We start from the raw sequence: 72,089 nt of genomic DNA on the forward strand, positions 1-72,089 counted from the left end.
GAACTATAGCAGGATGACTGTTACCCATAGCTAAGATGGCCCAGCCTGAAGGCCAGTTAGGGGGACATTTTGGGTAAGCATTAACCAGGATACCACTGCAACTAAACAAGTTGATAATTATGACAATACAGTTCTTTGTCCCTGTTACTAGATTTGAGTTGGGAGGTTGATGGACAATATTTTAAAAGTTTAGGGATGCAGAGTGTGTTGCGTTTGTATGTGCTCCTCTTGCAGAATATTTTCCCTTATGTAGCGTGTAGCCTGGATAGAATGATACACCTTACCTTGAGCAAAACTATGGACCCACTAACATTATTGTGGCCACGCTGATAAACAATTAAAGTATAAATGCAGATGGATCCACATACTGCCCTGTGCAATATAGATACAAACAAAGGCGGTTGTTGTACACTCATGGATTTTTCTCATCCTAATGGGGATATTACATGCACAGTGTGGACAAAGGAATCAATCTACTGAAACAAACATGGTGCTGCCAGATGATGTTTAGGTTTTACCCTACCCCCAGACTAATTACTAGTGGTAATTGGATAGATTGGTCCTTGAAAGCAAACAAAAGACTTTCCCTCTAAGTTAGTGATCTCCACAAAGTACCCCACCTTACAATTCAATAGACATAGTCACACCCACCATGTGCAATGATTGGAATGAGCCACTGCTATAGGGAGTAGACTTAATTAGCCTAGCCCCTGGTGAAACACATACCATACCAAAATATGTGAAGGTATTATAGTAATCACCAGTGGCTCATGAGCCACATCAACATGTTAATCACCAAGCCCTTGGATGTTTCTCTTAGTGGCCTCAAAGCAGGTGCTTGTGTTTGAATTCCATGATTGGAGACAAGTTGTTGTTGCATAAAAACCATGTGTACCTCCATACTGAGCTTCTTGTAGGCTGACAGTCCACAGAGGGGCTAACAAATGGACACCCACAATAAAAAAGAAGCACTGTGTATTAAAACCACACAATGCTCTGGGTTACACATACTGTCATGTCACAGCCCTGTACATCGGTAAACTGATTGGTGATGCAGATTAGACATCCTAACAAGCTCAGAAACTTTCTGTACATAAAGTCTCTCTAAAAAACTAGAATTAAAAAAAAACAGCCAGACCTTATTTTAAAATTGAAATATTAATTATTTTGTGAAAGCTTATGAACCATTAATAACAAAATTAGGGATGCAGCGTGAATTCTGTATTGAGCAGCAAGTCCTCAGTTCCAAGCCAAGCTGAATCTGAACCCTGTAAGTCATGTGAACAGTTGAATGTGCCTTTTATTTTCTTAAATTCATATATGTAAATCAAGGGTCAGATTTGATTTGGTAATTTAACAAATATTTAGTGAAGGATTTGGTATTTGAATGAATACGAATATGGATTTGTGGGAAAACAAAATTGATGCTGTTTAACATTGTCATTAATGTATATGTTGAGTTCTGATAAATAATTCTTTCATGCCATATTTCCAGGTATGTCACTGCTACCATTGTGATGTCATCACTATGTCCAGTACTTGTGCGTGTGCAATACTGTATAAAGTGATGACATCACTATGGTCAATGACAGTTAATTTGGTTGGATTTAACAAGCTGACATTTCTCATTAGAGGAAGATATTGGTGGCGTTTTGTATAGGCTGAGGAACTATATTTGCTCAAACTATTCAAGCACCTTTTTAAAAAGGAAAATGGAAAAGACAAGAGATAAAATCATAAACTCTGACTGTGATGGGATGCAAGAGGAAAATAAAACTCCAAAGAATCTGCCAGTAGAAGAGGCTGAAGCTGAGGCATATTTCGAACTTCTAAAAGATAAAAAGATCATGTCTTTCCTTCACAAGGACCGCTTTTACAAAATAGCGGATAAATACCTTCTTGCAATAGTGCTTAAGTATTTTAAGTGAGGAGGACTAAAGATTCACGAATTTAATCGGCAGAACTTTTTTCTGTCTCTGTACCTGGCACACAACATCGAATAAGATACAGAGATCCCAAAGATGGCCATGCTTGCATGGGTTCTAGGAAAGCACCTTAAAGAAAAGCGAGGACATTTTCTTAGAAAACGGGACAGGTTGTTGCAGCAAATGGACTACAGGGCACTTGTGTCCAAATCAGAATGTGACGAGCTGATGGCCCAGCATAACCCATCTCATTGGGCCTGGCTCAGAGACAGATCAGAACATCCTGAATCTGCTGTTGGATCACATGAGACTGCAAAAGAGGAAAAAGCCAGCCAGGGTACAGCCAATGAAAGGCAACATCAAATAAAGAGAAAAGAAATGGATGACGTGACTGACAACTCACCAGCGGTCAAAAGGCAAAGGACATGTTGCTAAAGTGTAAAGCTCCTGCTATGATTAATGAATGTATTTCTTATTATTCTTATTTCTTAATTAGTTCTTGTTAATATTAAAATGTGTTTAGAAAATATTGGCTGTTGACTGCAATTCTTTACATTGAGGTTTCGATTCAGTTTTCAAACTTTGTCCATTATCCTGTTTAGCATTGCACTTGCTCACTTTTGTTGTGGCTGCGATGATCATGTCATTGGCAAATTAAACTGAGCAAAATCCTTGTTACGCTTCAAAGCCTTTTACTTCTCTGCATCTCACTTTATCATTGTCTTCTTTTTTCCTAGTTGTATTTCCATCCCTGAATTCCTCCTTAAGGAAGTCTCCCCTGGCACATTAAAAACAGTATCTGGTGCAATCTTGGCACCCAACCATGGTTGACAGCAAGCTATTATTAAAGCTATCATTAAAGTATGGGTTCCTGAGTAACTATGAGTAAAGACTATCAAGGTTTGGGTTTGTGACAGGACATAATTCCTTCTAACACAACTCTCCCTTTGCCTGCTTAAACAGTATCTGGCCCTTAGGGGTTCACCAGCCACGAGGTCAATTGAGAAACTTGCTGCAGGCGACAGTGACCTGCAGGTTAACAGGGGCAGCAAAAAGCTATTCCTGGTAACTTTAAGAACCAAAATTCTCTATTTTTTCTCCCTTCTATAATCTTGGCTCTATTAGTGCAGAGAGTGTGCTCTGCACTAGTGATGTGCCACTCTGAGATTGAGTGTAGGACATAAAGGTTCCCAATGACTTGCTGTACAACCTGTATATTCTTTATGGATACTGTGATTCTGGCCTCACAGAGAAAAATGGGGACACCGGAGGCAAAATCTGAAAGGAGTTTTTTTAAGAAGAAAAGAAGAATCCTACATATCACATATAAGTTATCTGAACCACTTGAGAACTCTCACCATGCCCATGAAAACTATACAGCATTATAGCACAACCTTAAGTCTAAAAGGGCCATAAAAGGTTTAAAACTACATATACAGGTATGGGATCTATTATCCAGAATACTTGGGACCTGGAGTTTTCCAGATAACAGATCTTTCCGTAATTTGAATCTTCATAAAGTTTACTAGAAAATCATGTAAATATTAAATAAACCCAATAGGCTGTATCTGCTTCCAACAAGGATTAATTATATCTTAGTTTGGATCGTGTAGAAGGTACTGTTTTATTGTTACAGAGAAAAAGGAAATCATTTCTCAAAATGTGAATTATTTCATTACAATGGAGTCTATAGGAGACGGCCTTTCTGTAATTCAGAGCTTTCTATATAATGGGTTTCCGGATAACGGATCCAATCTGTACCTCTGACTGAAGGCCTGTAATTAAATGTGGGCTCACAGCTAGTAATTAGCAAGGACATATTATATATAGGAACCAAAGGGCCTGTGCCTAGGGCGGCAGCTTAAAGGGGATGGCCCTTGGGTGCATTTATAATCTATAATTTTTAAAAACAAATATTGAAAAAAACCTCTCCAGCTTCCGCCAAAGACTATCAGTGTAAATCCAGCTGGGGGGGTGAGGGGTCAGCAGGCACAATGAGGAGGAAGTGATGTCATGCATAGTGAAGGAGGCTACAGGGTGCCTATACGCTGATTATTAGTGCAGTGGAACACATTCCTAATGTCACTGTGAGGAGCATTTCAATTGAGTAATTTTAGTTGTCTGTGTGGGAAAGTGGTTAACAAAGAGAAGGCAGCAACTATTTGTGCTTTATTCTGGGAAAGTAAAGTGTTGCACTTGAGTGACAGACAACTCTTGGGGTGAAAGTGCATAGTGAGCAAACAATATAATGCACCATACTACACTTTTGCACCATATCCCTGTAGTATGTGTTGGACAATTTATGGCATGGGGTCAGGTCCGACCCTGAACTTACATAATCAAGAAAAAATAACATTAAAATGTCTGCAAAATTGTTTAATGGCACCTTTGTGTAGAGGGTGGTGCCCTGCCCCCTTTAATATATTATTTCTCATAGGGCATGATATATTTGATTTTAGATAAGGAGCATTAGCCAAATAACAAAGATTATTTAATGTTCTACATTTCAAACAAATGATATATTTTAGCTCATTTATTGATCAATGAAGTCTATAAAGGGAGTCTAGACATGCACTGACCTCATATCAGTTAAACATTATTAGTAATGCTGAGATCAGTTTCTGATCTTTGTTCCAACATTCGCTTGGGATTAGTTACCGTAACATATGGGCATGATATTTCATCATCTCTACCTGTGCTATTTCATGTCAGCAAGCTATTTCCAAATATTTTGCTTCAAACTAAAGCTCTTTCCTAGAGATTCTTCCCAAAAAAAGCAAGTTTTATTTTTAAGATATGGTTAGTACATCCATGCAGATTTTTGCTTTTCACAGGTATATTCAGCCTGTTGTCTTCATGTGAGATGGCACACACATTTCACAGCTAAATTCCAGCACCCTGTCACCTTCTCCCAGAATTAATGAAATAAAGGCGCATAAATCACAAAAATCATATGCTTAAACACTTTTCCTATATTAAATGAGGGATTGCCAGCTGAACCCAATACCCGTATACAAGTATGGGATCTCTTATCTTGAACCCTGTTATCCAGAAAGCTCTAAATTAAATTAGGAATGCCATCTCTCATAGAGTTCATTTTAAACAATAAAAACAATTTTCTTTTTCTCTGTAATAAAAAAAATGGTACCTTGTATGTGTTTCTAGCTAAGGGTTGGGGCAGACTGGCAGATTCAGGGAGATTTAGTCGTCTGGCGATTAATCACCTCTTCTGCGTGGCGACAATCTGCCCGACAGGGGCGTAACTACCGGGGGAGCAGGGGGTGCAAATGGGCCAGGGCCCGCACCCCCGCAGGGCCCCCCCGGAAGATTGTGCGCACTGCAGCCGGCTGGAGTCGGCTGCAGCGGCAGAGAAAAATCACGCGGACGAGGGTGTGGGCGGGCCCGTCTGCACGGCCCGCACCAGGGCCCGTCCCCACCAAGTTACGTTACTGCTCCCCGAACTGCCTTCCGTACGCTTGAATAAAGAATCGCCTGCGCTAATGCACTTGCGGCACGAGGAAACTTCGGGCGACTTCGGAAATATTAGCGCAGGCAATTCTTCATTCAAGCAGATGGAAGGCAGTTCGGGTAGATTTTCGCCATGCAGAAGAGGCGATTAGTTGCCAGGTGACTTAATCTCCCCGAATCTTCCCGTCTGCCCCAAACCTTAGGTGCACAAACCCATATTAGTGGCAAAACAATCCTATTGGATTTAAATGATAATAAGTAGACTTAAGCTAAGGTGATTAAAATTACAGAAAGATGCCTTATCTGAAAAGCCCCAGTTCCCCAGCATTGTGGATAATAGATCCCATACCCAATAAAACAGAAACCCTTTGTACATTTGTATATTAAACATTTCCATTTTATAATTATACAGGGCACTGTATGTTAACTGGCAATGAAGTATACTGTAAGGATAAATCATCCTAATACCAATGGTGTTGCTCCCCCTCGCTTCATAAAGCGGCATTCTAAACTTAATGATAGGATTTTCCAATAAGAAACATATTTACCAGGGCTGCATCAGCCATTTCATTTTAATCTAACATATTGAGATTTGCCTGCAGATTTTACTTGCTAATATAATATATGTTATCAAACTTTAGAAGGAAGAAAAAAATGCTGTCTAGGTGTTCAGAGCTAAAAAAAAAAATTATTACATGCATTGGGCAATTATTGTAAAAAATTAAAAAAGAGAGTGAATTTTCATGCATAATTTGGGCTGCTGACCAGTGTTGGGCTCTGTTGTCTGAAGTGAACTTCAGCTCCTCCAAATGCAACTGCCCTCTCCCACCAACACAATATGTACCTTATTTCCTCCTTGCAGACATAATCGCAGGTGAGGGAAAGCATTGGTGTCTGCAATGACCATTAGATGGATTGGGCCTGGATTGGAGGGGCAAGTCCAACCCTGTTATTGGCCCTGGAGGACTCTAGAAAAGTTATATTGTAAAGTATTGTTTTAAGAGTGATAGGGAAACCTGTAGCTTCCACCCTGCCCCCCCCCTGATCATTAGATCGGCCACAATTGATTTGGACTGGTGCCATTGTACCAGCAAATGACCTGACAATTAGAATGATGTGGCAACAAATACGGTTCATACCAGCTTTTTGACCTATTGTCCCTCTGGCTTATCAGGTGCATCAGTGCAGTTAAACTAAAAAAAAATTAAATATACGCTTGTGGCCAAACGGTGCTGTTGAGATATTCAGCATGGCATGTGTGGGCAGCTTAGAACACAAGATATTAGTAGCTGTTAAAGGGCATGTAAAGGCAAAAGAATAAAATCACATTTTTACTTTCTTTAATGAAAAAGAAACCTATCTCCAAAATACTTTAATTAAAAATGTGTACCGTTTTTTTAAGAAACCTGACTGTATGCAGTGAAATTTTCCCTTAATTTACTGCTGTGGATAGGAATTGTCACTAACTGCTCTGCAGGGAAACAATCATACTTATGAACAGCAGGGGGGGGGGCCCTCTCCTTACTTCCCAGCCATGGAGAACTCAAGCAGCTTTGTTTGTTTCCCTGTAAAGCAGTCAGCGACTGTGTAGATTTGTACTGGATTTTATTTTTGCCTTTACATCCCCTTTACTGTTCCCAACTCCAGATATAAACAGATAAACTGGGATTCTATTTGGAGGATTGTTTTGCTGCGGCCACTGGTTCTGCAGAGTTGGAGAAAGTTTGTATTAAATAATACAAAAACTATAAAATCCACATTAGATTACATGACAATACAGGACCCAGTGCAGTCTGCATATTCTGATTATTAATCAAGTCTTGCTGTATCGGCTTCTGGCAAATATTATTTGACTTGTGCTGTTTATGACGATCCCTAAGCAGCCCAGACTACACTGAGCATGTGCACAGTCTTGGTCTTGCAAAGATGTTTAACAAAGTTACAAGATGGTGACCCCGTGGCCAACTTTGAAAGCATAAATCATTTGTTTGATTAGACTTGTGGTGCAGTAAGTTTATGTTTAGTATACAAAATACAGCATTTCTAGCCTTATTCTATTTTAGACTTTACTTCCACTTTAACTGATCATGAGTTACAATCTCTCGAAGGATTTGTATACAGATCCATGTAGAGATAATATCATCCTGTATGGGAGTCAGAAGTGTTGGTAACATAAAAAGACATTTCTATCATCTGTGCAGTGAGTGAGCTGAGCTAATATATAGATAAGCAGAAGTGCAGGGGTCACATTAGTGCACATGTTGTATATTGACTCATTGGCACAGCTACTCAGTCTGTGGGCAGAGTTCAACCTGCACAGGATTTTTTCTTCTTCCTTTTTTTTTGGCTACAAAGTTGGCTGAACTTGTCACTTTAAACATGAACTTCATGCTCTGTGAAACCGAGAGCATTGTCCTGTACCTTTGCTGCAGATAGAAACAGTCATTCTGCCATAATGGTGGAGCTTCCTATTTTTTAATTACCAAGAAATGTATTGTATTATTAATGTATTATTATTATTATCCATTATTTATATAGCACTGACGTATTCTGCAGTATTGACATAGTACACCGTTACATCTGTCCTTGCCCCAATGAAGCTTACAATCTAAGGTCCCTATTACATTTACTTACTGTATGGTCAGTTTTATCAGGAGCCAACTAACCTGAGTGTTGGAGTTGGGAACAAAACCAGAGTACCTGGAGGAAACCCATACAAACTCCCTGTCTGGTATAAAATGTAGGACTCCAGGAAAGGCATCAATGTTGATCCCTTGGCCATCATGCGGCAATGAAACAAGAGAATGCCACTTTTATGAAATGTAAAACCAGATATAAGACTAGGCTAGAAATAGACAGAAACACCTTTGTGTTATTTTATGGAATTTTTCAGACAGGGCTTTATCCCCAACTGAGAGGAACTATTAAGGAAATGCACAGAGACCAATGCAGTAGTAATTTGCTTATGAAAAAAGTCCCTCCCTGTGCTGCCAGTGTCAAGGAATGGAAGCAAAGTGGCAGGTTTCAGTACTGAAAGCATCTCAGGTACCATTACCCATAAAAGGAAACTAACCCCCCCCCCATTGGTTTTTAACTGTTGGGTCCCTCTGTTTCATCCCCAGACACATCACCTCCACTGTCAAAAAGTCCACTGGCCTACATACCCGCTGCCAAAGTGCAGAGCAGAATAATGAACCAAATAAGATTTATTTATTTAATCATTCACAAGTTTTGCATGGGTGTATAAATTGACAAGTTCCATGCAGTTACATAATTGCCCATTGCAGATGTCACATACAGACAGCAGGGATACATTAGCACTGGATGACCATGGAGCAATGATTCCCAGTCCTTGGGGATATAAAGCACTAGCTGGGGTGCCCAGCGTGCAGGCCGTTTAGTGCAAGAATCCTGTTAAGAATACAGTAGCAGACAATTCCTTCATGGATAAGTTTGAAATCCCCCGATTACACTGAAGGTACAGGTATGAGATCCGTTATCCGGAAACCCATTATCCAGAAAGCCAAATATCTGAATTTAAAAGTTATTCCTTGTTCTCTGTAATAATAAAACAGTACCTTGCACTTGATCCAAACTAAGATATAATTAATTCTTATTGGAAGCAAAACCAGCCTATCTGGTATACTTATGGAAATATATTCCCCAGCATTCTGGATAACAGGTCCCACACCTGTACCGAAATTGTGTGGCTTCTAGAGACCCAAACTACAAATAGTGTTTTGAGTCCCTACTGCGCACATTTCTGTTAAATGTGAACCCTATGGCATTTAAAATATATGAATATATGTCATGTACACTCAACTGTAATCATTTGCTAAACATTGTGAGTTTTTCAAATCTAACCCCAAATTTAACAAAAGGCACAAAGTTTCCCCAGGTGCAGTAAGGGTAGGACTCCACAAACGTGTGCGACAAAAATAAGGTAAGTAATAGAATTCTCACATGGTGTAGCAGCGTTGATCCGACGCGACACTACTGTCGGATGCAGACGCAGCGTGCATTCACAGCGCGTGGATCGAGACAAAAACGCTTGTGGAGTCCTGCCCTAAAACATAGGAACCAATTGCACTTTCATCTTATTTTAATTCTTTCTAGCTCTCTTTTTTTTAGTGCCCTATTTCTTTGCTAATATTCATAGTCATAGTATGATATATAAGTGGAGAAATTTGAATTTCGAATAATTCATGTTTTATAAGTTTCATATGAAACCTGGCCCAAAGGGAATTTGTTGTAGATGCCAACAGCACATGCCTTTCTTTGCATCCATATAGTTTCCTGGGTAAACTCCATGTACCTTGTTTGGTCACTGACTAGGTTTCTTATGTACAGTCATAGGGCCACAGTCATATTAGAGATGCTATATCATCTTCTCAGACCAGCTAGGCTGCAGCACAAATAAATATAGTGTCTCTAGCACTGCCACCAAGACTTATGTCACAGTTTCAGCAGGAATGGAAGATGGCTCCCTGTAAAGAGTCACCTGAGTCAACACCTTGTCATATGGCAGAAGTGCCCCTGAGTGCAATGGCACTAAATTCCCAAAGGAACTGTAACAACTGAGGTCACTGTCTGTAGCATGAGCCCCACCTCGGTGTACAAGATAAAAATGACTCCACTTCTCTCTGCTCTTCACATTGCCCCAGATTGTACTTGTGGTGCACACATTGCTCACCTCAAACATATATACATTTAGAATGTTCAATCCCAGCAGTGCACTGTATGTATTTATCTACCATTGCTACTCAAAACCAGCAGAGGGCAACCAAATGTCAGGTGAAGAGGGAGGAAAGCAAAATTTATATTGTAAAAGCAAATGCAGACTTTTCAAGTTGAACTTAATGCAGGTTTATCATCTATTTAAAGAGGAACTGTTGCTATTAACATATCTAAGTATATACTTATAAACACAGCAACTCTCTTATCCTTATTCTTCTGCCATAGACTTCTTCAAATTACTCCAAATGATAGAACACATAGCGTCAGCTACAGAGTCTTTTCTATTAAATTGTACAATCAATGACTGGCGGGAAAAGGCGTTTTTACTTGCATAATTTTCCCCAATCGGTAGGACTACACAGACGTTTTTCGGTGCGATCCGAAACCGCTGCAACAAAGCAACTGCGAGAAATTGCAGGCAACGGAAATAAGGTAAGTGAATGCATTGTCGGATGAAGTCGGATGAAGTCGCAGCATTGATCCGACCTGCCACGACTGTCGGATGCAGACGCTACACACTGCGTTTGCATCCAACAGTCGTGCCGCGTCAGATCAACGCTGCGACTTAATCCGACATTTCTATCTCTTACCTTATTTATGTCACATGCGATTTGACGCCGGTGTTTTGTCACAGCACATCAGATCGCGCCGAAAATGTCTGTGTAGTCCTGCCCAATAGTTTAAGTAATTTGTGATTATAATGTGCACTATGATTGTAATTAGAATAAGAATAGTAAGAATTCTTGGCTGGTTAAATTGATGCGTGGTGCTTATGCAGCAATGCCAATTTTAAAGGGATTCTGGCATGATTTATATGGTGCTGTTTTTATTTCTAAATTACATTGTTCACACTGCAAATAATTTACTCTACCATGTAAAATTTCATTCCTAACCTAACAAGTGTATTTTTTTATTTATAATATTGGTGTGTAGGCAGCCATCTCAGGTCATTTTGCCTGGTCATGTGCTTTTAGAAAGAGCCAGCACTTAAGGATGGAACTGCTTTCAGGCAAGCTGTTGTTTCTCCTTCTCAATGTAACTAAATGTGTCACAGTAGGACCTGGATTTTACTATTGAGAGCTGTTCTTAGATCCACCAGGTAGCTGTTATTTGGTTACTTTCCCATTGTTCTGCTGATGGGCTGCTTGGGGGAAGATGGGAGGGGGTGATATCACTCCAACTTGCAGTGCAGCAGTAAAGAGTGACTGAAGTTTATCAGAGCAAAAGTCACATGACTGGGGGCACCTGGGAAACTGACAATATGTCTAGCCCCATGTCAGATTTCAAAATTAAATAGAAAAAAATCTTTTTGCTCTTTTGAAAAATGTATTTCAGTGCAGAAGTCTGCTGGAGCAGCACTATTAACTGATGCATTTTGAAAAAAACATATTTTTCCATGGCAGTATCCCTTTTAAGTATCTTAGTAGAGAATTTTGCAGAATCTGTTTAGAAATATTACATTTATGTTATATATATATATATATATATATATATATATATATATATATATATATATATATATATATATATATATATTTGAAAAAGTAACTTTAAATACAATGCATATAATTAATTTGTGGAAAAAATGGTAGTGTCCCTAATATATGTATAATACACAAAAGCCATGAATATCCTGTAAATTATATCCTTATAAACGGTGAGTTCTGATGTCATCAGTTATAAACGGTGAGTTCTGATGTCATTTCTGTCACATGACTCACCGAAACTTGTGTATTATAATAAATAAAGTACCCCCAGTTGTAAAATATGAGGATATTAGAAGTTACCTCGGAGTTTCCTGACCTGTATAAAAACACTCGGCCTTCGGCCTCGTGTTTTTATATGGTCATGAAACTCCTCGGTAACTTATAATATCCTTATATTTTACAAAAGGGGGTACTTTATTCACTATATATCAGAGAGAAACAAGTGTAACAGTAGCTCTGGCTGTTCAAAATTTTTTGAGTGGCATTTACCTACAGTATTGGAACTACCCTGAACTATATCGCAATGCAATGGGAAGAAGCTGGGTATCTGAGTTTTAAGCAGTGCCTTCCCAAAGGGCAAAGCTTTTTAGGAACATTAGCCCCAAGCTCCTTTGTGAGTAAAACATGTGTGCCCCCCACCTTATAACAAGACCATTTACCATGGTCACCCTGTTATAACAACAGAATTATATGGGGTAGAAGATAGGGTAGAAGATTATTAAATACCTACCAGTAGTTCTAATGGTGTAATTGCACCAATTGTACCAATTCCAGGCCTTAAGGTCAGGATATGATTTTGTTTTTATTTTGCATTTTATAACAAATAAACAGACAAACAATAAAACGTGTTTGGTTCTGTCATTGTTGCAGTCATCACAGTACAACATAAGCATTTAACACTTTGATTGCCATACATACGTATACATTTCGGTTCAGTTATGGTTCTGTATCTGCTACCCCTAGACAGCTTGAACCATAAGTATGTGTAGCTATGCTCTTGCTAGCTTGTCATCTCTGACATTAAGGCTCCTCTGTGGCTTCCAGACAGTCTCACCACACCAGTTCATATTTCTAGGGACAACCTCTTGCAGTATAAGTGAGTTGGATTAGGGGGAGTGTTTCAGCCAGCCCTTGAATGTGGGGGGTTGGGACCGGCTAATTCAAAAACTTCAGGCCCTGGGTCCGGCAAAGTTGTACCCCCTGTGCCCCCCTGATGGTGGCCATGGTTGCCGGTGTAGTAAATTAAGCACACCTAAGTAGGGCGCTAACCAAACAGGGTCCCAGCAAATAAAGGTAGCCATTAGGGTTACCACCTGTTCGGTTTTGCCCCAAACAGTTTTGTTTTTCTAAGGCCTGCTCAGGTCTCAAATTTCTGTTCGGTTTTCCGCCTTATGAAACACGAACAATAATCTGGCCAATACATGAAAAACATTTAAAAACTCACCGTAACATGGCTAAGTGACTATCAAGTGCAGTTCATTTCTTATTATTACAGAAAAAGCAAATCAATCAAAAACAAGATTTTTGTTCTAAATTCTCTAAATGCATTTTAGAGCTTTCTGGATAATTGATTTTTATATAACAGATCTCATACCTGTAATTAAAGGATTGGGCTTACTCAAGCAGAATAGAGATAGGGTTGGGCATCAACACTTTAAAACATTGACAGTGGCATCTAAGTGATGCAATAGCCTCACCCCGGTGTCATAACTACATAACCAACATCATTGTGCCCACCTCTGCCCCTTCCCCAATGCTTTCTGCCCCGCCCCCCCTGTTCGGGTTTAGCCATCGACAAAGGTGGCAACTCTAGTAGCCATGCACTTACCTATCTGTTTATATACTGTTACTGTCATGTCTCCAGCATAAGCTTCTACCATGCTATGATTTTTCACGATTCACTTGCTGTGAGCTCCTTCCGCTGGATGCTTAATGTAACTACACAAGGCCACGTTTATATATATATATATATATATATATATATATATATATATATATATATATATAGATATATATATATCCAGCACCTTCATAAGGCCAGTTAAAGCAGTGCATTTGAACCCATCTGGTTACCTCACTCACTCAACCATTCCCCTTGCCATCCAGTAAAATCTACAGACTTCAGTTCTCAGTCTCTTTATTGGAGTGTGGGGAGGTTTAGCTGTATGTCGAACTACACACTGCCCCAGGGTAATACGTAGGGAGGACAGAACAGTTACCTTTGTAGTATGGATATTGGTTAATTTGGGAATCAGGTGAGTTTTAAAACCTTGCCTGCTGATGAACTATATCTGTTATTATATGGTGCATCCACAGATAAAGAACTGAAAAGGAACTACAGTTCCTCTTCTCTTTATTATGTTCCAATCATTTGGTTGTCTGCCTGAATGACCAGAACCACAGAGGAGGCAATATTGTTTATGGCCCCTCGCACGCTCTGTCCATTCCAATCTGTAGAATAGCGTACTGGGCCTTCCAGGGTTGGACTAGAGCCTTGGGGGCCCACTGGGCTGCAAAAAGGAAGGGGCCTTCTGGCAGTCCCCGGGGGCCCCATCCAGACCTCCAAACTCCCACCCCAGTTGCGCGCATGTGCGACAGCTGGTTTTTATGGGGCAGCCAGGGGAGCAGATCTGGACTGCTAGGGGCCATGAGGGTCGGGGCACACCAGGTTTTTTCCCAGCGTCTCACTGGCCCAGTCCGACCAGTCTTCTGGTTTATAGCTGACTTAACTCCTCCTGTGATCTTCTTGCCCTTTACTCTGGGGAGCACATATTTACACTTCATTTTACAACAACCAGCCATACAAAGCTGTCCAGTAAATAAATGGAAATGATTTAATTAAATGAAATGAACGAAATAAAGTTTCTAACTCCACACGTCGCAGGGTTCCCTTAATGTAGTAGTTCACAACTATAGTGCTGGTCCCTCTAGGGGTGATTAAAGCAAAGATAAGAGGAGAATAAACCCTCCCTCAACTTGTGAAGTGATGAATTGTGGGACTTGAAGTCCCTCTGCTATCCATATTAGGTGATGTACAGATTCTGTGTCAAGCAGAGAAATTTAAGATCCCAGAATAAGCCACATTATAATGGAACTAGGTTAATGGAACCTCTGCCCTAATGGTGGACAATTTAAAAAACAAATTTATGCAAAAAAAAAAAAATAGAAATTTTTTCCCCCTAAAATCTTTTAAATATGATTTAAAAAGTGCATAAAAAGTATAGGCTCAAGGACACAAATGTAAAGCAGAGTCAATATTGTACTTCCATTAACATATTTCCTCAGGGAGAGCATACAACCAGCACCAACCAACCAGCCAAACAAACCAGAAACACTTTCACTTTGCTTTCTCCTGGGCCAACAATGTACAGCCAGAAATTGTTCAAATTCATGGCCTGTTATTTTTTGTACAGAATGTAAGCAAAGGTATAGTTAGGTGATGTTTACTGTCTTCAAAAACTGTCACATCATTATACTATACGAAGAATTGTTCACAGTTTTGTTTTTCTCATTGCTAGCTGGAGTTACTTGGATATAATACATGTTATAGGAAACTGTCTGTTCCTGGCCTGTGACCCAGACTTAGTATTCCCTATAATAATACAGCCAGTTGCTTTATGGGACATTAGACGCTGATGTCTCAAGGCTTCACCAATCAAGACACTCCTAGTCCTCGTGAGATGATTAAACACAGAATGCCAGTGCCCTGCCATGTTCCTATACAGAAAGACTCTGTATATTTCTTAAGCTAAAAACACCTGAACTAATGTTCATGTGGTTGGTTAATCAATAACCCATCAGATGGATACCCATATTGTTCTTCTGAATGTGTGTGTTGATAAAAGGACCAGCACTCCATTGCTTGTGAATAATCAATGTGTTTATTTATGCTTTTCCGACGTTTCGGCCCTCATTAGGGCCTTTTTCAAAGACGTCCTTGAAAAAGGCTCTAATGAGGGCAGAAACGTCGAATAAGAATAAAAGCATAAATAAACACATTGAAATGGAGTGCTGGTCCTTCTATCAACTTATACAATAAGTTTTGACCATTGCACCTGAATATCGTGACTAATCTGGTAAGAGTGCAAACACTGTGCTCGGAATATATATATATATATATATATATAGATAGATAGATAGATAGATAGATAGATAGATAGATAGATAGATAGATAGATAGATAGATAGATAGATAGATATATAGATAGATATATAGATAGATATATATATATATAGATAGATATATATATAGATAGATATAGATAGATAGATATAGATAGATAGATAGATAGATATAGAGATATAGATATATATATATAGATATATATATATAGATATATATATATATATATATATATATAGATATATATATATATATATATAGATATATATATATATATATAGATATATATATATAGATATATATAGATATATTAGGGATGCAACAAATCCACTATTTTGTATTCGGCCTAACCCCTGAAACCTTCGGAAAGATTTGCCCGAATACAGAAACAAAACCTGATTTGAAATTGATGAAATTAGGGGTGGAAAGGGGAAAACATTTTTTACTTACTTGTTTTGTGAAAAAAGTCAAGTGATTTCCCTCTCTGGTTCGGCCGGGCAGAAGGATTCGGTCGAATCCGAATCCTGCTGAAAAAGGCCCGAATCCTGAACCGAATCCTGGATTTGGTGAATCCCTAATATATAGAGAGATAGATAGATAGATAGATAGATACACACACATATACACTATGGGGCAGATGTATCAAGGGTCGAATATCGAGGGTTAATTAACCCTCGATATTCGACTGCCGAATTATATTCCTTCGACTTCGAATATCGAAGTTGAAGGATTTTGCGCAATTTGTTCGATCGAACGATTAAATCCTTCGAATCGAACGATTTGAAGGATTTGAATCCATCGATCGAAGGATTATCCTTCGATCATAATATTGTTGGCAAGCCTATGGGGACCTTCCCCATAGGCTAACATTGGCCTCGGTAGGTTTTAGGTGGCGAACTAGGGGGTCGAAGAAATTTTTAAAGAGACGGTACTTTGACTTTTCGAAAAGTGGAACGATTTTTAGTTCGAATCGAAGTCGAAGGTCGTAGACGAAGGTCGAAGTAGCCAATTCCATGGTCGAAATTCGAACTATTTTTCCTCTATTCCTTCACTCGAACTTAGTGAATGGGCCCCTAAATGTTATACCAAATGACATAGTTACATCTGTATGCCTTTAAGGGAGGAAGAATAAAGACCCTTAAAAAAGATTTGCCTTCCCAATATACAGATTACATTTATGATCTGTTCCTTTTTCTTTTCCATCCTCCCCTCTTTACACTGTGTTTCTGTGCCTTTCCCAATTCTTTTTTTGTGATGTGTTTGTTTTATTGGAGCCTGGGGTGTTCTTTTGATCAACTCAATCTCTCTCTGGCACTTGAGCCCTGATTGGCTAAAGGGTTTAGAGGGAAAATCTTTAATTAAGTAGATAATCTCTTCTTAGCAAGTTTGCAACTCCATTTCTCTACCCCCTTGGCTCTCACTTGGGATCTCATACCGGGCCAGACTCAACACTTTGGAGAAATTTTGTCTGTAGTGTCTCAGGGTATTCCAGTTTTGGATTATGTTTTATACTGGATCCTTTTGGTTTATCTTCTTCATACTGCCAGCAATTCCGTTTTGCCACTCTTGGTAAGTACTGGTGGGGTGAGATAGGATATTATTACAAATCCCATAGTTAAATAATTCAAATCAAGTAGCCCTATGTAAAATCTACATTGAAAACCTAGAATAATAAAGGAATATATATATATATATATATATATATATATATATATATATATATATATATATATATATATATATATATATATATACATACATTAAATAAAAGCATTATAATTAAAACTAATTGGAAACTTTTAGGGAAAGATGGATTTTCAGAAAATGTAATACAACCCACAGCATTAGGACTATATAAAGTATTTGAACTGAATTTAATATAAATTGGAATTTTAAATAAAGTTTCTTGTTAAAACCAATATTCCAATTGTACAGTATATCTTGTGGAAATTGTGTTAGAATAATGTGCATGGCTACAAGCAGTACATTGTTAAACATACATTACAATATGTTTGAAGTATTAAGTCTATGTGACTGGACGGCTCGGACATTAGCAGTGCAGCTTTAATGAACGAGCATTTGAGGCTAGCAATGTAAAATAATGCAATTTTGGTTATGATTTATAATTTGATTTTGTCTTTTAAAGATACAGCTTGAATAAGCTTACAATGTGATATTTTTATTTGCTCAAAGTCTAAACAATATACATTTTTTTAGCTTGCTAATTGTGAACATATTTTCTGTGTCTTGTGCTATTACTGTGTTTTATATATTATTATGAAATATATTTTACAACGGTTGACATTTCATTCTTAGGCATGCGCAATGGTTCTTGCATTAAACTATAAATTAGGAACGGACAGTCTGCAGAGCTGAACTTGACTGTAGAAGCATTAGACTGGACCAGGCAACTGTAGATGTTTTGCTGTTTCTTATTTATTCATGCATGTTACTTTATAAATTAGAAGTCATGAAAACAAGAAACTGCAAGATATATAATGTGCTTCCTCTAGAACATTTTAGGTGTGTCTGTTTTCTAATATTAATTCCAATGTAGGTACATCTATCCTTTAATTCGCAGACCAGATTAAATACAAATCAGTACCCAGATTACTGTGCAATCAAACAAAAACAAAGTCTATGCATAAAGGATCTAAATTACTGACAGCACTCGATTTCTTCAGAGAATCCACAGAGCATTTAAGAAATAATGGCAAAATACACCCTTACATTCTAGAACCCATGACATGGAAGTGCTGTGTACAAATGCCACGGGACTGCTGTAAGAAAGTCCCATCATCATACTAAAGGGAAAACAACTGACAGGGTTTTAGCATACTGCAGTCAAAAATCATATTTAGCAGAATTATTTACTGTAGTAATTACTGGATGCTACCAGTCAAAATTCCATGGTTCTGCACCATTTATTAGGGTTTATTGTTCCTGTACGTTAAACCTTAAATAGCTAGATTTTTCGAAATTAGTAAAGTATATATTCTAAATATGATTTTTTTAAAAAACTTCTTAATATATTATTTTTCAGTGTATAATATACTAGGAACTAGATATGGGATCCTTTATCTGGTCTTCCATAGACTCCATCCTAATCAAATAATTATAATATTTAAAAGTGTTTCCTTTTTTTCTGTAATAATAAAGCAGTACCTTGTACTTGATCCCAAGTAAGATTAAATGAATCCTTATTGGAGGCAAAACAACCCAATTGAGTTTCATTAATGTTTAAATATTTTCTTAGCAGCTTAAGCATACTTAAAATATGGAGATCCAAATTAAAGAAAGATCCCTTATCTGGAAACCCCCAGGTACCAAGTTTTCTGAATATCAGATGGTCCCATACCTGTATAGATTTCTGTATGTTTTTTTTCTTTTACCTTTGTACTGTGTGCCTAGTAATTGTTTGTGACCCATAATACTACAATGATAGAAGCAGAAGACATGCAAATATTAAATCCTTACTTATTTGATTTGATTTTAAAAAAGCAATCTTCCCAACTTCTTTTTACTTTATATATCTATATATTCTTTTCCCCAATATGTAACAGCTTAAAAAACTTAAAAGTGCATACTGTATGAGTATAATCTATATTATGTAAAATATGAATCCGTTGTCCAGAAACCTGTTTTTCAAATAGATCCAGATTACAGGATGGTCATCTCCTGAAAAGCCCATTTTAAGCATATGCATTTCTATAATAATAAAACAGTACCTTGCACTTCATGGTAACTTAGCTGAATAAATGCATATTGGTGGCAAAACAACCCTACTGGGTTTATTCAATGTTTATATATTATATTTATATACCCCATGTATAACAATATACTCTTATAGAATACAGAGTCACACACACAGTGGAGGTATGTTAATAATCAGACCTGTTGTTGCACTTTGTCAAAATGAGATGACTTTGATAGACAGAGGAAAACAAATCAACTTAACTAAGTTCACAAATATTTGAATATTCAGAGCTCACTAGGGTTTGAGCCATGAGGCTTTATTTGCTGCTTTGGATTAAGGAACTGAAACATCTTACCTACTAACAAGATGTTCAAGTGTATAATGTGAAACATGTGATAAAGCAAATTAACCAAAAGGTAGTGGGCAATGAAATTAAAGGCAGTCAGCTCTTTATCTGTCTGGCGGAATCATCTTTTGCAATCCAATTCATAGGATTTAGAATGAGGTGACCCAGTAATAATAGTGACAGCCACATACCATGTCCTTTGACTCCAAATTCCAGGAACGTATTATCAGTATGGAATGTCTGTAGCATGACTTTACATTCTGGAACATATCTTTACTATTCAAGACCTCAGATACTTGGATTGAGTCTACAGGGGTGCTAAAAAAATACCTTTAAGGACATTAGAAATAACTAAATATATATCTTACTCATATCAACATTTAATTTTGTCCATGTTCAGGCTACAGGTATATCTAGTACAGTACTTGATCCCAACTAAGATATAATTAATCCATATTGGAAGCAAGACCAACCTACTGGGTTTATTTAATGTTTACATGATTTTCTAGTGGGCTTAAGGTATGAAGACCCACATTACAGACAGATCCATTATCCAGGAAATGACAGGTCCTGGGCATTCTGGATTTGCATGGACATTTTGTCTAGTAAAGGGCTGTCCTACTAGGGTTACCTTAAGACAGATGTGGACCATCATTCAATTCTTATGGTATTTAACTTAACAAAGGACTTTCTGATTCGGAATTTTCATCCTCGGGGTTTAATACATTTCTGAAAAATTCGTGATTTTTTAAAAGTCCGATTTTTTTAAAAAAAAAATCATGCATTTTTCGTGATTTTTGCATTCGGAGTTTAGTAAATAAACCCCTATTTTTGCGTTTGTTTGCTACACCATTAGAAACTCTAGATAAGGGGCCGATTCATCAAGGGTCGAATATCGAGGGTTAATTAACCCTCGATATTCGACTAGGAATTGAAATCCTTCGACTTCGAATATCGAAGTCGAAGGATTTAGCGCAAATTCTGCGATCGTACGATCGAAGGATTATTCCTTCGATCGAACGATTAAATCCTTCGAATCGAACGATTCGAAGGATTTAAATCCAACGATCGAAGGAATATCCTTCGATCAAAAAAACTTAGGCAAGCCTATGGGGACCTTCCCCATAGGCTAACATTGACTTCGGTAGCTTTTATCTGCCGAACTAGGGGGTCGAAGTTTTTTTTAAAGAGACAGTACTTCGACTATCGAATGGTCGAATAGTCGAACGATTTTTACTTCGAATCCTTCACTCGAATTTAGTGAATCGGCCCCTAAATGTTTAGGGTTTAGGCATTTGCATTATTATTAGCTTGATTATTTCAAAAAGTTTGTATAGCATTTTTAATAAGAAATATTTGAACATTTCTAGCACTGAACAGAGCTGTGGAATTTTTACTCCCTTTGAATAATTTTACAATGTATGAATTAAAAATAGCTCTTGGCATAATGTCATTACTGTTAAGAAACCCATAGCTGGTCCAAAACATAAGAATATTGATTTTGGGGGCATATTCTACTGACAACCAAATTTAATGGGATTCTGTCATGATTTTTATGGTGTAGTTTTTATTTCTAAATTACACTGTTTACACTGCAAATAATTCTCTCTACCATGTCAAATTTCATTCCTAACCCAAAAAGTGTATTGATGTGTAGGCAGCCATCTCAGGTCATTTTGCCTGGTCATGTGCTTTCAGAAAGAGCCAGCACTTTAGGATGATACTGCTTTCTGGCAGGCTGTTGTTTCTCCTACTCAATGAAACTGAATGTGTCGCAGTGAGAACTGGATTTTACTATTGAGTGCTGTTCTTAGATCTACCAGGGAGCGGTTATCTGCTATGGGGAGAAGGGAGGGGGCTATCACTCCAACTTGCAGTGCAGCACTAAAGAGTGACTAAAGTTTATCAGAGCACAAGTCACCTGACTGGGGGCACCTGGGAAACTAACAATATGTCTAGCCCCATGTCAGATTTACAAAATAAATATACAAAAATCTGTTTGCTCTTATGAAAAATGGATTTCATTGCAGAAGTCTGCTGGAGCAGCACAATTAACTGATGCATTATGAAAAGAGCATGTTTTCCCATGACAGTATCCCTTTGAGTGCTTTAATTGTTTTACAGAATTACCCCGTGCCCAATAATACTTGTGAAAATTCTCTCTAAAATGTCAGAAGTGGAAATATTGTACCAAGAGTTTCACGTTTCAGTTGTTTAGCTGTCGAGAATGTCATAGTCCTTGTGAGTTTGTAAGCCATATTTTTAAAATCAACAAAACAAGAAAATAAGGGCGCTCCACATTAAACTCATAAAATCTATTAATAAAATTTAGACAGGTATATATAGTATGCTTAATAATCAAAATATTGGTGGCCTCATAATCAATTCTTTTAATTTTAAAAATAGAGTGTCTCCTTTCTTAGCAGTCTTTACTTCCATGGTCAAAGATGAATACTGAATTCAGAAGAATATTTCAATGCTTATTTATAATTTTGTATAGATATATGGTACGTATATATATATATATATATATATATATATATATATATATATATATATATATAATTGCCATTTTCAATTGCCCTTCAGTTCAAATTAAAATTTCAAAATAACTTTAGATTTAATACAATGATGATTCACTAGTTATTGGCCATTAGATATCTTAGATATGCTCCTAGGAGTTGGAACAGAAATGAGCTGGGATCCATCAATTTATCTTGCCCTACATTCTTTACTATCCAAGGCTTATAAATCTTGTTTTATATTAATAATATAATATATTAATAATATTTTTAATATTTTTCCAGGACTGTGGCTTTCTGTTAAAAAACTAAATGGACAAAAAGGAATATTGGTGAGCCATCTGGTATGGTGATTGCTCCTTAAGTCCAAATATATGTTAACTGCTATATCCTTCTATGAGTATCAAGTGTAAGATCTAAAATAAACCACCTAATTATTATGTATATTAGAAGGAAAATGTTCATTCAAATTAAAATTAAACATTCCAGGGAAAACTGTATTTGTATATCTGGAATATATTACAATTTTCAAAAATATATTTCATGGCCACCCATGGTCTGGATGACTGTATTCTTACACTGTACAAGGACTGAGCATTCCTTATGACTTATAGATCAGAATGTTGGTATTGTCTTTAAGCCTTTATATACAATCTAAGATTTTACACTAATATCATCTGCAGGAGAATGTCAGTAACATGCTAGTGGGTCTGTTACAGATTTATGAAGTTTAGGGTCCACTGTCTTTTAATCTTTCATATCTGAATTGCCAAAAGTGCAGCTTGTCATATATGTGACATAAACAAATATCTAAAGGGAAGTTGGTCTTCTCTCAGTTCATTCCCAGGACAAGCAAGGCAGCTTTTACATAGGATAGTAAAATAGTCAGTCTTTAGTTTTAAAATTCTGACCTCATAAATTATCTTACATATTGATGACCACCGTGTCAGTATTACACAACTGTGATCCTAAAATAATCCAGCCTTTGCTGTAGAGAACATTCACATTCAAAACTCTTGGGGACACATTTACTAAGGGCCGAATTTCGAAATGGTAAAACTTCGAAATTCGACCATTGAATTGTAGAAATTCGATAGTTTTTTTGAATTTAGCGGTTTTCGATCGAATTCAAATCATTCGATCGAACGTAGAAATCGAGATTCGAACGATTTAATCGATCGAACGAACACTTTGCAAACAAAAAACTTTGACTTCTAAAAACTTAGCCAAGTACTGGCTATAGGTTATAGGAGGTCCCCATAGGCTAACATAGCAATTCAGCAGGTTTAAGGTGGCGAAGTGTCAAAGGCAAAGTTTTTTAAAGAGACAGTACTTCGATTTTTTACAATTCGAATCGAATTTTGGCCTATTCGATGGTCGAAGTACATGAAAAATTTCTTCGAAATTCGAAAATTCACTTTGAATTCACTTCGACCGTTAGTAAATGGGCCCCCTTATAGTTCATTTCATTCAATTTCAAATATAAATTCTGTCTATAGGACAAACCATGGTAGGGTCAATGTACTTCAGAACATAATGTTTTAAAAAATGAAAATTAAGTTGAATCTTAAGCTCCACTATGCTAGTCTGAACTACTATTGGAAACATCGACACTAGGGACCCAGTTTGGGAAATAGTTGCATTTAAACACGCAAGGAAGCTTGCTTGCAATTATCCTGTGTGCCTTGGGATTCTTTCTGCTACAATGCTTGCCTTGGGGCATAAAATCTTTATTTTTGCAAACTTATTCATTATCGTAATTTACATTGTTATGTGTTTATGAACAATGTTTTTCCGAGTTTTCTTCACCAACACAATCTGCTCTTGCTTGTCATTGTCTAGCAAAGATGTTTGAACTGCCTGTATCTTTCCAAGAGCCAGTGACTGTACCAGGAAGCAAGGGCCTTACATTTACTCATCTGAATAGCCCCATAGTGGGCTACTGATTACAATACCAGCAAATTCCCCAAAGCAATTAAACACTACTTGAAAGTCACCCCTTTGACTGTAGCCTAAAGGTGGCCACTGGCCATACACGGGCAGATTAAAGCTGCCGATAGTGGTCCTTTAGCCCGATTCGGCAGCTTATCTGCTCATGTGTGGGGCCTCCAGACGGGTCCAACCGATCGATATCAGGCCAAAAATGCGGTCCTGCGACCCGTCGGAGCCTATTTGTAGTATTGGAATCTGATCGTTCAGCCCCAGGGCCGAATGTTCAGATTCATCTAATATTGCCCAACCATTAGTGGGCATCTCGGGTTAAGATCCGCTCGTTTGGCGACCTTGCCAAACAGGCGGATTTTATAGTGTATGGCCCCCCTCTTCTGGCAGATAAAGGGAGTCTTCCTGTCCCAACAGCATGCAGTGGTTATCTTTATAGTAAAAGTTAAATCAGCTTTGCTATTTCAAATATTATAAATAAATTGCTATGCATTCATTCTTACAATATGCGGTCACATATGTAATTGGACAGCAGAGAACAGGATATCACACAGTAGGGGGCTGACCATTGACCAAGTGTGTGTTTTTTTTAACCACTTATGCTAAGAAAGGGATTTTTGATCACAAACTGTGCTAATGTGTTTGCACAGTCTTGGATTGCCTTGTAGGAATTGTGTTAATGAGAAAGGAGATGAAACAAAAGACACATGGAGATTGGGAGTAGATGGAGACAGTTAGAGAATTTATCTTTCTTTGGAATGATAGCACTAAAGCAAATTCACTCTAAAGCAAATATCCTGTTAATCTTATTGTGAAGGTAATATAGAAAATATAGATTGTGGCATGGAAAGGGCTGATCACTGCAATATCATATTCCCAAAATTCCTTGAAAATGCAGCAGCTTCCTGTTATAGTGCATTGGGATTCATGATCACACACCATCAATCAAGTCCATCTATGTATCTGTTCTTTTATTATGATTATTATTCATAAATTTAGTCTGTGTTTTGTCTCTTTACCTGCTACAGGAATGGAACCAGAATGCTTGGGACCTAGGGTTTTCCCAGATAAGGTGTCTTTCTATCATTTGGGTCTCTAACCTTAAATCTACTAAAAAATGAATGAATTAAACCCAATAGGCTGGCTATACCTCCGTTAAGGATTAATTATATCTCAGTTTGTATGAAGTACAAGGTAATGTTTAATTATTACAGAGAGAAAGGAAATCATTTTTAATAATTTGAATTTTTTCATTAAAATGGTGTCTATGGGAGACGGAATTTCCGTATTTTGTTGCTTTCTGGAGAACAGATTTCCAGATAACAGATTGCATACCCGTAACTGTCTCACCATAGTAAAGTCTCATATGGATTGAAACCTTTATGGGTATCTTCTGACAGTGCAGGTGGTTTCTAGGCCTCAAAACAATCTAATGAAAATGTTTAAGCTAAAAACCTCCTGTACCAGCAGAGTTTGCACTGAATTCAGTGGCAGCAGGGACATTTCTGAGGCCATTTCCACCATTAGCTTTAAGGAACTTAATGCTATACTGTCTATTCTGCTTTTTGTTAAAAGCGTAACATTGTGAAATTATGGAAAGCAATATGATTATAATTATGAGTGCCAAATCAATATTTGTACACTGGAAGCATCTTTTTATTTTTAGTCCAAAAAAATTTAGTTTTTTAAAACTTTACAGATAATATTTTAAAATACATACTGTTTGTACTTATAAATATTATTTCACCAACATTTATAACAACATTATTATTAATATTATTAACATGCATTTATATAGTGCCAACATATTTTGCAGCATGAACATGGGCAAAATATGCCACAACTCAACATGCATTTATAGCAACATGGGCCACAGCTGTCCTCTGTTAAAAGATGGCCATAGACGTGCAGATTTACCTTTATCGGATGAACGATCGTTCGGTGCCATCTCCCGACCTGCCACTAACCGTTCAGATCAAATAAAGTAGTAAAAGAACAGATCAGACGATGTTCTGCCCCTGACAGCAATTGTATGAAAGTTATGTCCGACAAAAGCTGCTGACAGTCTCCCACTGATATCGTCAGGCAATACATGCAGAGATATTATTATCGGTAGCCAACAGAAATTTTCTAACCTGTCCGATCTACTGAACGACCAATCACCATCTCACAAAAAAATGTCGGGACACCCCACACGGCCCGAAAATCATATGAAATGGAAATTCTCTCAACGATTATATTTGAATTGGGCTTTATACTATAAACCAAAACATCTACTTAGATTGTAAGCTCTAAGGGCATGGATCTCCTTCCTCTTGTCTTTGATACTTAGCTCTAATCTTTAATGTAGCTGTTCTCTGTATTTATTTGTATGTATTACAGCAATGACCCCTGTTTGTACAATTACTTCATTATTTTGCTGTAGTGCTGTATACTTAAGTTGCGCTATATAAATAAAAAAATACTTACATGCATCCAATAAGCACTGACAGAATCTCGTAGAACAAACCATGTCTTAGCAGAGTAAGGAAGTTTGTTACAACAATGCTGTTGTGTTTGACCCCTGTTTTCAGTAACTGTAGCTTATAGAATGTAAGCAAACACTTGGATCATAATATCATTGACATTCTTCTGTGCAGACTTTTCCAAGGTCAAAGAGTCAAAACGAGGAAGCGTCCCTGGGAATTAGGGATAGTTGGCTGTTAGGATTACCCAAAAAATCATGGCTTAATGGATATCATGTTACAGTTATCAGTGGTACACTATCAAATAAGCCTGAAAACAAAAATAAAGCCAGTTTTGGCACAATTCACTAAATAATACATATAACCCTAGTACAATGAAGATAACAGTTGTCTTTCACATATTTACTTGGTGAATTACGTATTGCTAGAGTTTAAGGTTTATAAAGTGACAGTAAAGTACAACATAATACTGTTTTCTGCTTCTGTACAGGAATATATACACACAACAATGTTCATTGGGTACATTGTCTTCCAAGCCCTCGATCTTCTTGTAATCAAGGCCAACTAAAGTTTGCTTCATATAATTGATACATTTGTGTACGTGGAGCAAAGGTCTTTAGCCACATCAAAGCTATTCTTCACTTTAACATAGTTCAATTACAGATTAGAAAGTATTGGTATTAACACTAGAGCCCACCATAAGGATTTCTAGTGTCCCAGGTGTGCCTGTGTATAAAGTTAATAGGATTATGTTAATGTTAACTCGTCACCAGCCGCACTGTTTTTACACATGCTCTTTATCCCCTTTTGTCCTATGTTATCACAGATTACCTCTTCAAATAAATCCCTTTAGTATCTTGCTAGATGTCCCCAGCCAAATGCTTTATTTAACCAAATCTGTGTCTGCCTTTTCCCACACCAAATATATTTGGTTTGAAGTGGTTGCATAAAGCGCTCTGTAAATTGCCTTTCAATGGAACCAGAAAGTAAATCATGTACAATTATGCAAGTCTCCAAGTGCAAGTTCCTCCTTCTGCCAACACCAGCTTTCTGTAATGGCTCCATGGAAATGGTTACCTAGAAACGTGTAAAATGTGCAAAGTGTTTTCCTTGGGAAAACCAATCAACTCTAGGAAAGCAATTATGTCAACTAATTTCCATGCAGATTTTGCTTGGGAAGATAATGAAGAGGAAGTCAATTATATTCCGCTATCCTCCTGCACATCTATCTTGTTGACATACTATTATTTTTCAGAGCTTCCTCAGTGGCATACATATAATAAACCTTAACCGTTAATTGTATTTGGTAAGCAACCTTATACTCACCAAAAAAAGGATTTTTGTAGTTTATCAAGTTTGGTCTTTTTGGGGGGTGCGTACGTACATTTTAGAAGTGATTTTGTGATATGCCATAGAATGGAGTGCGTTTTTTCCCCAAAAATAAAAAGTCGCAGCTTTGAAAAAAACCTTTGGGAGCCTTAACAGTTTTGCAAAAGAGAAACTCCATGTTGCACTTACCCTTTATTTAGGAGCTTTAGTGAGAATCACTTTTGAGCCACAGCTTACTAAAGAGATTCCGTCATGATTTTTATGGTATCGTTTTTATTCCTAAATTACACTGTTTATATTTTAAATAATTCACTCTACCATGTAAAATTTTATTTTTGAAACAATACATTTATCTTTTAGGGCAGAGACACCCTTGGAGATTCAGGGAGATTTAGTCACACGGCGACAAATCACCTCTTCTTTGTGGGACTAATCTCCCCGAACTGATTTCTTGCCGAATTGAAATTGCCAGCAGGATGGCACTCAGAGTGCTTCATTTTCCCGGAGAGCAAGTCGCCAGGCGACTAATCTCCACGAATCTCCATATGTGCCTCTGCACTAAACTGTAATATTGGTGTGTAGGCAGCCATCGCAGGTCAATGTGCCTGATCCTGTTCTTTCAGAAAGAGTCAGCACTTCACAACAGAACTGCTTTCAGATACGCTATTGTTTCTTCTACTCAATGTAACTGAAGGAGTCACGACTTGGGTTAAAGGGATTCTGTCATGATTTTTATGATATAGTTATTACACTGTTTTCACTGCAAATAATTCACTCTACAATATAAAATTTCATTCCTGAACCATCAAGTGTATTTTTTTGTATTTGTAATATTGGTGTGTAGGCAGCCATCTCAGGTCTGTTTGCCTGGTCATGTGCTTTCAGAAAGAGTCTGCACTTTAGGATGGAACTGCTTTCTGGCAGTTTCTCCTACTCATTGTAACTGAATGTGTCGCAAAACAGCGAAAATTCAGTCAGTTTGCACTAGCCTTTAGTTAGAAAAGAAAGGCAAGAAAGCTACATTCTTCAGAAGGCAAACTGATAAATGTAAGAATGCAAGCTTTCAAGAAAAAATGATGATGATTTTACCATGCCTGATGAAAGTTTCCTCGTGAGGCAACTTCGGAAAACGAAGCGCCGTGAGTGCCATGGCGCAGGAGATTTCTCATTCTAGCAGGTGGAAGACAGGGGGAAGCAGTTCGGGGAGATTAGTCACCCCAAAGAAGAGGCGATTAGTCGCCGGGTGACTAAATCTCCCCGAATCGCCTAGGGTGACCTTACCCTAAGAACAGCACTCAATAGTAAAATCCAGGTCCCACTGCGACACATTCAGTTATATTGAGTAGGACTAACAACAGCCTGCCAGAAAGTAGTTCCATCCTAAAGTGAGAGACGGTTTCCTACACACCAATATTACAACTAAAAAAAAAAAAAAATACCCTAGCTGGTTCATGAATTAAATTTTATATTGTAGAGCAGGGGGCCCCAACCTTTTTTGGACCGGGGACCTGTGCAAAAATTTTTTTTTTATTTGTAAGGACCAGGGGAGTGGGTTCAGGGATGGGGTTGGCGGTGGGGGCAGTCGGTGGCGGCTTGCAGCAAGTTTGGACGTGCCGGCGTCCAATTCGGCACGCCTCATTTTTGTGCGCTTGTCTCGGCGGCCCAGTGCAGGAGTGTCCACGGCCCGCTTCTGGGGCGCGGCCTGGCGTTTGAGGACCCCTGTTGTAGAGTGAATCATTTGCAGTTAAATTTAGAAGTAAAAACTCTCATAAAAAATGACAGAATCCCTTTAAAGGAGATTTAAAGATCCCAAAATGAATTGATATAGTCTTATGCAGAGTGATCCCCTAGTACTTTTACATCAATTTGTAGTGCTTTTGGAATTATCCACATTTATAGACTTCCAACAGCAGGTTTTTGGCTCAAGAACGCTTTCTGAAAGTTGATAGCAACTGTAGGATTAACAAACTATACAGGGAGTGCAAAGGAAATAGAGGTACTGATCTTAAAAGAGGGATGATATTAGCAATCTAAAACCATCAGAAAATGAATATAATTTGCAAAAGTGCTCAGAGGAGTTTATGAAAAATACTTCTAATCTTGTTTATTACAATGATCAGTTGACAGGAGTGAAATGTCAGGAATGCCCTCAGCAGCGACGTTGCATTTGTTCCCATCTTTGATGGTTTTTGTCTGTCTCTTGCAGGTCAGTGAACAATTTTCTCATGACTGGTCCCAAGGTAAGAGGCATCCCATTCAAAATGCTAGTTTTAAATGCTAGTTTTAAATGCTAGTTTTAAATGCTCGTTTTAAATGCTAGTTTTGGTTGGCTTAATAAGGGGAAGAGATGCATGCGTGTTATGGTTTCATCATAAAAAGTGTAACACCTATTTGGGCCATACGGGGTTAATTCACCAGCTAGTGCACTAGAGCATCGGTTACACGTGACTCTAACACTTCAGGTTAGGGCCTTCGCTATAGGGAAGATTAAAGGTGTGGTGTAGTTTAACTACAACTCCCTCAGGCTACTGTGCAATAACAAAAGACTTGGGTGCCAGGAGGTTCTTAATAAAACAGGAACAAGGTTTATTGAACTATACACGAGGCAAGTGACATCAGGTTTCTGCTCACGCAGGAGTTGAGGCAACAGCATATAGAGAGGTCACACAGATCTGCAGGCAGGCTCGCCTAAAGCAGACACAGACATTTCATGAGGAAGAGCCTCCATTAGGCATTTGCAGAATTCACACACATTCCCTCCTGGAAGTTGTCAGGAAAGCAGCTTCTACCCTACAGTCCCTCTTCACTGAGGTACCTGACTGGAGGCAACACACAGAGCCTCTGGGAAGCTACTCCCTTACTGCAAATCCTTGTTGGAGCTTCAGCTGCTCTTTCTCTCTATCCTATCTGCCTTTCTCTCCTAGAGAGACTATGACAAATCTGCCCTAGTATATCTATTTCTCATTCACGGGGTTACCTGGTCCCCGACTTGGACACATGCCTTCTTCTGGGCCTATTGCACTCAGTCCCCCTGAGCACATCCAGCTGGAATCACATCCAGAGGCAAAAGAGGAAGAGGCCACTCCTTACACACACTATATAGCAGTGTAGCAGGAAGCTGTCACACCTCTCCTGGCAGATCACTCTAAGAAAAAGGGTGGGGGCCTTAAAACTGCAGGGCAGATTAACCCGTAGGGGCCCCTAAAAAAGATTTTACAGAAAAAAATTAAACTTGAAATATCAATATTAAACAACTGACTAGATGAGCAATACAATTCAGCAATGTAAGAGTTTATCACTTGGACTCTGCTTTAACAAATATGTCTTTATGGGTGTCCACAAATAGGCTCAAGTGGGTCGTATCTGCCTCTGTGATGTTAATCTTGCTGCCTGTAGTTATGGCTCATTTCTGCCTCTGAGTTCCTGTTACAGCTGAACATGAATTGGATAGGCTAGAGGGATTCAATCTGCAGTCTAGCCAATCACTGTGCAGCTGGATCAGGATGATATTGTCAAGTGCACTCTCCAGTCAGATTTTCTTCCTGCTTACACTTGTTTATGAAGCCTTCCCTCATACAATCCTAAAATCCATGTTTTAACTTATTTAAAGCTCCCTCCTAAGCCAAATTACTTAGACACTTGCCTAGGGCCCTCCTAGTTTTACGGTCTGGGCCCTGGATCACCCCATCACCTGGCTGCGTCTTGCTGCACACCTGCCTTTGCTGATGCACACTCACTATAGCACGACACATTGGCAAGACATCATGAAGGGAAGGGCGAATAAATAAAAGGCCTGGGCATGAGCAAGATCATTCACATGCAGACTGGCTAGCTATCTGCTCTATTCTTTTGTCTGCTGCTATGGTCAGCTCCATTTTTCACTGATACAGTGCCACTGCCCCCCAAGTTGCTAGTATTACTACAGCAGAACTGAGCAAAAAAAAAACAAAATACAAAAATCCCAAACCTCATGGTGATTTCTATCCCTCAGTGAGCCCCCCCCCCCTCTGGCTTGAGCTGCCATTTTAATTAACCACCTGAGATGCCTCAGGACAACTCAAAACACCAGTGCTGGACTAACATTCCCGGAATTACTCTGTTAGGAACCGGGGGCATAAATAAGCTCCGTCCTGGACTTTCCCAGGTATCCTAGTAGTGACCTCACCACAGTATGTATACATAGACTTCTATACGTTCGGCTGCCAGACCGTGTGTCTCTCTCAGTCAGAGCTCTTTGAGAGACTGACCAGCCTGGGTTTTAATGGCTCCTGATAAGCCGTCTGAGGAATCAGACCCAGCTGGTGAGACTGTAGCACCTCGCTCTACTGCAGTGCCACAGTGTGTTGTTAAATGCTTTGGGCCACAATATGTGATAAACTGGTGGGGGGCTCAGAGTCTGTGTTCTGATGCACTTTGTGATTCTACTGCTGCCATTTTGAGCATGTTAATGTGTGTAAAATGGACATGGTGTATGGGAATGTAGCCACAAAATGGGCATAGCCAAAACAATCTTCATATTTATTTCTTTCTGCTTCTTTTAAAGTGGGGGCCCAATTTAAAGGGGAGCCCCAAAAGCACTACATTGTATAAGGCCCCAATTAGTCTTTATCTGGCTCCCTTCTTCTTATAGTGATTCTGCCTACCTACTTGGCCCAGTCTTTCAGATATTGCATCCTGCCTCTGCCCTGCCCTGCCCTGCACAGTCATTCCTCTGCCAACCCTCGTGCCATGATTACTTTCTCAGTCCACATTATAATCCCCCCCATAGGAACCTGATTTGCTCTTCAAACATTCTGCCGTCCCTAGCATTAGCTTGGGGACTTCTAATATTTTTACATATCTTATATCTTCCCCCCCGGAAATATTTGTCCAACTGACAAGGTGGGTGTAAGGGCCCAAGACAAGCAGAAAATGTTTTAATGGTTCTGTTCTGCTTGCACTTTGCCTACTGGAAGTGTTAAGCCTAGTTAAAGGCAACTTGTCACCTTAAAGGGATACTGTCATGGGAAAAAAATGTTTTTTTCAAAACACACCAGTTAATAGTGCTGCTCCAGTAGAATTCTGCACTGAAATCTGTTTCTCAAAAGAGCAAACAGATTTGATTTTTTTATATTTAATTTTGAAATCTGACATGGGGCTAGACATATTGTCTGTTCCCAGGAGCCCCCAGTCATGTGACTTGATAAACTTCAGTCACTCTTTACTGCTGTACTGCAAGTTGGAGTGATATCATCATTTGAAATAAAAAAAATACATCATAAGAATCTTGATTCTTAGAATTCACAATCACATCACACAGGCAGTCGCCATTTTGTGGACACTGTTATTAAGGCAAGCTTTGCATCATGCCAAAATCTTGTTTATGCACCAGAATGGGGCACCTGATGCCCATGCACAAGCACTGGCTACACAATGAAATGCTGAGGAAGGGGGGATGTAGGGAGTGACAGGTATACTTTAAATTCCCTCCACAAATCTCATATAATGATTAGCTCCAATCTAATCCAATTACAAAACATCACATGATTTTACCACTCATGCGGTTCTATTTGCCCTAATTTCATTTGCAAATTAGGGCTTGTATTCGGTTCTGTATTTTGACAAATCTTTCACAAAGGATTTAGGATTCAACTGAATCCTCAAATAGTGAATTCTGTGCATCCCTATATATATTCTTTATATGTATATAAATAAATAGATAGAATATATACTGTATATAAAACTAATTGAAATGACTATAGATATGGCTATTGAATTTGTTCAAAAAGTACACCAGTCCGCTTTTAAAGGCATTAATATAATCTGTCATCCCAACATCACTGGGTAGGGTAACTAGAATTCTATCTACATTTGTACTTTACAAATTCAACATCTGTGATGCATTTAAGTAAAAATAAATAACAGATTTTTTCTTATTCCAGGCCTACCTTATCTACTCAAGCAGTGTGGCTGCTGGAGCTCAGAGTGGTATTGAGGAGTGCAAATATCAGTTTGCCTGGGACAAGTGGAACTGTCCTGAAAGAACCCTGCAGCTCTCCAGTCATAGTGGACTACGAAGTGGTAAGAAACACTTAGAAAACAACACAGTTTGGTGGTGTATTGATTTTACACTGTCTGTTTTTCTAGACTGTATCTAGTATGTCCAGAGCACTATATATCTTATTCTACCTTAACCTGGCTTATTTGTTATGGTTATTCAAACACATTTTTCAAGATGGAACAGCACAGCTTGTCCATTGAAACTTTATAAAGGGCCAAGCCTGGCCCAAATGTGGCTGTATTGCCTTATAAAATAACAAAATAAAGGCGTTTTTATTCTTCATAGGACATGTGGTGCTTAGTGATGGGCGAATTTATTCGCCAGGCGCAAATTCGCGAAACGCCCGCGAAAATTCGCCCGAAAAAATTCACTGGCGTCAAAAAAAATTTCCGCCGAAAAACGAGACGCCAGCGCCATTTTGCTAATTTTCCGGCAAAGCGAAACTGCGCAAATTCGCCCATCATTAGTGGTGCTGTTCCATCTTGAATTTTATGTATATGCCCAGTGGAAAGTGGCCATTGGGGAACCTGCACTACATTGAGAACTGAATTGTTGTTGTGCTGACTACTCTTTGTTTTATACATACACTTTGAAAACTTAGCAGCAATGCTACATTAGGAACTTAGACACTAACATACAGAGTGTAGTTATAAATTCAGCGTTTGCAACCCTTTCTCAAGAATATAGGCCAAAAGGCAAACCAGAGCAGGCTCACTGTCAGTTTAAACCCATGAAGGGGTAAATGGTTACTTTGTACCCCTAAACAGTGGTATGGGCTGATATTGTCCCCAGTAATGCTAGTTCTTTGTCAGCTACAGAGGATATGGCTGATGTTACACTGAATCTGGCTATGCACAGACCATCTAAAGTCAGTAGCTTCTCTCATATCTGCCAAATATATGGGCATAGGGGCACACAACTAAAGTGCGAAGCGGTGCTTGTACTCATGGTTGGTGCTGCCACTCTCTGTGCTTTCCACCACACTGGCAAAGCAGGCTTTACTTAAGACTTTTGTGTTCCTTGATCCTGTAAGTGCTCTCGCCTTGCCCCTCCTGAATGACATCACGGTAGAACTTCATGAACTTTTTTAGAGATAAAAGTAGACAGTTTATGCTTCATTCTAGCATTGCACTACGGGTGCTAGAGTGTGACAAAGTGCATAACAATATCTTGCTTTGCTCTTTAAAACCTCACCCCTTTGGAACTACAATAAATAGTCATGTGAAAATTGGGTCCATCTCCTCAACTGCTCATTTTCTGAAATGCAGCCATTCACTAATATTTACTGATAGGAGCCCCACTGTGGCTACACACATGGAATGTCAACCAATTCAACACCATTAGAAAACCTTTTCTATGAATTAACACACGCTATATAGTTACTAGTAACCTCTGAAAACTGTTCTTCACCTAGAAAGAACATTTGAACGATATCTGCCAAATCAAATAAATCCTGTTGAACTTTTAGTTGCTTTTAACCAACATGCTGGCCTTGAATTGTAGTCTTTGTATGCAATATGTGTTAATTAAAATAATCAGAAAGTGAAGGCAATTAGAATAGAGTAGACCATTTGCTATTTTATTTCAGTCACTATTGCATTTCTGGAGGCTTTCTACACTTAAGGGGCTTGTGTCAATCTACAAGGAATTGATCATATTTGTTTTGGATTGACGATAATGGTAATAAATAGCAATAATTATTTAGAATCGATCCTTTCCTAACAATGCCAGTTTTATCATTCATCGATTTAAAAATTGTATCTACCTGGTAAAGCATGAAATTAAAGTACAGCTTTTTTTCCTCTGAGTTCTCTCTTCTTATTGGGAGTGACTATTTCTACATTTATTAGTCCAATAAAGTGGACTTTCCATAACTGTAACTTGATTTTGGTTTGTCAGTATTCCATTACCATTAAGACACTACTTTAAAGTTACAAGAAAATCCAAATACAGTCCAAGTAGACTGCCTTGTTCCCATTCTTGAGTGAGGTTAAAGCCTCAACTTGCCAAGTATGCTCTTTTCCAGACTTGAACATCCATTCTACAGGAGCATCTCCTGCAGGCAGCGGTCTCTATGACACTGGACCTACTTCCCCAGTCTGGAGCATTAATTTCAACCGGATCCTCTTCTCTAGATTGGAATCCCATTTCAACAAGACCTTCTTATCCCGTCTCCAGATCCCATTTCCACAGGGTCACACTGTGCAGTCTGCAACCTCCCTTTCTACAGGATTCCTTTCTCCAGGTTAGAGTTTTCCTTTTCGTAGGACCACATTCCAAAAATGTAATCCTGCACTTCCACAATTTCATATATATATACAGTGTCTCCTGCTGTGCATCCTCAACAAGAAGATTCAACTTTGCATCACATCGCATATACTAAGCAACATTGCAACTCTCCAAAGGCTTTTTGGTTAATAAACTGTTCTATTAGGAATATTATATAGTTGAGTTGAAAAATAGCAATGGCAAAAGCAGATATTGTTTTTTTTTTTGTCTGCAGACTATGTTGTCCAAAGCCCAAACCATCTTAGACGCCTCCTTTCTTAATGTAAACATATTAGATTGTATTATCAATGTATTTTTGCAGACAAACAGGCATAAATGGGCACGTCTTTAGTGTTCATGTCTTTACTTGTTCTAATTAATTAGTAATCATCTAGTCCTTTTTAACAATGTAATGCTCATTAAGAGTCTCATTCTGAAATCATGACTAGTGATGGGCGAATTTGTTCCGTTTTGATTCGTCAAAAAATGTGCAAATTTCCCACAAAACGGCTAAAAATGACCGAAACGCAATTTTTGACACTCCGGTGAATTTTCGCTGCAATTTCCGGAGGCGAAATGTGGAAATTCATTCCGAATTTGTGCCTGCCGAATTTAGTCGCCCATCACTAATCATGAAACATGAATAATAACTACTATACATATATATAGTGTATTTCTTTCAAAGACCACAAATAGTCAGTCACATATACGCAAATATACGCAAATAGTCAGTCACATCTGCGGCTCAAAAAAGTTTTTGGTACAATTTTAGAATGTTGCCTATTATGCAGTCAATTTTTATCTAGAGAGTGACTAGATGTGAAACATGAAAAGGGGATCCCTTGCACCATGAAATAGAGTGGATGCAACGGGGCAAGCGTTTTGATGTGTAGTTGTCAGATATTGAAAAGATCACTTTATATAAGGGGGAATGCTGTTTGATTAGGGCTCTTCAGTGGCATCACCATTGCCCAAGTATCACATATAGACCAAGTGTAAGCACTTTAGCCAGATGCTTTTCTGACCTTTATTCTTTTAAATTATATTTCTGTTCTGTCGCATATTTTCTGGATTCACTTTTTGTGCCATATTGTCGTTATTTCTGATTGTCTACAAACGCCAACAATGACAGTGGTCCTATGAAAACGAAAACTCTGGTATTTAAAGATGGAGCATTGAAATATTTAAACTGGTGCAGATCTGTGTTATGGTTTTCTTCTGAATTGGTTCTAAAATTATTTTTTAACATTGACTGTGAAATGTACACATATATTCCATGCCACCAGGTTTAATCAACATATTCTTTCTGTTGGGACTCAAATCTTGTGCAGTCTGGAGACTTCTTCTAGTCTTCTTACTTTCACCAGAAATTAAAGTTCTAATGTATTTCACTAAACCTACCCTTATGGATAAAGTTTGTGATATTTGACCTACACTAACTGATTCATTGTCAAGGATTCCCTTTCAACAGGAAGTGACCTGTACTGGTATTTTGTTTGGTATTGTACAGTGCAAAATGTAGTAATGGTGCACAAGTATTGGTTCATTTATTTTGAATTCAACATCAAGTTAAAGAGTTAGGAGACAACCAGACACACATATTTAACAATTATACCTGCAACTAAAAAAAAAAAAATTCCAGAGGCCAGTTTGCACCCCACAGCAAACATTTTTTTAGGATCTCTGAAACATTCTGGAAATATCTGTGGGCCCTACCCAGTGTTTGATGGGGTCATCTTTGTGTGTTATTATGCTCCTGCCAGAGGGAAACTACTGTATCAACTTCCATTGTCATGTTTCTAAATGTAAAGTGAGTTATTTAAGGCACTTCTTCAGATAAGGGAATTTGCTGAAGGACATTTTTTTTTGTTTTTTTCAGCAAACCGGGAAACTGCTTTCGTCCATGCAATCAGCTCTGCCGGAGTCATGTACACCCTAACAAGGAACTGCAGCCTTGGAGATTTTGACAATTGTGGCTGTGATGATTCCAGGAATGGACAACTTGGTAAGAAGTATGGTTTCTTCATACCAGTGGCTATATAGAAAAAGCAAACCCCTGTCCCGGTCATAGAGGGGGCTGGACTGTTGGGTCTGCTTCCTCTATAGCTAATAAAAAAAAGCCCCTCCTCCCCAGCCTCTCTCTTACCTGGAAAACAAGTCGGGCATGAGTGGGAGGAGCCGGTTGGGGAGTGGGTGGGGCAGAGGCAGAGGCAAGGCGGGAAGTGGGTGGGAGGATGGGGATCAGAGTGCGCCGGGCCCTTCTGAAGATCTCCACTACTTCATACTGTAGGTTTTTTCAATTAACACAGAAGATCACTGGAAAAAATAGTGCACTTGAACTGTTGACAACAAATAGTTTTAACTGCAGAAAAGAGTTGTGAAGGAATGTACATCGGAGCATGTGTACATTTGACAGATATATTTTCAGTCTGAGCCCCACTTTTAGCTATGAGCTTAAAGGAGAAGGAATACCATTTTCTACTTGGGGGTGCCAAAAGTTAGGCACCCCAAGTGACTACTTTTACTTACTGGACACCCTGGGCCAGTGCTCCTATCAGCAGAGAACCACACTGGCCCGGGGTTTTTCTAGAGAGCACCAACTGAGCGATCCTCTTCCTGATTCTTCAGGTCTTCTCGTGGTTGCGCATGCACAGTAGAGTGAAAAGTCGAACTTTAATGAAAAAGCCGGCTATTTCGCTCTACTGCGCATGCATCTGCCCTGGTAAATTTAAAAACTGAAGAAGCAGGAAGAGGATCGCTCCATGGTGCTCTCTAGAAAAACCCCAGGCTGGTACAGTTTTTCCTGGGGTGTAAAAGCAGTCACTTGGGGGTGCCTAACCTTTGGCACCCCCAAGTAGAAAATTGTATTTCTTCTCCTTTGATCACACTTCACAAACAGAACAATATATTTGGACAAGTTACCAGGCTTATTGGTTATGGCCATGGTTTATTGCAAAACACCCAGCTCTATAAAGTGAATATCTTTTATACATGGATCCCGTATTATGAATTAAAGATGAAATCAAGGAAAACATAAATATCTTTAAATTGATTCTTCCTGATTTCGTTTGTTCATCATTTTTCTTCTTTTCAGGAGGACAAGGATGGCTCTGGGGTGGATGTAGTGACAATGTGGGTTTTGGAGAGACTATTTCCAAGCAGTTTGTGGATGCACTGGAAACAGGACAAGATGCCAGGGCTGCCATGAATCTACATAACAATGAAGCCGGACGAAAGGTATAGTTCTACCATAGAAAAAATTGTGAAATGATGTGTAATGCTATTGACAAATGATCCACAGGGTTACTTACAAAGCATTGAGGCATATGCAGATTAATATCAGCAGGCTAGGACAGGTGGATGAGACAGCTGAGAATGTGACTCCCCTGCGGATGTAGTCAATTAGTAAGACAGACCTCCAGGTAGATATACTTAACAAGTGGTGCGGATCCCACCCAGTGGAGTGGTCAGGGAGAAGAATCTAAGCCTGACACCCTATCCACTGTGGTCTCTTCACTATAGGCAATCTAGGAGCCTTGGGAATCTACTCCCTGCTACACCTCCTTGATGGAGCACAAAGCTGCTCTTTCTCTCTCTCTCCTCACTATCTTACTCTCCTAGAGAGTACTATAACAGATCTAATACTGTCTCTAGCTGGCCTCATTCATGGGGTCCCTGCTCCCTGACTTGTCTCTCTAGAGGTACTGGTTCCTCTAGGCCTAGGGTAAAAGGGTTTTACTGGGCCAAGGTGTAACCAGGCTCAGTGGGAACATCCAGGTGGTTAGGACACCAGGAGCCAAAGAGGAAGATCCACCTCTTTCCAAGCACAATATTAAAGTGTGGCAGAAAGTGGTCATTACACCTCTTGGCCAATAAGTTGGATAGGTAAATGATAAACTAGATACATTGCCCAGCAACTAGGGAAAAGAGGATTTAAATCCATAGGGGCATATTAACACTATGGGACCCTACAGATACAGTAGGTATGAAGCCTAAATCTCACTTTTATTAACATTAGAGGAAAAACATGTTTTTTTCAAAATGCATCAGTTAATAGTGCTGCTCCAGCAGATTTCTGCACTGATATTTTTTTTTTAAAACAGCAAACAGATTTCTTTATATTTAATTTTGAAATCTGACATGGGGCTTGACATATTGTCAGTTTCCCATGTGCCCCCGTCATGTGACTTGTGCTCTGATAAACTTCAGTCACTCTTTACTGCTGTACTGCAAATTGGAGTGATACCACACCCTCCCTTCTCCCCCCAGCATCCCATAAGCAGAACAACAGGAAATTATCCAGATAACAGCTCCATGGTAGATATAAGAACTGCACTCAATAGTAAAAATCCATGTCCCACTGATACACCTTCAGTTATAGTGAGTAGGAGAAACAATATCCTGCCTGAAAGCAGTTCCATCCTGAAGTGCTGGCTCTTTCTGAAAGCATATGATCAGGCAAAATGACCTGAGATGGCTGCCTACACACCAATATTACAACTCAAAAAAAATACACTTGTTGGGTTAGGAATGAAATTTTACATAGTAGAATGAATTATTTGCACTATAATAAGTGTAATTAAGAAATAATAACTACATCATAAAAATCATGACAGAATCCCTTTAAGGCTGGGTTTTCATAATAACCTTGAGGAGCAAATTGTTTTTATTCACACCCAAACTGGCATGGGCTATGCCAGCCATTGTTCTGGGCCATCCTAGATAGTGAGTGGTCTTACGGTTTAGGAACTACTGCATTACCCTGACCAATGTTATAAAAGGGCCCTCATAGCCATAGATTACAGGACTTCAAATCTGCCATATTCAAACTTGACAGTTAATAGTACTAGTAAAGGAAAGGAGAACTATAGCTAACAGAATATTGATTTTTTTTAAATGCAGTTATCCAGATTCCAAGCTTCATATAAGCATTATTTTTCAAGGGTTTTTATAGCTTCAAACATTCCTCTCTCTGAATACCTGCAATAAAAAAGAAATATCTTGATAAGCAATACTTCTGCTTTCTTTTACTAGTAAGGCTTTGATGTAGGAGAGGTCCACAAGCTGTGTCTATGGGTGTGTGTAGTAAATATTATAGGTGCTTTTATATTTCTATAATGAAACCATTTATTTTTCATTCACATGCAGGCAGTAAAGAGTACCATGAAGAGGACCTGCAAATGTCATGGTGTATCCGGAAGTTGTACCACGCAGACCTGTTGGCTTCAGCTACCAGAATTCAGAGAGGTGGGGAATTATTTGAAAGAGAAATATCACAAAGCCCTTAAAGTGGATCTTTTCCATGGAGCAGGTAACAGTGCTGCCAGTAGAGGAGCCATTGCTGAAACTTTCAGATCCATTTCAAAAAAAGAAATAGTACATCTTGAAGATTCCCCGGACTACTGCCTGGAGAACAAGACTTTGGGACTTCTGGGTACAGAGGGCAGGGAATGCCTTAAGAGAGGCAAAGCACTCAGCAAGTGGGAGAAAAGAAGCTGCAGACGTCTTTGTGGTGACTGTGGTTTAGCCGTTAAGGAACGAAGAGCAGATATGGTATCAAGCTGCAACTGCAAATTTCATTGGTGCTGTGCAGTCAAATGTGAGCAGTGCAGGAAAAGCGTCACCAAGTACTTTTGTGTCAAAAAAGAAAAACGCGGAGGAGGCATTCCACGCAAGAAGGAATCCAAGCTTAAGAAGAAACTTTAGACTATTTAGAGCCATGAACTTTATGTTTTTGAAATCATAGCACACCTACATGGACAGTGAGAGTGCACCAATCCAGCTAGGAAAAGAAAGAAAATGTTATTATTTTAGAGTAGGAGTTTAGAGAACGCATGCGATGACAATGGGGGTTTCAATAGCTTGGGTTTATAAAGTGCTTGTACAATGAACTCTAGGATAAGTATTGCCAAAGCCAATGTTTTAAAAACAACTTGCATACTATGCTGTTAAATGTCCTTGCCAGATAAATATGTATACGATTTTGGCAAAGCAAACAAACATGTGTATCCTTTAAAAATAAGCCAACATAACAATGTAGGGTGCAACCGATACATATACTGAGGCACTGGCATATTTTTCAGAGGCAAGTTTGGTGTGTCTATTGACGCGGGTAGGAATGGGAACCCTGAAACTACCACCACCTTTAGGGTCAGTCCACACGAGCAGATTCGGGGAGATTAGTCGCCCCAGCAACAAGTCCCCTCTTCTTCAGGGCAACAATCTCCTCGAACTGCCTCCCCCTGCCGTCTGCTGGCTAAAATGAAAATCCCTGTGGCAATTCACACGCGGCGCTTCGTTTTCCGAAGTCGCCCAAAGTTTCCTCGCAAGAAAACTTCGGGTGACTTTGGAAATCTGCTTGTGTGGACTGACCCTTAAGCTCCTGCATTCCCCTACGTCAATAGATGCACTTAATTAAATTCAGAACTGGAAAATACACTTTAAACAATAGTGTCCATTTGTGCAGCAAATGCAGCAAAGTTTGTGTGACCATAACTTTAGTAAAGGACCTCCATATTATCCTGTTGTGCCCAATTACCTACAACTATTTCACTTATTACCATTCTCATGGACTTTATACGGCTATTTTTCTAAATGATATTTCGTAATTAAGTATGTTTAATCATTAACGATTAATACTTCTATAAGCAGAAAAATGTTGGGTTGTAACTATTTAATGTGTACATAGAAAGGCAAGCACTTTTACATTTTAATTTATTGCACAGGTTATGAATATAAATATTAACATTATCTGTGTTTTTTATGTACAGTAAATATTTTTAGATATGGGATTTTACCTACTGGGCATTTTACAGGAAACATGAATCTTTGGATAGGAGAATTATGCTAGAAAATGTCGTAATGTTTCAGGTGTCTGCATGGAGTAGCTGCTTGGCTAATTAAAGTTTCATTAAAACACTATAAATAGGCAGTGTCTTTAACTGTAATTTTACAACTACTGGTAAAGTTGGAAACAAGTGCTTGTTTAAAAATAAGTTTGCATCAGATTTCTGAAAATGTAAATATTGTGATATTGTGTTAATAAAGTAGGCTTATCATTTTGCATTGTAATCTGGTGGTGCTATGGAATATGTATGTGGGAAATATAGTACAAATATAGTACCCCATCTAGTTTCACCTCTTATGAGAACGAGATCAGCTGGGATATTCCTGCCATCTGCAATCTGATCTGTCTCCCAAATTATTCTCCCTCCTCCATAAGCAGAAGAAAGTGTGGTTCACCTCAAGGGTAGAGGCACACTCTATTTGGGGGAGATTAATCACCCGGCGACAAATCGCCTCTTTTCGGGCGACAAATCGCCTCTTTTCGGGCGACAAATCTCCCCGCAATGCCTTCCCGTCGGCTAGAATCTAAATCGCCGGCAGAATGGTAGAGATGTCGCGAACTGTTCGCCGGCGAACTTGTTCGCGCGAACATCGGGTGTTCGCGCTCGCCGGAAGTTCGCGAACGTCGCGCGACGTTCGCCATTTTGGGTTCGCCATTGTTGGCGCTTTTTTTTGCCCTCTCACCCCAGACCAGCAGGTACATGGCAGCCAATCAGGAAGCTCTCCCCTGGACCACTCCCCTTCCCTATAAAAACCGAAGCCCTGCAGCGTTTTTTCACTCTGCCTGTGTGTGCTGAAGAGATAGTGTAGGGAGAGAGCTGCTGCCTGTTAGTGATTTCAGGGACAGTTGAAAGTTTGCTGGCTAGTAATCGTTTTGATACTGCTCTGTTATTGGAGGGACAGAAGTCTGCAGGGGTTTGAGGGACATTTAAGCTTAGGTAGCTTTGCTGGCTAGTAATCTACCTTCTACTGCAGTGCTCTGTATGTAGCTGCAGTGGGCAGCTGTCCTGCTTCTGATCTCATCTGCTGACTGCTGCAATAACAGTAGTCCTTGTAAGGACTGCTTTTATTTATTTTTTTGTTGTTTTACTACTACTACTACTACTACTATAAGAGCCCAGTGCTATTAGTCTAGCAGTGTTGGGGAGTGGGACTGGTGTGCTAATCTGCTGCTCCTAGTAGTTCAGCAGCACCAACTTTAATTTTTTTTTTTTAATATTCATTTTTTTTTATTTTACTTTTTTTTATTTTACTACCGCTGTAGTAGTGTATAAGTTGACCTTTTAGGCATTATTTGCCCTGTAGGCATTATTTGCACACTGTTTTCTTCAACCCCGCCATCTAGCTGTGTGACCTTGTTCACATTCTGTCTAAATATCCATAATATTACCGTCTCCAGAAAAAACACCGGAGTGACTTTTTTCAAGCAGCCATAATATATTTTACGTAATCCGTATCCATCGCTGTAGTAGTGTATAAGTTGACCTTGTAGGCATTGTTTGCCCAGTTTTTTTGGCCGCAGCCACTGAAGCACAGAGGCCAGAAAAAATATGCCATATAAATGCTGAAAATAGTAATTTTTTGCCATACGTTGACTCAACGTATATGGCAAAAAATGACTATTTTCAGCATTTATATGGCATATTTTTTCTGGCAACTGTGCTTCAGTGGCTGCGACCAAAAAAACTGGGCAAACAATGCCTACAAGGTCAACGTATGGCAAAAAATGACTATTTTCAGCATTTATATGGCATATTTTTTATGGCAACTGTGCTTCAGTGGCTGCGTCCAAAAAAACTGGGCAAACAATGCCTACAAGGTCAACGTATGGCAGTTGTTTAAAGAGAACAGTAGATTACTAGCCAGCAAAGCTACCTAAGCTAAAATGTCCCTCAAATCCCTGCAGACTTCTGTCCCTCCAATACAGAGCAGTATCAAGCAGATTACTAGCCAGCAAACTTACTATCATCTGTCCCTGAAATCACTAACAGCTCTCCCCCTACACTATCTCTTCCAAGCACACACAGGCAGATTTTTCAGATACATTTTTGCCCTTGATCCCCCTCTGGCATGCCACTGTCCAGGTCGTTGCACCCTTTAAACAACTTTAAAATCATTTTTCTGGCCAGAAATGTCTTTTCTAGATGTTAAAGTTCGCCTTCCCATTGAAGTCTATGGGGTTCGCGAACCGTTCGCGAACCGCTCGCGTTTTTGCTCAAGTTCGCGAATATGTTCGCGAACTTTTTTTCCGACGTTCGCTACATCCCTACAGAATGGCACTCGGATCGCTTCTTCTTCTGAAGTCGCCTGAAGTGTCCTTGTGATGCAACTTTGGGCGACTTCAGAAAACGAAGCGGTCCGAGTACCATCCCGCCGGCGACTTACATTCTAGCCGGCGACAAGGCATTGCGGGGAGATTAGTCGTCCGAAGAAGAGACGATTTGTCACTAGGTGACTAATCTCCCCAAATAGCATTGTGTGTCTCTACCTTTAAAGGGGTTGTTCACCTTCCAACACTTTTTTCAGTTTTTCAGTTCAGGGTTCAGATAGCGCATCAGAATTAAAAACATTTTCCAATTACTTTTTATTTTCTATGTGTGACTGTCAAATATTAAAGTGTAAAATTTATTTTTTCAGCTTCTAAAGCAGCTCTGGGAGGGGAGGTCAACGACCCTGTAAGGGCAGTGGCACATAGGTAGATTCAGTCGCCAGGCGACTAATCGCCTCTTCTTTAGGGCGACAATCTCCCCTAACTGCCTTCCCCGTGCCTCACAGCGATTCGAGTGGCAACTGCTATCCTAAACAATCAGAGAAAGATTCTAGGGTATGGTAAAGCATTCTAAAATAAAGTATTAAAGCTTGCACTATTGTGGCTTATATATTGTCAATAAACTGCTTCGGTAGCTTTCCTTCTCCTTTAAATCCCCCCCCCTAATTCAAGGCTAGTGGATATGAAAGATAATAAGATTATATCTTAATCACTCCTCCCCTGTAGCACTGAATCCTACAGTCTAAATCACGTTCCTAAAGGGGCAACCAGGCAAAAAGCAAAGTCTAGACATGAAAGGCTTTTCCATATCATTTCAGATACATATTTAGGTTTTGCCTCTGAATCAGGATTAATTGCCCAGTACATTCTTTTAGAAGCCAAATATGTCATCTACAGTCTAATCCCCTTCAGGGAGATCTGTATCTTCAGCAATAGTATATTCAAAGGGGTTTGAAGCAGACAAGCTGTACAATCCAATACAGATCACTGTAAGCTCCCCATAGACGCAAAGATTTTTCTTGCCGAACGACCGATTTTAGCGAAGTCCGACCAATCCTTCGAAATTATCGTGCGGTCAGTGGGATTCGAACAATCGTACATAGACCATTTCAAGCAATATTGTCTAGTTGAAGCCAGGAAAACTGAGGGTAGCTGCCTGCTTGGCCCTGCAAACATAGATAGATTTCACTGTGACACTGTGAAAATTTTTTAACCTGCCCAATCAATTTTCGAAAAAAATCACAAGATGTATGATCGTTCGATTCTCACTAACTTCACTATAAATTGACGGATTGGTTGGATTGCACTAAAATAAACACAGCCAGACATCTGTGTAAATGAACTAGCTAGAATGGAATCTGTTGGAATGGAATATTATTCGATACAGCTTAAAAGGGGAAGAACACTCAAAATACCCCTTTAAAGGCAATCTATCATGACAAAATTGTCCTTTAAATATTGTCTTATGCAGGTATGGGACCTGCAGTATTATCCACAATGCTCAGGACCTGGGGGCAAATTTTTAAAGGGCGAAGTGACTAACGCTGGCGAAAATTCGCCAGCGTGACGTAACTTCGGAACTTCTACGATTTACTAACGGTTGCTGGCGTAACTTTGCTAGTAGACGTAACTACGCAAATTTACTAAGATTCGGATTTAACTGAACGTTACCTCTTGTGCCAGACTTGCCTTCGCCACCTCAGACCAGGCGAAGTGCAATAGAGTAGGTAGGAGTTCCTAAAAAAATACGTTTCAAAATTTTTTAAAAATGCCCTTTTTTCAGGGTGATAGGCTGAAAAAGAGCATACTTTTTTGGAGGGTAAACGGCTTCCCCCCTACCTTTCCTAACATATGGCACATAAACTATACAATGGGCTCATGTGTAGGGCAATATAACAGCTTTATTATATTTTATTAAGGTTTCCCGGGCTTGTGTAGCGCAACTTCACTTCACTTGGCGCAGTAACGATAGCGCAACTTTGCCAGCGTTCGGTGCCCTGAACGCAACTTCGGATTTTAGTGAATTAGCATTGTCCTGGCTTATCTACGCCTGGTGAAGTCTTGCACTGTGAGCGAAGTCGTCGCTGGCGAATTTTGGAGGTTAGTGAATTTGCCCCTAGTGTTTTCTGGAAAGGGGGTCTTTCCATACTGTTGATCGCCATACATTGTCTACTTAAAATTTTCAATCATTAAATAAACCCAATAGGAGTGTGTTGCATCTAATAATGATTAATTATATCATAGATTGGATAAAGTACAAGGTACATTTTCTTTATTACAGAGAAAAAGGAAATCAATTTTAATAATCTAAATTATTTCATTTATATGGAATCTATGGGAAATGGCCTTCTCATAATTTGGAACTTTCCCATACCTATAACATATTTTTGCTGAGCTGCTCCCCTGCATTTTTAATCACAAGGTCCTTATTACCTAACACAAGGGTCCTGTTTTGTATATATTCCCAGAAAGGGCATGGTTCAATAGGTGTAGTGATGTGGGCATAGCCAGTCAAACAGGACTGAAAATAAAACTTTCTATATGAACTTCCTATTTTCTCATAACCTGCAATGAAAGATACCATGAATGTATGGAAGTATAAATATTCCCATGTAATACACTTGCAGAATGTTTGGGAATATAGTGTTTTTAGGGCAATAGCACAGTGGGCGATTCAGGGACTTTTGTCTCACAAATGGATGGTTTGTGTGTTGGGTATGGACCTACAGTTGAAACTGTGGGTCAGATGATTGTTGTTTAAAAATTATTTGTAAGAATCAATTACCAGACCCACTATTGCACCCACAGTTCCAGGTGATCGCCATGGAGTTGTGTATTATATTATTACTAATTTTTTCAAGTCCCGTTACCCGAGTAATTTCCATCTTGAACATTAATGCCGCACAAGTTGGTTTCTTGGCTATTATCCAGAATACTTGAGATCTGGGGTTTAATCGGATAACAGATCTTTCCATATTTTGGATCTTCATACCTTAACGCTAATAGAAAATTATGTAAACATTAAATAAACCCAATAAACTGGGATTGTTTCCAATAAGGATAAATTATACCTTAGTTTGGATCAAGTACTAGGTACGGTTTTATTATTACAGAGAAAAAGGAAAAAAAAAATTGGATTTTTTGATTATAATGGAGTCTATGGGGCAAATTCACTATATTTCAAAGTTGCGCCAGCGACAGCTTCGTCGCACTTCGCCAGCGCTACGCAAATTCACTAAAATGCAAAGTTGCACTCAGGGAGGTGAACGGTACTGAAGTTGCGCTACTGTTACTTCGTCGGGCAAAGCGAGTTATGCTAGCGATGCCTAATTTGCATATGGCGCAAAGTTAAAATATAATGGACGTATATGCTGCAGCAACTGCATTACACTACACAAGCCCAGGGAAAATAAAAATAAAATAAAGGTGTTCTTTTGCCCTACACATGTGCCCACTGTATCGTTGAGTTGCCATATGTTAGGAAATGTAGGGGGGAAGGAGGGTACCCCCCAAAAGAATTTACGCTATTTTTCATACTATCACCCTTAAAAAAGTAAAAGACCCCAGCGTTTTTTGGGACTTAGAAAAAATTTAAACTATTTTTGGACAAACTCCTATCTATTGTATTGAATTTCGCCTGGTCTGACCTGGCGAAGTAAAGTCTGGCGCAAGAGGTAACGTTCAGTAAAATGCGCTACTTAGTGAATTAGCATAGTTACGTCCCTTCGCCATATCGCAACTTCGTCTGGCGTAAGGGTGCGAAATAGCGCTAGAGTAGGCCCACTTCGCTAGCGAATTTACGACAGCACCCGTTAGTAAATCGGCGAAGTAACCAAATTATGCCACACTGGCGAATTTACGCTAGCGTTAGCCGCTTCGCGCTTTAGTAAATTTGCCCCTATGGGAGACATCCTTCCATTCCCTGAATGTGTGTGCAAGTTGGCAGGCACACGAGCAGCATATTTCAGGGTTGAAACACTAACGTAGTTAATGTATGTCTATAATCTCATCTCTGTGCAGTCACCTCATCAGCATTAACCTTCTTTATTAGCTCTCTAGCTAATGTAAGCAGATAGAAGGGATTCACATGAAATGCCCTTTTACCCCAGCAACTGGATAGTTATGACACTTTTACATTGAGACTAGTGACGGGCGAATCTGACCTGTTTCGCTTCGGTAAAAATTAATGTTAAATTGGCCAAATGCACTGGTCTATGGTTGACCAATCTTTTTTGGCATGCAACTTTTTTCACCCATTAGTCTATTGCAGGGGTAGGCAACCTGCGGCTTCCGGAGCCTCATGCGGCTCTTCAGCCTGCTTGCTGTGGCTCAGTCTTGAGGCTTTGCCTGTCATGTCGTCTATACAGCCCTCGCACCTGCTGGTGGCTTCTTGAGTGTGCGACCGCGGTAAGCTAATGGTTAACTTACTGCGGTCACACACTCAGGAAGCCACCAGCAGGTGCGAGGGCTGTATAGACGTCCCAGGAGTGACAGGCAAGACCAAGCTGCAGCAAAATGATTCATCATGGTCCTTACCGCGGTCACACACTCAAGATCAGCATGGAGTTTTAGAAATAGAAGTCACATTAAACAGATAAGAACACTAGCATTTAATAGGGCTATTCAGTGATTATTTGAAAGTAGGCCTACACATGAACACTGCACTTCTGTTTGTTGTATTCTGTTGTTTTAACAGTTAAAATTAAAAAAGGTTAAAACTTTTTAAAGTTTATAAGCCGTGTTATGTTTTGCGGCTCCAGACTATTTATCTTTAGTGGAAGAGGGGGCAAAATGGCTCTTTTGATAGTAAAGGTTGAGGCTGGGACGTCTATACAGCCCTCGCACCTGATGGTGGCTTCCTGAGTGTGCGACCGCAGTAAGTTAACCATTAGCTTATCATGGTCGCACACCCAAGAAGCCGCCAGCAGGTGCGAGGGCTGTATAGACGTCCCAGGTGTGACAGGCAAAGCTGCAAGACCGAGCCGCAGCAAGCAGGATGAAGAGTCGCATGAGGCTCCGGAGCCGCAGGTTGCCTACCCCTGGTGTAGGGGGAGCTACTCCCTGCTATCAATCCTTGTTGGAGCACTTTCCTAAAACATGCTATTACAATAATTAACCTGCCACTGACTAAAGCCTCATTCACAGGGCACCTATTCCCTGACTTTTACTAAAGGGGTTGTCTCTTTAGGGCAGCACAGGGGGACTTGTTGAACCCAGGCTCTCTGGAGCACATCCAGCTGGGTCAGCAACTGCAGGCAGAAGACAACCGACCCCTAACCAAATACTATATTAAAATGTGGCAAGAAGTGGACGTAAGCCTATGGGTCTATGATGGAAGCATGTAAATGAATAAATGGATACATACGTTTTTGCGCAGTAATTATAGAAATAAGGAAGTGTAGCCATAGGGAACATACCAAACCTATGAGGCCCTACACACCATTAATGAGGCAATTGTATATTTGGTTTTATTGCAAAGATGAAGTCATTTTACAGAAGTTCATGCATCATTACTCATAGGAGACTGAAGGAAGTAAAGGAACAGTCTCATAAATAAACACCTCAGTCAAACGGATCTTCTCAAGTGGATGTCTTTCTGGGAAGAGGAGAGCCTGAGTACCATTCCAACTGTCCCTACCCTAAAGAGTACTAACTGCCTACTACTTCTCATTGGTGGAGCGAAATACTCCTTTTGCTAAGCTGACCTGCCAGTCTCCAAATTCCTATGAGTGTGCTATGACAGAGCTGTCTATGAATGCATTTATTACTACATTAAGTTTTGGACAAAGGGCCCCTGCTCTCTATCTCTGACTGTTCACCTTTAAATTACTTTTTACTATGATGTAGAGAGTGATATTCTGAGACAATTTACAATTGGTTTCCATTTTATTTTATTCATGGTTTTTGAGTTTATTCAGCAGACCTCCAGTTTGCAGTTTCAGCAATCTAGTAGCTAGGGTCCTAATTACCATAGCAACCATGCACTGGTTTGAATAAAAGACTGGAATATGAAAAGGAGAGGGCCCTGAATAGAAAGAGGAGTAATAAAAAGTAGTACTAACAATAAATGTGTAGCCTTACGGAACATTTGTTTTTTTTAGATGGGGTCAGTGACAGCTGGAAAGAGTCAAAAGAAAAAGGCAAATAATCTAAAAACTATAAAAAAGAAAAAACAAAGGTCAATTGAAGAGTTGCTTAGAATTTGCCATTCTAGAACATACTAAAAGTTTACTTAAAGGTATTCTATTGCGGGAAATTTTTTTTCCCCAAAATGCATCAGTTAATAGTGCTGCTCCAGCAGAATTCTGCACTGAAATCTGTTTTTCAAAAGGGCAAACAGATTTTTTTTATATTTCATTTTGAAATCTGGCATGGGGATAGGCATATTGTTAATTTCCCAGGAGCCCCAAGTCATGTGACTTGTGCTCTGATAAACTTCAGTCATTCTTTTCTGCTGCACGGCAAATTGAAGTGATATCACCCTCTCCCTTTCCCCCCCAAGCAGCCTAACAACAGAACAATGGGAAAGTAACCAGATAACAGCTCCATGGTGCATATGAGAATAGCATTCAATAGTAAAAAATCCCACTACGACTCCTCCAGTTACATTGAGTTGGAGGAACAATAACCTGCTGAAAGCAGTTCCATCATGAATGATGGCTCCTTCTGCACAGGATCAGGCAAAATGACCCGAGATGGCTGTCTACACACCAATATTACAAGTAAAAAATATATACTTGCTGGTTCAGGAATAAAAAGTTATATGGTAGAGTGAATTATTTGTGGTGTAAACAATGTCATTTAGAAGAAAAAAACTACACCAATAAAATCATGACAGTATTCCTTTAAAGGTGAACCACCCCTTTACCTCAGCTTTTTCTGCTAAGGCTTCAGAGCATATTCAACGCTGGTATTAGGCGGAGACCAAAGAGGCTCCCACCCTCTACATAAATTAAGGACAAGGAACTAGTCACATTACCCTTGGGCCAATTTTTAAAAATGGATATCGTAATTGGGGGGCGTGGCCAGGGCCGGGCCAAGCCGACAGGTCGCCCCGTGTGCACAAGTGCGTATGCGCCATAAGAAGAGAAGGGAGAGTAATGAAGGGGAGAGTAATGAAGGGGAGGGGCAGGAAAGGGAGTGACAGAGGGAGGGGAGAGTGATAGAAGGAGGGGAGAGGCAGGAGCAGCAAGGGAGTAAACCACCTGGACTAGGGGTAGGCAGAAGACTTTTGCACAGGTACCTACCCAGCACCCCCCATATTTGGGCCCTAGGCAGTTGCCTCTTCTGCCTATCCATAGTTCCAGCCCTGGGTGTGGCCATAAAATGGGCATGGCCAAAACAATTTTCAATGCGCTACACACGCCAGATCTTTTTGCCCTTCTTTTCATTTTTCAAATGTTGGGGGTATGTTACTGCACAATCCCACATAATAACTGAAGACTGAAGTCTCATACTTCTTGACCCTAGTTTACAGGGCCAGTTGAACCTATATGAACCAATGAGGCCCTGTAGGCTTGCAACTTAGACTCGGTAAAATAAGGAAGACATTGTGGAACATGTGGGACGGGGAAATATATGTTAAAAGTATAATTATGTAAACAAAAACAGAGTTCTCAGTCCTATCCCATTTCTGTACCAATATATAAAGGTGTGATTTGCTGACGTGTCAGTCACTCACGCTGCATCAGTGAAGAAATGAAAGTATGAATTAGCAAATGAAGCAGAAAATATGTCTCGGTTTGTCATTCACATTTAACCACCATTTCAATAGCAATACACAGAAAGGAATATATTGTTCCTGACAGACAGTCTCCAAACGGAATGTGCTATGTACTTCGAAGAATTGGCTGTGCCTTTATGTAAATGGATGAATGGCATTCACTTCATATCATTCAGTTTTGTGTGTGTTCATGCCAGTCAGACATGTCTTCATTACCAAAGCCATTCATTCATTTTATAATACAAGAAGAATATGGCTGGCAGAGCACAAAGCACAGGGAGGGGTAAACAACACCTATATCAATGCTTATACATTCTTTCTTTTCAGGCTCCTGCTCATTCAGTGTGTGTGTGTGTGTGTGTGTGTGTTTTCCTATCCTGACCAGCAGGCAGCAGCTCTCACTTCCATTCACACAAAAGCATAGCAACATGTCTCTCTGGCTATTGTTGCCAGGAAGCAGGAAGCCTCTGTTGGTCTCATTCACTACAGTGACACCTGCTGGCAGAATGTGAGAACTACTCTGCTTCCTGGGGTGTAAGCCCAGCAACAACATGCTGTGTGAATTGTTATAACAGATTTTATTCTTTTTTTTTTGTGCTTGGGAAACAAATAGCGGTGCAATTGTCTGACAATGATGTTAACTGAAGGAAAAACCCCACTGGGAATGGACCAGCCCAGCCAACAATTCTCCTCTATCCAACCAATTCAAAAACACTGGACACAAATCTACCAAATATGCTTTTCTATCCCTATACTTTCTTAAATACAGGTATAGGACCTGTTATCCAGAATGCTCTGGACCTGGGGTTTTTCGGATAAGGGGTCTTTCTGTAATTTAGATCTCCAGTCTACTAAAAACAATTTAAACATTAATTAATCCCAATAGGATTGTTTTGCCTCCAATAAGGATTAATTATATCTTAGTTGGGATAACTGTTTTAATATTACAGAGAAAAATAAAATCATAATTTAAAATTTGAACTGTTGGATTAAAATGGAGTCTATATGAGATGGCATTCCCATTATAAGGAGCATTCTGGATAATGGGTTTCTAAATAACGGATCCCATCCTGTATAACAAAGTGCGTGAATGTACTCCTATACAGTATGTACACTGCTCCTGCTATTGCTCTTAAAATAAAAAGGGGTGGGGGGCTTTTCTGTATTATAGTTTAAAGCAGCAGTATATTCAAATCTCATCAATCCCTCATTTCTCCCCCCAAAAACATCTGATTGGGAAAAAAACTAGAATTTTAGCACTGCAAGGTGTATTTAAGTAGAGAAAAGGAGATTTTGTGTACTCACCGTTAAATCTCTTTCTCTTCAGTCGCTTGGGGGACACAGGGACAGTGGGTATAGCTGGAACCACTAGGAGGCAGGACACAATAAAAAAATAGAAACTTGACCCCTCCTCCTCCTGCTATACCCCTCCTCTGTAGGCAGAGACACTCAGTTCGTACCAAAGGAGAAACAGGAGGTTATCAATAAGCAACAGAAAATCTGATAACTAATTACAAGAAGAACAGTCTGAAGCCAAGAGAAGGCCTCTATTCAGGGAGGGAAGCCCTGTGTCCCCCAAGCGACTGAAGAGAAAGAGATTTAACGGTGAGTACACAAAATCTCCTTTTCTCTAGGTCTGCTTGGGGGACACAGGGACAGTGGGGACGTACCAAAGCTGTCCCCTGAATCTAGGGCGGGAAGTAGAGGCCTACGTGGAACCAGCCACTGCAGCCTGAAGTACCTTCCTGCCATAATAGGTGTCAGATGCCACAAGGTGCCAAACTGGTAAAATTTGGCAAAAGTATGGATTGAAGTCCACGTTGCAGCCTTGTTCCGCTGAGGCTTATTTTCGAAAAGCCCTCTGGCGGAATGTGCCCTGATTGATCTGGGGGAACCTGACCCTGTGATGAATAGGATCTCTGGATGGCCTGCTGTATCCATCAGGATATGGTGGTCTAAGGACAAGGAGTCCGATAGACGGATGTCCTCGACCCGGTGCAGGTAAAACTTGAGGGCCCTAAGGGGGTCGAGGGTGTGCAGTGCTGCTTCCTTCGCATTGGAAAGGGATGGGCAGAAGGTAGGAATCGTAATTTCCTGGTTGAGGTGGAAAGTGGAAACCACCTTGGGAAGAAAAGAGGGAGAAGTATGAAGTACTGCCCTGTCGTTGTGGAAGGTCAACAGAGGAGACCTACAGGATTGGGCAGAGATCTCAGATACTCTCCGTGCTGAGGCAATAGCCAGCAGAAAAAACTGTTTTCCATGTGAGCCACTGAAGTGGAATAGAATCCATGGGTTTAAAGGGAGCGTGTTGCAGGGCACGTAGGACTAAGGTTAAGTCCCAATTTGGCACCGGTGAAAGTACCGGGCGCTTTATGTGGGCCATTCCCTGAAGAAAAATCCTAACATCTGGGAAGAAGGCGAGAGGTCTTTGGAACAGGATGGAAGTGCCGAAAACTGAGATTTCAGTGATCCGGGGGACATGTGCAGGGACAGTCCCTCCTGTATAAGGCCAGAAGGAGTGGAGTGGAAAACTTCAGTGAATTGAAACCATTACATTGGCACCACCAATGGAAAGTGAACCAGACCCAATGGTACGTCTTGGCGGAGACCGGTTTGCGGGCTGCACGCATGGTAGAATGACAGTGTCAGAGAACCCCTTCCGTCTTAGGATCGCAGTTTCAGTAGCCACGCCATCAAATTGAGGGTGGCAGGACAGTGGTGAAGGATTGGACCCTGAGAGAGAAGGTCCAGGATGAGAGGCCAAGGTTCCTCTACTGAGAGATGTACTAGATCCTAGACCCAGCAAGATGGAAGTCCCAGGGAGAGGTGAGGGCGTCTGCCGCCAGAGGGTCCCTGGACCTTGCAAAGTAGAGAGGAACTTTACGATTGTGATCGACCTCTGGCGTCCCCCATCTTTGAGTGATCTTGTGGAAGATGTTGTCCTTTACAGGCCATTTGCAAGGATCTAGGGATGTCTGCTGAGATAATCTGCTTCCCAGTTTAAGAGACCTGGAATGAAGATGGCTGACAGGCGAGTCGGATTGCCTGTATCTCAAGAAGGTTGATGTGAAGACATTGTTCCGATAGAGACCAGCAACCCTGCGCTGACCGACCCTCTGCACTGCTCCCCAACCGGAGAGGCTTGCATCTGTGGTGAGCAGTCACCATTGTGGATCCCCTAGGGGTCTGCCCCTGGTCAGGTGACTGGTTTGCATCAACCAGAGAAGAGAGACTCGAGTCATGCGGGATAAACGAAATTCCAGGAGAAGGGATTTGTGCCTCCAGGCCGCAAGAATATTCCACTGAAGCTCCCTGAGGTGACGTTGGGTGAAGGGAACTGATTCTATCATCGAAACCATGACTCCCAACACCTTCATGTAGAATCTCGCGGTGTGGGACTTCGAGAGGAGAGACCGCACGAGGGTCCGCAAATGCTGGACCTTGTCACTGGGAGAGTGTGTGTCTGGGTGTTGAACTGCATCCAGAGGAAGACCATGGATTGGCTTGGGGTTAACGACCAAACTCCTGTAATCGAACCATGGTGAAGTGCAACGCCTGCTGGGCCACTGCAAATTAAGGTGCCTTGATCAGGAGATCGTCCAGATAAGGAGTTATGGAGATCCCCCTGGTGCGGATTAGAGCAGTGGCCACCGACATGATCTTGGTAAAGACACGAGGGGCCGAGTTCAGGCCAAGGAGAAGGTCTGTGAGTTGGAAGTGGCGATTTTGGAAGGCAAATCGCAAGAATCTCTGATGGGGACAGAAAATTGGGGCCGCGATGACAGACCTGAGGGATTCCAACTTGAACCTTCGCGGTCGAATGAAAGTATAGAGTTCCTTGAGGTCCAGGATTGGCCGAACAGATCCATCCTTCTTGGGAACTACAAACAAGTTTGAGTAATAGCCTCGGAATCTCTCCTCAGTCGGAAAAGGGATGATGACCTCTGAACGGATAAGCTTGCTGATCGCGTCGTGCAGCGCCTGAGCCTTTTGATGCCCCTGAGGATATCTGGACATGAAGAACCGGCGGGGCGGGAGAGAAGCGAATTCTAGGTGGTAGCCCTGACTCACGACCTTGTGTACCCAGGCGTCTTGAGTCAGATTCTTCCAGGAGTCGGCAAACCTGCAAAGTCTCCCCCCCCCTACGGCTGAGTCGCTCAAGGGAAGAAGGGGTGAGTAATGCAGACGTGGACTTGCGGGACTGCCAGGATGGCCTGGACCTTCCACTGAAGCGTCCTCTGCAGGTGGTGGAGTGTCGTGAGAGACTTTTTGAAGACAAGTCCGCAGTTTCATCCAGAGAGATCTGCGAACCGATACCGACAAGTCAAGTCGGCTGAAGTTCTGCTAATCACCTGTAGCGCATCGAGGGAGGCTTCACATATGTAGTAAGCCTCCTTGATTTGCGAGGCCAAATGAGCGAGTTCTTCATGGGGGACCCTTGTGGCAATCGCTCGGCATAAGGCGTCCGACCAAGTTTGGACGGCTCTACTTACCCAAGCCGAGTCTAGAACAGGCCGAAGGGAGGTACCTGAAGCAGAGAAGAGGGAACTTAGAATGCCCTCAAGCTTCTTGTCCATGGAGTACTTGAAGGAGGCTGCATCAGGAACTGGTAAAGCAGTGCCCTTAGATAGTTGAGAGACAGGCGCGTCCACTGAAGGTGGGGAGGTCCACTTTTCCGTTAGTTCCTGTGGAAAAGGATATAGTTTGAGAAAAACTGCGGTTAGCCTGGAAACATCCCTCTGGCTTGAACCATTCCTGTTGTATAATTTGCTCGAGTTGAGCATGAGAGAGGAAAGGAATGTGAGGACCTGCTGCGGCGCTTAAACAAGGAGGTACTGCAACTAGGTTCAGGCTCCTTTAAGTGAAGGGTCTCCAATACTGAAATGAGGGAATCAATGGCCTCGGAGGAGAGTTTGGGGGGATTCCCCTTACTCTGGGTCGGAACTGTGAGATAGTTCACCATCAGACAGAGCCGGATCCTCCTCGGAGTCAGGCGGCAGGGATGAAGTAGTGATGGACTCCGGCTCACACTCATCCTCGGAAGGAGAGGGGGCTCTACATTTTGGAGGCTTAGGCCGAGGCTTATCTAGCCACGGGACTCCACCAATTTAGGAATGCCGGCGGCAAGCTTAGATGCCCATTCTGGGGGAGGCTGGGGGTCCAGGGGGGTGGAGTCCCGGGGCTGGCCTGATGGGTCCCCATGGGAGGCTTGGCTTACCTGAGGACGGAGTTCTGATGTTTCCGAAACTGCATCAGGTGGCTTGCACGTGGAACACAGAGGGTCCTTGTGACCAGATGCGGCATTTGGCACAAGCTAAATACTTAACCGATGAAGTAGTTGCTGGCCTGGAAAAAAGGTTATCACCTGTACCTTCAGACATGGTGTACACAAGCTGTTCCTGTAAGAGAGGAATTAAGTTAACAATATATATATATAATGTAGGATATATATATATATATATATATATAAGTGAAAATGCCTCCCCAGGGTACTGCTGGGAGTAAAGCCTTGGAGGGGAGTAAAGGCTGATAAGGCAGTAATTACAAAGCCTGCTGCCCTGTGGCATTAGCTAAAAACCCCACTGTGTCAGAAGTACTGCCCTGTTGTGTTCTTAGTATAAACAGGGGGGGGGGCTGCGCTGCAGAGAAGCTGGGAAAGAGTTCTGCCCAGCGTGGTGAGTCTGCTAGTAATGGAACCTCCTCCAGAATCAATGGGAAGTAGCTGCCTGGGCGCACAATGGAGAGTGCGAATGGCCCCTCCCCTAGCAGTGACATATGGTGCATACGCACACCTTAGAAAAATGGTGCATAAGGCACTGGCGTGCAATTTTTGGGTTGCACACAGGGTGCACTTTTTTTTTTTTTAAAAGTGTTTTTATTGGTTTTCTCACACACAAAAAACAAGACAGACAGTGTCCCGTAAAGGACTCAAAAATTATACATAGTCAGTAAAAAATAAAAAAAGGAAAAACAATAAAGGAAATACGTCAGAGGGGAGAGGAAAGAAAGAAAGAAAGAAAGAAAGAAAGAGAGTCCAAGAGGGTGTGGAGTGTGGAGGGGGTAAACAGTAGACAAGACTAATATCTGGTGGAGCTAGCACAGACCATCCTTTCAAAACACATGGGGGCTATTAGTGTCAGAATTCAATACCCATAGCATCCAGACAGCTATAAACTTGTCCGTGCAGCCTCTAGACATATATACTGCTTTATAGTAAGGGAGGGCTTTATTGACAAGGTCCTTCCAGTCCTCAAGTTTGGGTGCTTCACGCTGATTCCACCGAAGAACAATCATTTTCCTAGCATAGAACATTAGCAGCTGGAGCAAAGTCCGACAACCAATTGACCCCACATCTCCATCCATGCATCCCAACAGCGCTAGGCTGGGCCGAGGCAATATAGGGAAGACCAGAATCTTAGAAATAAATGAGAAAACGTCAGTCCAATAGCGAGTCAGTTTGGGGCATGTCCACACCACATGGAACCAAGTCCCCGGGTGCCCACAGCCCCTGGTGCAGTTCTGATCTCTGGTAGGATCCATATGATGAAGCCGTACCGGCGTGAGGTAAGAACGATGCATAAACTTCAGTTGTATCAACTTGTCTCTAGCCGAAATTGTGGTGGCCAACATGTGGCGCATAATCAGCTCCCAGGACTCCTCGTCCAAATTCTCAATGTCCCTGATCCATTTCTGGAAGCATTTAAGCGGTCGTTTTTCCTCAGGTGCCAACAGGATATGATAGATGGCTGAAAGAGGTTTGACGACTGCCTGAAGTTGCAGAGTGTTTTCCAAAGAGGTGGCTACAATATTAGACTGCGGATCCGGGAATTGCGCCTGAGCAGCATGGCGAAGTTGACCATACCGAAATTGTGTAACATGTTGTGTTGAACAGGAGGCCTTGAGTTGCAGAAAGCTTTTTAGCTCTCCCTCATTGTACAAATCTTTCACATATCTGAGACCATTGCCTGCCCAAAATTTGTAATCCAGGTTAGCGAAAAAATGTGGGAGCATCTTATTACACCACAGCGGAGCATGGGGAGAGTGGTAGGTCAAGCCAGCGGGAGTCACCAGTTTTTGAGCCAGCTGCCAGGCTCTGACGGTTGTGTTCATAGAGTGGGTAACTTGTGGGTGTGCCTCCCGCCCTCTATAAGGCAAAAGCCTCAAGGCTTCCCTCGAGCCCAGTATCCCCGCTTCTAAAGTACAGGATGCATTAGTGCTATCAGATTCAAACCACCATCGCACCGTTACCAATAAAGCAGCCAAGTAGTACAAGTACAAATTCGGGACGGCAAGACCCCCAGCCTGAGTGGACCTGTGCAATGTTGCCATACTGATTCTGGGAACCCGTTTGGCCCAAATAAAGGAGGATATAACTGAGTTCACTTGTTGAAAAAAGGATTTGGTAAGCCAGATAGGAGAATTTCTAAACATATAGAGAAATTTAGGCACATACTTCATTTTCAATAAGTTGATCCTACCGTATAGTGACAATGGCAAAAATTCCCATTGGGCAAATTTGGCAACCATATCCGCAGTAATAGGGTCAACATTGACCGCCTTATAGCGGGTTATCTCTTGAGTAATCCAAATTCCCAGGTACAAAAAGGTGTCAACCCATTGCAACGGAGAATCCGGAGATAACTGTCTTTTGGCCGCCTGATCCAGGGCAAACAATGTAGATTTATGCCAGTTCACACGAAGCCCAGAGTACTTCCCATTCTCAGATATAATCCCCAATAGGACATCCAGGGCCGGGCCAGGGTTCTCAAGGTATATCAACATATCGTCAGCGTACAACGATATCTTTTCGGTCAGAGAACCAATTTTCAAACCCGTAATCCCAACAGAGGTGCGGATTAGTTCTGCAAGTGGCTCAATTGCCAAACAAAATAAAAAAGGAGAGAGGGGGCAGCCCTGCCTGGTACCCCTCCCCAAATTAAAACTGACCGAAAGCATAGAATTTGCCCTAATCTGAGCCACCGGTGAGTGGTACAGTGCCTGAATCCACCCCACATATCTAGGGCCAAAACCATATCGCTTCAAGGTGTGCCACAAAAAGGCCCATTCGACTGAGTCGAAGGCTTTCTCCGCATCTAATGCCACAATGGTTCGGGAGCCAGCATTGTCGTGTCGTACCTGTAGATGAGTGAGAAGCCTCCGAATGTTGATATCAGTCGCCCTAGAGGGAATGAAGCCAGTTTGATCCGAGTGGACTAAATCTTGCATAAATGGTTTAAGCCTGTTTGCCAACACTTTAGCTAAAATCTTGGCATCACAGTTAATAAGCGATATAGGCCTATAAGAAGCACATTTCCGCGGATCTTTGCCTTTTTTGGGATAATGGAAATATATGCACGGGACATAGACTCAGGCACTGCACCCCTCAGAGCAACATCATTAAATATCTCCGTGAGTGGCCCCACCACCAAAGAGAGATGGTGTTTGTAAAACTCACCCGGGATGCCGTCAGGGCCAGGGGCCTTGCCTGTAGGTAGCAATTTAATTACCTGTTCCACTTCCGACTGCGTTATGAGCGCATCTAACCGTTCCTGTGTAGCATCAGAGAGGTATGGCAGTGGGACGGCCCCCAGATAGTCAAGCAACTGTACGTCAGAACAGGTCACCTTTGAGGAATAAAGTTCCTGATAAAACTGCCGAAATACATCTACAATGCACCGAGGTTGGGTTATCAACTCACCCGCATCATTTTCAATACATGGGATGGAAGCCGTATTACACTCGTCTCGCACCAGCATGGCCAAAAGCTTACCAGCTTTGTCCCCCATTTCAAAAAGCCTATGCGATTGCTTCTGAATGTACGCCCGTGCCTGTTCGACATTGGCTAATGCAAGTAAGCGAGAGGACTGCAACCAATCATTCCTATTCGTATCAGAGGGATCAGCTAAATATACCTGTTCTTTGGCAGCAGTGTCTGATTCCAAAGAGCCAATCGTGTTACCCAATTTCCGTTTTGCCTGGCTGATGCCCGATATGTACACCCCCCTTGCTGTTGCCTTAAACGCCTCCCAGACTACAAACGTATCGGCAGTGCCCGGGTTGAGCTGCCAGTACTGCACTAAAGCAGGTTGAACCACGGGTTCGGTGGCAGTGGTACCAATCCAGTGTGAGGGGAGCCTCCAAATTTTATCAATAGGTTCGGCCCGTAGGATCACTGTGAGCGACAGGGGGGAATGATCCGAAATGCCCCTGGGCAAGTAGTCCACTGAAGACAACTTTGCTAATATATCTGGGGATACAAAGGCCAGATCTATGCGGGAATGCGATTTATGTGTGGCCGAGTAACAGGAGAATTCCCTCGTATTCGGGTGTTTCCACCTCCACGCCTCAGTAAAGGCGCTGCTATCCGCCCAGCTCTTTAGAGGCAGCTTACTGTAGTGCGAGCCAGTAGTCGTATCAATCGCTGGGTTTAGAACCGCATTGTAATCCCCCATCAGTATAATAGGAGACGGGACCATGTCTGCCAGAAGCGTTACAAGGTGGGGTAGGAAGTGGTGTTCAACAGCAGGGGGGGCATAGACAGAGGCCAGTAGAAGCCGAACCCCATTAAATCGGGCCTGAACAAATATATATCTCCCATGGTGATCCTGTTTGACCTTCTCAACTTGGCAATCAATATTCCTGTGCACCAGGATCGCCACTCCCCGAGAATAGGTGGAGTAAGTGGCATGAAAGGCTCTCCCTACCCAAGCCCGCTTAAGTGCCAAAATTTTTTGCCCCGAGAGGTGGGTTTCCTGGAGCACAAGAACATCTGGTTTATGCCTTTTCACAAATTGGAACACTAATGCTCTCTTTTCTTTTGACACAGGGTGCACTTACAGTAAGTGCAAAATCTGCCCCAGTTGTTGCCTCCCCAGGTAGAGTGAAAGACAGCCTTGGTGAAGTCTCTTGTAAAATAGTGGTGTGCAACTGGTGCTAAGCCCACAATAACTCACTTGTGCTGCTGACAGTGAGGACAGTAGGAAACATAAGTGCCATTCCCATTCTGGACAATTTGTAGAGATGATTTGGCAGCTGTGCTCTCAATCTCAGTAAGCCACACCCGCTCCAGGTGTAGGAAATTAACCAATTAGCTAGAGTACTGAGAGAAAGCAAGTGAAAAGGCAGACCTTGCTACTAGGTGCTCTTTATTGCACACAACATGTTTCAGGCCAGAAGCCCTTTATCAAGTGCCTGTGTTGTTTGCTGGAGGCTGATTAACATACTGCCTGGGTCTGAACTAGTGACCTGCAGGTTGCAAAAAAGTCTCCTATACTGCTGTGCAAGGCAGATGGATTGTGCAGAGGGGGAGGGGGGCTCAGAGAGTGAATAGGCTGCTATTAAGGATATATGCTTACCTTAAATGAGCCACGGCAGGAGTTCCCAGACTGTAGTGTAGGGATCCTTGGGGCATATAAGGAGGATTGAGCAACAGGATGAACCTGGCTATACCTCAGCCCTGTGTCCCGGCCAGCGCATCCTCTCTCTGTATGTCAGAGGGAGGGAATCAATGCTGGATGGTCAGTGCACAGCACAAGAGACCCCGGTGACATCCTCAAGTAATGGATCAGACTACTCAGTGTAGCTGTCCAGCTCCGTATAATGTGAAGGAATTGTAATGAAATAAAAATAAAAGAGCAAAATAAATAGTAAAATACTCCTGAATGCAGGAGATGGTCCTAACCTCCTGAGGACACAACGAAACTGAGTGTCTCTGCCTACAGAGGAGGGGTATAGCAGGAGGAGGAGGGGTCAAGTTTCTATTTTTTTATTGTGTCCTGCCTCCTAGTGGTTCCAGCTATACCCACTGTCCCTGTGTCCCCCAAGCAGACCTAGAGAAATGATGACTGATTAATAATTATGTGTCCTAATGTAAAAATATTACTCGTGTGTTTTTAGCATATATTGCTGGCCTAAAGCTACCTACAGGCCAACAAAACTTTCAACGTCTGTCCCTCCTTTCTTAATGGCAGTGGCACATCCCCTAGGCCAGGGGTCCCCAACCTTTTTTTACCCATGAACAACATTCTAATGTAAAAAGAGTTGGGGAACAACGTAAGCACGCAAAATGTCCATGGGGTGCTGTGATCGGCCATTTGGTAGCCCCTATGTGGACTTGCAGCCTACATGAGACTCTATTTGGCAGTACCCCTGGTTTTTATGCAACCAAAATAACATGTAACTCACCAACCCCGAGATGATGTTGCTGCCAGTGGCCTCAAAGCAGGTGATTATTCTTGAATTCCTGACTTGAAGGCAGGTTATGGTTGAATAAAAGCAAGGTGTACTGCCAAACAGAAACTCCTATATGCTGCCAGTCCACATAGGAACCAAATAGCCAATCACAGACTTTATTTGGAATTTTTTTTATGCTTGTGTTGCTCGCCAACTCTTTTTACATTGGAAGGTTGCTTATAGGTATAAAAGGTTGGGGACCTCTGCTATAGTATTGGAGTATTGGAACCTGTGCATTAATCCCCCCAATGTAACAGACTGCTCAAAACAAATGTTTTTCATATTGGCTGCTACATTTGTACAGTATAGCACATATGTTTGTAAATCAGCCCATAATGTATTTTCATTTTAGGCAATCACCACTGAATATGACTTCCTAACATGAATTTAAGTCACTTCACTGCCACCTTTTAGCAACTGGTATGTGTGGTTGACCCCAAGAGAAACCTAAAATGATGTGTGTGCCTTTATCAAACCACCTTCCCTTCACTTATTAGCCAAGCAGGGGGAAACACCTTTGAATATTGGTACAGATATGGGACAGATTATCCAGAATTCTTAAACATTAATTAAAAGTAGGGATGCACCGAATCCACTATTTTGGATTTGGCCAAACCCCCGAATCCTTCGAGAAAGATTCGGCCGAATACCTTACCGAATCCTAATTTGCATATGCAAATTAGGGGCGGAAGGGGAAAAAAATGTTACATCCTTGTTTTGTGACAAAAAGTCACATGATTCCCCTCCACGATTCGGATTAGTTTCGACTGGGCAGAAGGATTTGGCTGAATCCGAATCCTGCTGATAAAGGCCGAATCCCGGATTCGGTGTATCCCTAATTAAAACTAATAGAATTGTTTTGCCTCACATAAGTAGTAATTACATTTTAGAAGGAGTCAAGTACAAGGTAATTTTTTTATTACAGAGACCAAGTAAATCATTTAAAAAATTTAAATTTTACAATTTTTTTTTTAAAATCTACTAAAAAATCATTTGATATTAAATAAACTGGTTCTGCTTCCAGCAAGGATTAATTCTATCTTAGTTTGGATGAATACAAGGTACTGTTTTATTATTACAGAGAAAGGGGGAATCATTTTTATGGGCACATAGTTTACTTTATGAATATTATGGGCACAGTTTACTTTATGAATATTATGAGCACACAGTTTACTTTATGAATATTATGAGCACACAGTTTACTTTATGAATATTATGGGCACATAGTTTACTTTATGAATATTATGGGCACATAGTTTACTTTATGAATATTATGGGCACATAGTTTACTTTATGAATATTATGGGCACAGTTTACTTTATGAATATTATGAGCACACAGTTTACTTTATGAATATTATGAGCACACAGTTTACTTTATGAATATTATGGGCACATAGTTTACTTTATGAATATTATGGGCACATAGTTTACTTTATGAATATTATGAGCACACAGTTTACTTTATGAATATTATGGGCACATAGTTTACTTTATGAATATTATGGGCACATTGTGTGCCCATAATATTCATAAAGTAAACTATGTGCCCATAATATTCATAAAGTAAACTGTTTACTTTATGAATATTATGGGCACATAGTTTACTTTATGAATATTATGGGCACAGTTTACTTTATGAATATTATGGGCACATAGTTTACTTTATGAATATTATGGGCACATAGTTTACTTTATGAATATTATGGGCACAACGTTTTGTAGCCTGCAAGAAAATACTTTTTGTTCTGTGCAGGGCAAACAGCAGCAGCTATTTCTCATTTAAATCATGCCCATGCATTTCATTCTGAACTGAATTTGTATTTGAATGACCTCTTAATTGGGGCTCATTGGAACTCTCACGTGCTAATCCATCCAATTATAATTTTTCATTTTTAAGGGACCAACCGTCCTGCCTTTTCCAGACCGAGTAAAGGAAGCCCTTGGCACAGAGCAAGCCGCTTCCTGCAGATTTTGTTTCTTCTTGCATTAAGTTCGCTGCCACTGTGTGTGTCTAACTCCAGCAGAGATGGGCTTCTCTTTTCTTCCTTTATTTAAACAAAGACTTAGGAGTTCATCAACCTCCCACTGAAATTCACAGCTGCTGAAGACACTAATCCCTGCTCTATTCCTTTATGCCTTTCAATGGGTTCCTGGCTTCAAAGGCACTTTGGGAAAGGACTTTGGAAGGTCTTGTAGAACTGCCTCAATAGAAGTTAGTGCAAGTATTATACGCAGAGCAAGTGGCTTTACAAACAAATACAGCCTAACAATCTCCGCTTCCCTCCCAAACACAAATGAACACAAAAACATTCTAGCCCCCCAGACATGATGTTATCTAAAACAGGATTAGATGCCTGATCTCTCAATGCGGTTGATCTGCCAAGTAACATCCAGTCACCTCTTTATACATTTTATGAGACAAAACCTCTTCCTGCATGTGTGAAATGTTGGCATAGCTTTAGTGCACATTTGTGTTTGGGAACAAAACTGGCAAAAATAGGTCAAAATACAAATTAGGAATGAACACATCTGTCAGGACTACAACTTAATAGTATGGCTTTCATACATTTCCTCATACTAAGGGGCACATTTACTCAGGTTTGAATGGTAAATTTGAATTTTCAATTTTTTTTAATCAAAACTCACAATTTCTAATTTCAAACCAACATTTGAATGCGAGATTTATTACACCTTCACCCTGGAAACAGTTCTAATTCCATACCTGCCGAGTTCATGTAGAAGTCAATGGCAGAGATTGTCGAACCATTAATTGCCTTCAAGTTTTTTTTTCCGGCGAAAAACTCGATTCGAATTTGATTCAATCAAAATCCTATTCGATCAAATGTAAGTTAGACTTTTGAGTTTTTTCATAAATAACTTCCCATTCGAGTTGAGTAAATTTGAATTTATTAGAGTTAAAAAAAAAATTCACATAACTTCAAAAGTGGACCGTTGATAATTATCCCCCTAAAAGTGTCAATTTCTTCTCCAAAAAAAAGTTTATAGTCCAACGACAGACCCACATTAAGGGGCAGATTTAACAAGGGTCAAATTTCGAGCTCATGGGAGTTTTACATAACTCCCATGAGCCCAAAATTCAAGCAACTGCAATTTATTAAAAAAAACAAAAACACATTTTTGAAACTTGGGTGAATAGGAAGGAACAAATCAAATTCGAAATTCGGTGTTGTTTGCAGCCTTCCTGACATTCGAGTTTTTTTCAGAGAAAAAACTCGAATGTCAGGAAGGCTGCAAACAACATCTAATTAATCCCAGGACGTCTTCCATACGCTAAAACAGCAATTTGGCATGTTTAAGGTGGCGAATATTCGACTTTGAGTTCTTAAAGGGCCAGTGTATGATAAATCTCAAAAATCGAGTTTGAATTTTTAGAAAACTTCAAAATGAATTTTAACAATTCCCTAGTCAAATTTCAGTTTTGGCCATAAGGAAACTCGCAAAATTCGAATTTGAAAATTCCCTTGATAAATCTGTTCCTAAATATATACCAATAAAATCAGTTGTTACATTTTTAAATCATCACAGGACTTCAGTGAGATTATACTGAGTGAGTCAGAGATTTTTTTAGCAAGTTATATAACCACTGGTTCTTTTATAGGACACCAACATGATCATTGTGATCATCAATATCCTATGATATTGATCAAGAATGATATCAAACTACAAGAGACTGAATGGTTTGCCCTATAGGGCAATAATTATGAGACCACTGGAATTAGGCTATCCATGAGTGTACAACTCATTGTTTAGTGACTCGGGTTGGAAGAGCCCACTAGGCAACCTACTCTCCTGATGTTCTCACTGCTTCTTTTTGGACGCTTGTGTCTCTTTTTTGTGTTACTCATTCTACCTGTTTTTATTGTATATAACTGATTACTCTCGCCCATCCTAACTCTGCTTTCACTTCTACATTTCTTAAATGCCCTACATCATCTATCTAGTTCCTTACTACCAATCCCCTCTTCTTTTATTTACTACAAATCTTTTTCTTTCACTGCCCTTTTTTCCCCACCTTAAGCTGTCCATAGACACAAAGATCCGGTCGTACGAATCATCGTACGATCAGACTTTTCCATCTCCCGACCTACCACTAACCATTCCGATCAAATAAAGTACAAAAGAACAGATGAGCCGATGTTCTGCCCCTGACAGCAATCGTACAAAAGTTATGTCCGACCAAAGCTGGTGACAGTCTCCCACTGAAAATTGTACGATCGGCAATACACGCAGAGATATTATTGGCAGCCGACAGAAATCTTTTAACCTGTCTGATCGACCAAACAATCGTTCTCCGCCGGACGAAAAATGTCGGGACTCTCCACAAATCCTCGATTCGTATGATCAGATCTTTGCGTCTATGGCCAGGTTTAGTGTCACCCTTGAATCCTAAAAATGATGCCAGCCAGACTTACTACAAAATGCATGTGCAGTTGTAGTAATTTTGGCGAATCAGATGCAGTTGTGGTAAGAGAATCACAACATGGAGATTTCACTCACAATTGCACTTTGCTCAATACACTTGTGGATGAACATGTGCCCTCTTGGGTCCGATTAATTCATATTTAGTATTGTCTAGTTAACCAATGATGGGAAGCTGAATTTCTATTTGTACGGGACCTTAGAGTGCCAAATGGAATATAGATGGTCTATGGATATATAGATACTATATGGTATAGACCAGGGGTGCTCAACCTTTGTTACCCATGAGCCACATTCAAAAATAAAAAGCGTTTAGGGAGCAACACAGACAGGCAACAACTTCCTGGCGAGCCAAATAAGGGTTGTGATTGGCTATTTGGTAGCCCCTATGTGAACGGGCAGCCTACAGGAGACTATTTGGCAGTACAACTGGTTTATATGCAACCAAAATTTGCCTCCAAGCCTGAAATTCCAAAATAAGCATTTGCTTTGAGGCCACTGGGAGCAACATCCAAGGGGTTGGTTAGCAACATGTTGCTCGCAAGCAACTGGTTGGGGATCACTGGTATAGACCATGTTCATCAACCAAAATACCCTGACCATCCAAGAGATGCCTTCTTTACCTATTGACTAAAACACATTAGCGAGCACTCACCGACAGCTGAACCACGGGTGCTGATTACACTAGTGCTATCACGTATCACGCCTCCGGACTTCGAGGTTTAGGAATACAAATTTACGAAAGCATTTTTGAACTATCGTATACTTCTTTACCTATTATATCAGATATCTTATTAGATATACTTTTGAATGCAATGTGTAATTTATTGGCTGTATACATTGAAAATACTTTTATCCCCACCTCCACCAGGTACTGGTTTGGGATCCATTACCGGAAACCCAATATCAAAAAATCTCAAAATTGTGGAAGGATATCGCCCACAGTTCATTTAAGATAATAATTCAAGCTTTTAAAAATTATTTCTGTTATCTATGTAGTAGTAAAACAGTACATTTTATTGACAAGTACAGTATCATTAGTCCATATTGGTGGCAAAACATCCTATTGGGTTTATTTAATGCTTAAATTATTTTTGTAGCCCTAAGGTACAATGTGATGATCCAAATTACAGAAATATCTTGAAAACCCCAGGTCCCAAGTATTTTGGATAACAGGTCCCATACGTGTAAATGCACACATCAGCAGTGGGTTGTAAGTTTCATGGTGGACATTGCAGCTTTAAACACCACTGTGCATGGCGATCCATCGGGCAGATTTGCTAAAGGGCGCAGGCGTCACATCGCTAGCAAAGGAGATAGACGCTAGCGTTGCTTCGTACTCTTAACGTCAGTCAAATTTTCGCTCTGGCGAATGGATGTAACTCCGCATATTCGCTAAGATGCGTATTTTACTGAACGTTACCTCTTTCGCCAGACTTGCCTTCGCCAGCTCAGACCAGGCGAAGTGCATCGGAAAAAATTTGGGTAACCGGGTTCCCCCATACATTTTCGAACATATGGAACATAAACTATTCAGTGGGCTCATGTGTAGGACATTATAACAACTCTATTTTATTTATTAAGGTTCTCTGGACTTGTGTAATGTAATGTATTTGCTGCAACATATACTTCCATTCAACTTTATCATTTCCTGCCATATGCAAATTAGGCAACGCTAGCACATCTTCACTTTGATTGGCGAAGTAAAGCTAGCGAAAATTCACCAGCGTTCGGCGCCATGGAGGCAACTTCGCATTTTAGTGAATTAGCGTTGTCCTAGTGAATTTACGCCAGGTGGTGCGATGCCATCACTGGCAAATTTTCGCCGGTTAGGGAATATGCCCCCATATGTCTGACAGTCAAATGGGACAAAGCTATACAAGTGAAGACTTATGGCCTGGGGGTGTGCGCAAGTACTTAAAACTGTGGGGTGTTCTCACTAAAGCTTACTACTCATTGCCGACCTCTGTGCTTCACACTGGCACTTTGAGTGGACTCTTTAAATTTAAATATCAGTAAAGCAATGGATGGCAAACTTCTGTATTTGTCAAAATACCTATTTTGCAAAAACTAACACTTTGTTTTCCTCTATTCCAATTAACTTCTTTGGAGCGGCCCTTTATGCTTTTATTATTTCTGTCATAAGGGAATACATTAAGGACAGTGGTGGTTTAATATAATTTAATATCATTATATCGACAGCTCCTTCAGCATCATCTGGATGCAATTCTAACACCGATGGACAACACTGAAGTGGAAAAGTTCATATACAGGTTGAAATGCATTTCAGTTACACGTTAACATTGTGAAAATGTCACAATGTCACAGATGCAGCAAGTGTGCGTCTGCATTTTATTTGCAGCAAAATAGCACAGGGCTATGGTTTTTAACCAATCATTCAAGCAAATTCTGGGAAAAGAATGAACACAACAGAGTTTCTTAAACTTTTCAAGCTGTGACCTAGAAAACAAAGCTATTTTTAGGAGCCTTATAATTATCCTACTGGTGCTAAAGTAACAGTATTACACTTTAAACACTATGCTTCCCGATGGAAGAAGCCAACAATTATTTTAACAATGAATTATACATAACTTCAGTTACTATAAAATGCCACTTAACTTAACCATAGCAACCTTTACTTGGCTACTAGTGCTCAATCCAGTTGAATAAAAACTAGGATGCAGGCATAAGACCCGTTATCCAGAATGCTCAGGACCTGGGGTTTTCTGGATAATGGATCTTTCCGTAATTTGGATCGTCATACCTTATGTCTACTAGAAAATCATTTAAATATTAAAAAAGCCCAATAGACTTATTTAATGGTTTTGCCTCCTCCATTAAAGATTATTTCTATCTTAAGGTGGCCATAGACTCAAAGATCCGCTCGTTTGGCGACATCGCAAAACGAGCGGATCTTTCCCCGATATGCCACTAACGGCATGGCTATATCGGGGATAATTCGAACGATCGAATTACGATGCGCCAAGGGGCTCCGACGGGTCGGTCGGTTAAAAATCCAACCTTCCTGATCGATATCGTGGCCAGATATCGATCGGGAAGACCCCTCGGAAGCCCCCATACACGGGCAGATAAGCTGTCAAATCGGTCCAAACAACCGATATCGGCAGCTTTATCTGCCCGTGTATGGCCACCTTAAGTTTGGTTCAAGTACAAGGTACTGTTTTATTATTACAGAGAAAAAAGGAATTCATTAATTTGGATTATTTGA

The 72,089-nt window shown here is 40.5% G+C and overlaps 2 protein-coding genes across 3 annotated transcripts; one reads left to right on the forward strand and one right to left on the reverse strand.

Moving 5' to 3' along the window:
* Positions 1–16,965: 16,965 nt before the first annotated feature.
* Positions 16,966–43,408, forward strand: wnt8b.S (Wnt family member 8B S homeolog). 2 transcript variants are annotated; one of them, NM_001090285.1, is given in 7 exon segments: positions 17,124–17,309; positions 30,247–30,280; positions 33,962–34,100; positions 36,107–36,325; positions 38,228–38,353; positions 39,443–39,585; positions 41,497–42,116. In NM_001090285.1, coding segments are annotated over 7 exon segments (1,287 nt in total). In that variant the 5' UTR covers positions 17,124–17,241; the 3' UTR covers positions 42,055–42,116.
* Positions 43,409–55,319: 11,911 nt separating this feature from the next.
* Positions 55,320–63,880, reverse strand: LOC121396278. Its single transcript, XM_041571094.1, has 2 exons — positions 63,542–63,880; positions 55,320–58,585 (listed from the first exon to the last, which is right to left on the reverse strand). Exon 2 carries the CDS (start codon positions 57,477–57,479, stop codon positions 56,760–56,762), a length of 720 nt encoding a protein of 239 aa, XP_041427028.1. The 5' UTR covers positions 57,480–58,585; positions 63,542–63,880; the 3' UTR covers positions 55,320–56,759.
* Positions 63,881–72,089: the final 8,209 nt, after the last annotated feature.

This window comes from Xenopus laevis, chromosome 7S (assembly GCF_017654675.1).
Source record: "Xenopus laevis strain J_2021 chromosome 7S, Xenopus_laevis_v10.1, whole genome shotgun sequence".
Lineage (NCBI taxonomy): Eukaryota > Metazoa > Chordata > Amphibia > Anura > Pipidae > Xenopus > Xenopus laevis.

Bases quoted from the DNA above. Each gene is read 5' to 3' on its own strand.
- wnt8b.S (XM_018226874.2), top strand. From the start codon at position 17,242: ATGTTTTATACTGGATCCTTTTGGTTTATCTTCTTCATACTGCCAGCA. The intron at 17,310-30,246 runs GTAAGTACTGGT...TGTCTCTTGCAG, and splicing joins ATTCCGTTTTGCCACTCTTG to GTCAGTGAACAATTTTCTCA. The intron at 34,101-38,227 runs GTAAGAAACACT...TGTTTTTTTCAG, and splicing joins TCATAGTGGACTACGAAGTG to CAAACCGGGAAACTGCTTTC.
- LOC121396278 (XM_041571094.1), bottom strand. From the start codon at position 57,479: ATGAAACTGCGGACTTGTCTTCAAAAAGTCTCTCACGACACTCCACCA.